The sequence below is a fragment of the Triturus cristatus genome, chromosome 6, assembly GCF_964204655.1.
Source record: "Triturus cristatus chromosome 6, aTriCri1.1, whole genome shotgun sequence".
In the NCBI taxonomy this organism is placed as follows: Eukaryota; Metazoa; Chordata; class Amphibia; order Caudata; family Salamandridae; genus Triturus; species Triturus cristatus.
In genome coordinates this window covers 672,368,939-672,441,027 of record NC_140589.1, presented here as the reverse complement: position 1 = coordinate 672,441,027, position 72,089 = coordinate 672,368,939, and the positions used below count along the sequence as shown (strand labels likewise).

General features: G+C 45.6%; 2 protein-coding genes across 2 annotated transcripts; both read left to right on the top strand.

Annotated features, from left to right (window-relative positions):
- Positions 1 to 37,294: 37,294 nt before the first annotated feature.
- Positions 37,295 to 48,180, top strand: PNRC1 (proline rich nuclear receptor coactivator 1). The gene is made up of 2 exons (XM_085611176.1): positions 37,295 to 37,768; positions 46,994 to 48,180. The coding sequence occupies exons 1-2, from the start codon at positions 37,475 to 37,477 to the stop codon at positions 47,441 to 47,443; spliced, it is 744 nt and encodes a 247-aa protein (XP_085467302.1). The 5' UTR covers positions 37,295 to 37,474; the 3' UTR covers positions 47,444 to 48,180.
- On the top strand, positions 41,172 to 43,599 carry LOC146817718 (uncharacterized). The gene is made up of 2 exons (XM_085609227.1): positions 41,172 to 43,164; positions 43,215 to 43,599. The coding sequence occupies exon 1, from the start codon at positions 41,308 to 41,310 to the stop codon at positions 42,235 to 42,237; it is 930 nt and encodes a 309-aa protein (XP_085465353.1). The 5' UTR covers positions 41,172 to 41,307; the 3' UTR covers positions 42,238 to 43,164; positions 43,215 to 43,599.
- Positions 48,181 to 72,089: the final 23,909 nt, after the last annotated feature.

The following is a 72,089-nucleotide window of genomic DNA, read 5'->3' as shown; positions in this document are numbered from 1 at the left end:
ATAGTTAGGAATTAGCATTTAAAAAGCCTTGCAAATTCACTGAAAAAACCATAGGTTTCACACATGTTATAGTTAGCTGGACATTTCACTCGTACAAAACCATTGGAATTCCCCCGTTATAGTTAGTTCAGCTAACTATAACTCGCGCAATCCACTGCTGATGACGTCACATATTACATCACTCATGACATGGTCAGTGACATCACTCATGACATCACTGATGACATCTCAAATGACATCACTGATGACATCTTTGATGACATCATCCAGTGAATATGTGTCTTTCTGAAAAATAAATATTTTGTATATATGTATATCTAAAGGTTAATGGAAGAATAAATGGGTAAATAAGTGTCTAAATGGATGTTTTTTTGTAAAATTAATTGTATAACTGACTTATTAACAGTATCTTAGTGAATACAAGTATTAGTGAGTAATGTTTAAATATTTAAATATCTGTATCAGTGTCTCACTTTGTGTATAAGTGGCTGCATGGGTTGGTGAGTAGCTACATGAGTGTGTATATGGGTTATTAGTTCGTTTTTAGAGTATCAGTATGAGTGTCTGTATGGTTCAGTGGGGGATGTTACTTAGCGTATAGATGCATGAATGAGTGACTCACTGTTTGTATGTGTTTTGAAGACAGTATGTGAGCAGGACAGTATGGGTGGATGAGTGTGTGTATGGGTGAGTAAGAGAGTGAATGACTGTCTCAATGGTGTCTTTATGAGTAAGTCCATATGTTTTAAACTAGTATATGTGAGTATTAATGTATATAAGTGAGGATATATGAGAGTGAGAGATTGGAAGAGTTCCTGTATAAATAAGTATGTGTTTCTATAAGTGATTGTTTAAGAGAGTAAGTATGTGTACGTTTCTGTAGAAGTAAGTGTAGTGGTGTGTGTATAGCTGTATATGCAAGTAAATGGATGTTTATTTGCATGTGTGAGTATGTGTGTGAGTAACTCTATGTATGAGTGTAGGTGTGTAACAGGATGTATAGGTGTATGAGTACATATGATGACTGAGTACATGTATGAGTGACTATATAGAAGTGTTGATGAATGAGTGGATGCGTATGTAGATTTTGGAATTACTGAATAGGTTGTTCTAACTGGTATTGGTATCTCTATAGTTTTCAAAACTTTAGTTTGTATTTTTCAATGTGTGTATCAAAGTTTATATTAGGATAAGAGGAGGTCTGCCACTCTTACACAAGGATGATGTCATCAGTGATGTCATCAGTGATGTCATTTGAGATGTCATCAGTGATGTCATGAGTGATGTCACTGACCATGCCATGAGTGATGTAATATGTGACGTCATCAGCAGTGGATTGCGGTCGCGCGAGTTATAGTTAGCTGAACTAACTATAACGAGTGAAATGTCCAGCTAACTATAACATGTGTGAAACCTATGGTTTTTTCAGTGAATTTATATATATATATATATGAATAAAAAAATCACCTGTGATATTGTGACTCTTGCGATGTAGTAGTACTCACGAAATACTGCCCGTGATATAGTGTAAGATGGTGGGTATGGTAAGGTACATGTAGTTGGGCTTAATTCAGATTGCTGTATTGTGGGAGGCAGGCATACTTCTGTTCAAAACGTTCTGTAATGAGAAAAAGAGGATTTAGTGAAATGAGGATTATTAGCAAGAAATCAAAGCATTACATTTCCTATTACAGTCAAGCCTCACCACAACCACTAGCTCATAGATACCGTGACCACTAAGAACTCGAGAAATTGAGCAGGCTCACCGGTGCTCCTCGGCATTCAAGGCACCATTTACCTCACAGGTATCCCACCAAATCTTCATGACAACTTTCATTTACCACGCACCCATCACTGGCGCCCTACTCCCCCAATAGAAATTCCTCCACTTCTCCACTAAATGGCCCACTGCTGCAATAGGCAAGCATCTTGGAAGATTCCCTTCCCCAGGAAGGACCCTAGATTGCCGATACTGCAGTAGAACCACACACCAATGTCCCACCTTAACACTATCATGGAAAGGTATGGCCCCAATTCATACGGAATTAAATTTCCACGAAACCTCTCCAAATATGCTGCAAAACATTTCAAGCACAGAATCCTCAGAGAACATCAAGAGACTCTTGTAATAACTGACATCTTCTTCAGTCCTGCACACAGAGGCCTTAAAACTGACATCATCTTCTACACTATGAAACCCGCCAAATGGAGAGAGAACTTCCCACACCTTCACATAACTAAGAATACCAACATCCCTTATGGAACTAAAGTCACTATATCCCCATCCAAGGACTTCAGTGGAGAAGTGTCCATAACCATTTACAGAAATGGGAACATCCTAGTCCAAGCCTCTAAACAAAACCTTAACCATCATTGATCGCCACTTCCCTGTGATCTGCGCCTCCATACCATCTGGTTCCACTTACATGCCCCCTCCCTCTCCAGGTGAACCTTCCCCTCCACCCTCTCTCAGAGAACTAATGCATACTCTCACACCTACACTCGTTGATCCTTCTACTCCTAATAGCCTTCGCACTGTCCCCACCTCCACCCCTCCTACAGCCTCCTCCATTACCAGATGCCCAATGCTACGGTTCCACTACCAGAATCCCTTTCCCCCTCTCCATGGCACTCCTCCACTGCCCAGCTCAAGCTACCTATTGCACCTACATCCTGTCAATCTATCAACCTCAGCAGGTTGGATTCTACTTTAAATAGAATCCACCCACAAGATTTGAAAGTGTAACAAGATATACGCTCTTGCGGGTGATGTGTTTCCTACAGTGGTTGGAAGCACATTGTGTTCTTTAAATACCCCTCACACACCAAAAGGGCCCTTGGTGTCATGCTTCATCATAGGGGTCTTCGCACCCCTCTACGGAGTGTGGCGTGCTACTAACCAGCGGATACGCGGGAGCACTTGATGTAACCACTATGTGTAGTGTGTGAGTGGTAGGGTCAGTAGTGATAAGTGAGTGAATGTTAAAAAATACCTGGCAAATGGGGACTAGGAAAATTGTAATAAACCCCTTTGCTGGTATTGTTAAAAACAGTGAGATGGAGGTCTAATGTATTAATGTACAACACCTCCTGTGTGTCTGTGTCAACATGTTTCGAAGCCAAATGTTTCTTCTTCAGGACGGGTACACCTTTTGGTGTGTGAGGGGTATTTAAAGAACACAATGTGCTTCCACCCACTGTAGGAAACACATCACCCGCAAGACCGTATATCTTGTTACACTTTAAAATCTTGTGGGTGGATTCTACTTGTTTAGCAATCATAGTCAGGGGAGATTTAATCCACTCCCAGTGTCCCTCCGGACACCTCTTCTCTCCACTCCCTCCTTTGTTATTTACGTGGATTCTACTGTAGCCTCCACCCCAGACTCAGATGGGCCCCAGCATACTCCTCTGCCCACCAAAGACCCAACAGTCTCTCAACTGATCCCCATAACAGCCCGCTAGAACACAAAATCAACAATATTCTGGAAGACATTTCGTCACTACATATAGACGCTAAGAGTATCCACATACTGCCACAACCCCACACATCTATGGTGAACACCGATCCTGCAACAAACACTCACTTTGACCCCCCAACCCCTCACTCATAGCCAAACCGTTCTCTACATTTATCACCACCTTAAACCTAGACACACCACGACTAGAATGTCGCAGTGGGAAGCCGAAATTCTGAGCAACTCCTATGACAAAGCCCCCAGTCAACCCTGCCATCGCAAGATACCGGTCATCCTTGGCACAAATAGGAACCGGAACACCACGTGCTCTTCCAAGCCGCACGGACAACTAACTACCATCCTACCCAGTCAGCCTGATCCGAGATCTTTACCTATGCTTTGCTGCTTACTACTGACTTGTCGATCAGCAGTCAAGCATGCCACTGATATAGCTGAAACTATCTTATGCTACAAAATTGACATCTGCGTTCTAACTTAAACTTGGCTAAACGACCACTCATTCCCTTACATTTACCTCCTCACCCCACCAGGCTTCTCAATCATTTGCTGCGACTGCAAGGATTGCAGGGGCGGTGGAGTGGCCATCATACACAACAGCGATCTCTGCCTAATTTCTTTACGCACTACCAAATAACCAACCTTTGAATATCTAGGGTACAACTCTCACCTAAAGGCCCCCACCCCATCGAACTCCATATCATCAATCACCCTCCAGGTGACAACCCACAGTTCTTCGAATACTTAAGAGACCTAATATCGTAAAACTCCCTAAAAGACAGCCCAGACATTATACTAGGAGACCTAAACATGCACCTAAATAATTTATTTATTTATTTATTTATTTATAAAGTTTTATATAGCGCGAACAAGATCCCACGGGATATCAGAGCGCTTTACAATCAAACTCGATCTGGAGGCTAATAAAGTAACAACCACAAGATGAACACAAATGAATCGTAAAGTGCATAAAAGTTCACATATAAGTTATGTTAAACAGAAGACAGTGTACACAGTATGTCAAAAAAAAAAAAAAACAGTATAGTAGTAAATGTAGAAACAAAGGAAGTAAGAACAATGTCAACGGGCCAGGGGGTTAGCCCAATTACTGAAGGAGTTTATTCATCAGGAATCTTTTGACTTCCAGTTTGAACACCGTTGTTCTGGTAATTCTGCGTATTTCTGGAGGAAGAGAGTTCCAAATCTTTGGAGCCGCGCCGGAGAAGGCTCTGTTAGAGGTTCTCTTTTTGTTCAGGATAGGTGGTTTCAAGAGTAAGGTAGTAGCGCTTCTAGAGGCTCTTACACCACAAGATAGTTCAAGTTTTTGCGCCAGATACCTTGGCGTCTTGAAGTGGATAGCTTTGTGCGTCATAGTGGCAATTTTTAGCTGGATTCGTGCTTCATAGGGGAGCCAATTTAGAGTTTTTAGTACTGGCGATATGCGCTCATTGCGTTTCGTGCCTGTAACCAGTCTAGCAGCAGCGTTCAATGAGGCCCTTAGCGGAGCCAGGGTGTATTTGGACAGGCCACAGAGGGTTGCACTGCCATAATCTAGCCTCGGTAGGACAAGCGCTTGAACCAACTGCTTGAAATCCTTAAGTGGAAGGTAATGCTGAAGATCCTACAGTACAAGCCTTATGCACCCTCTGGAAGCGAACGATCTCACCCAACACTGCAATAAACAAACTCACAATGAGGGCGAGTTCCCAAATCCTACCGTCAGCCAAACTCTCTTCCGCCCATGGCCTTACAGACCACTACAACACAAAAATGGCAGAACCTATTGAAGCAGTTACCCCTCTAAAACTCAAGAAATCAAAAAGCACGCACTGCAAGCGCACCTACAAAGAGGCTCCTCCCCTCCGGAATCCTCACCCCTCGAAGACCGGTTGCTTGACGGCTACCTACCAAAGAAAGTTATAGCCCTGACAGACAAGAAATTAATTAATAATACTGGAGACCCACTTCAGAAAACAAGGGAGAAATGGTAGAGAGACGCCTAGAGTTAGATGACGAGGAATGGCAGGAAGCAGTAGCCTCCCCGAGAGAAGTAGCAATCTCTGCCAAACTCCGGCTCCTCCAACTTAAGATATTGCACAGAATCTACATCATGGGGCCCTGTCTGGTTCGTATGGGACGGACGGAGACGGAGAGTGGGGATTGCAGAAGGTAATGTGGTCGAGAGGGCACCTTCATGCACATACTGTGGGAATGTGAGTACATTCAGCAGTACTGGCGTAAAAACCACAATATCCTAAGCGAAGTACTCACACTTACTATTCACCCTGAAATTAAAAGGTGCCTTCTGAACGTGAGGGAGCCTACAGACCTGAACAGTAAAAGCAGCTCTGGGTCACCCCAGCTCAAATGATAGCAAAGCGCAACATCGCGCAATTGCGGGGGGCCACGCACGCACCCAAGGTAGAAGCCTGGAGGGCAAACATGGACTGGTGTATGTTCCGGAAAAAATCAGTATATGTAGCGCGGGGATGTCCCAAAAAGTGGGCCTCCATCTGGAGTGACTGGAAGGCCTATCGAGGAGATATTTGTAGCCCCCCTGATGCTCCTTTGCTTGACGATCTCCCCTCACCATGAGGACTTTGTGCGCCCAGGCATTATTGTGCTGCAATGGCAGAAACAATGATTATTGATGTATGATTGATCTGCCTCCTCATAAATGTACATGACTTTGTCGTTTTGTTATGTGTAATAAAAAGAATTATATTTTTTTTTAAAGAAATCAAGAAGCATCCCCTCCAGATCCTGGTTCGATAAAGACCTTAACATTGAGAAGCGTCAACTCCCACAGGCTGAAAGAAATTGTAGACAGCAGCCCTCGTTAACCAGTCTCTCAATCCTTAAGGCTGGAAGACTAAAATACAAAAAACACATCTTCAGAGAAAAAGCCTCCTTTGACAGATCTAGGAACAAACCCAAAGACCTCTTCAACATCATCGAGCAGGAAACCTCTTTCCCCCAACACTCAACTACTGATTCTACAAAGCGATGCAAAGAATTTGAAACATTTTCTTTGAAATATATCTAACATCGAACTCTCTCTTAAGCCACCCTCCTCCCCACCCTACACCAATAATGCCCCCTTTGCAAAAATGGTCCACCTAAAGCCCTACCTCCAAACGACAGCTGTTTCCCCCTCTTAGAAACAAATATTACCAACCTCAATTCCTTGCAATTGAAAAACGATGCAACCCGGATTGAATTCAACCATATCTCTGAAGAAGAAGTCCTCAAATTACTTGCTAGCATGAAGCCATCATCACACATCTGCAACCCCCTTCCTGCAGCACTTGTTAAAAATCTTTGTCATCTCTCCTATATGGACCAAAATTGTTAACTCCTCCCTATCAAGCGGCTCCATGCTGCCCCACCTCAAACTCAGTCAAGTCATGCCCCTCATCAAAAAATCAGATGCTGACCAGAGTGACCTTAACAACTACAGACCTATAACTAACCTCCCTCTGCTTGCACAACTCATTAACCACATTGAAAAATACAACTTGCACAACATCTTTCAATCTGGGTTCTGGAAAGGCTGCAGTATAGAGACTGTACTACTGAACATCATAGATGACCTGGATGATGGGCAAGCAAGCCTCCTAGTCCTCCAGGACCGCTCAACTGCCTTTGATACTGTCAACTATGACATCCTCCTAAACACCCTCTTTTAGTGTACAGGCATCAATGGTCCTTCTGGGGTTCACTTCTTTCCTGAACCAACTCTCACAGCGAATCAAACTAAACAACTCAACCTCAAAAGCAACGCCAGTCCCACAAGGAGCCTCCAAGGGTTAATCCTGTCTCCTGCCCTATTCAACATCTTTATAGAACCCTTTGCAATGATCCTGAAACAAGCAAAAACTGCCTATCATCTCTATGAAGATGACACCCAACTCTACATGAACATCTTGTCACTCACAGACGTCCATCACTTAAATAGCACTCTCTCAACGGTTCAATCCCGGCTGGCCATCAACCATCGTAAGCTCAAACCTCAACAAAACCGAACTCCTTCTCATCCAACCCAAATAAAAGTATTTTCCCGTAGATATCTGGCTTGACAACCTCACTGCATTAAACTGCAGACTATCCATAACCAACTCTGTTAAATCCTTGGGGATTACACTTGACAGACACCTGAGCATGAAAGAGCATTTTAATGCCTCAACTAAAAGTGCCTTCTAAATGCTGATATACCTTTAAAAAGCTAAACCCTTCATTCTCATTGAAGAACTAAAGACTGTCATGCAATCCTTAGTGCTCCCTAAGCTAGACTACTGCAACGTAACGATTACGGGTACCCCAAACCCACACCTAGCCCCTCTGAAAGCCACGCTCCATGTAGCAGCTAGACTGCCGTCATGGGAGAGTCACTTCGGCCACATCACTCCCACTCTCAAGAAACTCAACTGGCTACCAATCGAGGCAAGAGATATACTCTAAACTGCTATATATCCAAGGATTTCCTGCCCCTCTCTTTCTTGTTTCTTGAAAGCAAGCACCAGCACCATGGGATTATAAAGACTCATTTATTTTATTCACGGCAGAAGCAACACAGGACGCCGCGTTTCGGTGGTGACTCCCACCTTGTTCACATCGTGCGGCTGCCATTTTCTTCTTACTTAAATACCTCTTAGGTCATCACATCTCTGTGTGAACTCTAAAGAAATACTTCCAAAAAACTTGAAACAGTGATTGTAATAAATAATAAAGTGCATAGTGCTTAATTAAAGTGCATGACATTTCTTAAATATATCAATTTAACATGTCTCACCCAGCAATATATTGTATCGCAAATCCAATAAAATACCATCAACAAAAATGCAAAACATGATTCCATGTGTCATCCAAGCTCAGAGCGATCTTAGTAGATGTGCTGAGTCAAATCTAATTGATTTCAAAATACGTTATACCTTCCATACCACAAATTCATTCTAACCCTGTAGTCCCCAAAGAATACCATTGAAGAATAATTTGAAAATGCCCAGCATATTTATGACAATTGCCTGAAATGCGGTGAACTCATTTCTTCTCCATTAAACATTAAGAACTCACATCAAGGCCCATTGGGCTGCATCAGCCGTGTTCAGTGTGGTGTAACATGGGTTATGTTCTAGACCAGTGTCTGGGCCATACAACCTAGAAGGATAACAACTTAGCTTATGGTTAAAGTTATAAACCCATTTTTCCTGCCAGAGATTGCTCTCATGGGTGACAAACTTGGAAAAAAGAAAAAAGGGGGGGTGCTCACTGTGATACCTAAACTAAAACATATTTCTTTGTTCATTTAACAACGAAGCTACAGATCAACACCTCTGTAGTTGCGGCCTATAGACTATCCTGGCTGAGAGAGACTGGGAACTACTCAGAAAAAATCTTATCAAGCAAAGTTACAAGTGTATATACAGTTCTTCGTCCAAATTGAGAGCATTCGGCATTTTGCTGTGCAACATAATTATGTAGCGTGACTCCAGTATACGCAGTTTGTATTCCCTATTGCCACCCATCATGTTGTTCGGGACTGAGTCTATGACATAGTAGATCAGATCTTCTACTTTGCCCCCATGTTTTTCGTGTATATGACAGGCTACTGGATAGCTTTTGTCTACCCTGGCTATGGCACGTAAATGCTGTAAAATCCTTACATGTAACCATATGTATGGTGCTGCCTATATATACCTTGGTGAATGAACACTGTAAAATATACACCACAAAGTCACTCCTACAGTTGTAAAATATATATATATATATATATATGCAAAAAAGAAGGAGAGAACTCTGGGTAGTTCCCAAGTTTAGGTGGATGGCAGCTCGTGTACAGAGCACCCTCAACACCAGCGACACTCTAAATTTGCTCACCTCAAATGTCTGCTTTTCTATCAGATCTCCTTCTTTTTTGCATAATTTATGCGTCACTCTATGCCTGCAAGGGAATTGTTTTATATATATATATATCACACGTCATGATTCTCACTCTTTCCGCAAAGAATCCACTCAAGCCCAATTCCTTGAAGTGTGTAAATTTATTCAAACATGCAGCAAGTAAAACCCCTCGGATGTACTGTGTCATATTTGATAATTAGCTTAGACTCTAGACATCTTAGTTCCTTCACTCTATTTCCCCCTCCTCGTTTGGATTTGGGGATTCTATCCAGTGCACAAAATCGTAAAAGGCCCACATTTTTATCATGTACTTCTTTAAAATGCCGGGCCACCGGATATTGCTTATCCTCATTTACAATTGCCCGAGTGTGTTCAAGTATCCGCTTCTTTACCGGATGTATAGTGCTTCCTATATATGCAAGCGGACATGGGCAGCTCAAGGCGTACACACAATAATCTGATTTGCACGTCAGGTGTTTGGTTATAGTGAAAGGTTTGTGATTGATGGATAGTGTCATGTCTTTGCACTTAGGACTGGTCTTACAGGCTTTACATGAATTACATGGATAAAAGCCTTGTGCTGGGTTAGGAACTTTGTCATCTGCTATCACATTATTGCATAGCAAGTCTGACAATGCATCACATTTTCTGTAAGTGCTTTTGGGCTGTCTACCTACACATTTACTGAGTGTAGAATCAGTATTTAAAACATGCCAATATTTCTTTAGGCATTTTCGCAATTCCCAAGATTGATTGTTATAGGAAGTAATGAACCTTAAAGGCTCTTCCTCATTTTCCACTTTAGGCTTGCTTAGTAATGTTGATGCTCTGTCAATTTTAGAAACTTTTAAACATGCCTGATTTACAGTTTTTAAAGAGTACCCTCTGTCTGTCTAGAAATCTTTCACTCATAGTTTTAAGTTCATTTTGGAACAATTCCTCGGAGCTACAATTTCTCTTCGCTCTCAAGAGCTCTCCATAAGGTATACTGTTTACCAGATTTTTTGCATGACAGCTCCTAGCATGTAATATGCTGTTTCCAGCAGTGGATTTCCTAAACAATCTGCTGGTCAGCTTGTTTTTCTGGACAATAACTTCTACGTCCAAAAATTCAATCTTCTCTAGATGTAGAGTATTTGTGAACTTCAGATTATATTGATTGCTATTTAGTTCAATCACAAACTCGTTGGCTTTCTCTTCCATTCCTTTCCAAACACAAAACACGTCGTCTATATACCTCACCCAGAGGACAACATTCTGGGTAAAGGCACTGATGTTACTGGCCACCTGCTCCTCCCACCAGCCCAGGTACAAACCCCCGTAGCTGGCGGCGAAGCAAGTTCCCATCGCTGTTCCCTGGGTTTGGCAGTAGACGACATGATTGAACAGGAAATAGTTATTTGACAGACATGTTTCCATCATTGACAATAACATTTCTGTGTGTTTTAAGTATGATAAATCACGTTGTTTCAGAAAGTGATTCGATGCCTCAATTCCTAGTTTGTGTGGGATACAGGTATAGAGGCTGTTGACATCCAATGTCATGAGCAGCATGCCATCAGTCTAATCTACCTGATCACTTACATTCAGGAAATCCCGAGTGTCTTGGATATAAGACGGTAGTGTGTATACAAAGGGACGCAGAAAATAGTCAATATATTTTGACGGGTTTTCATATGTGCTCCCTATTGAGGAAACAATAGGGCGGCCTGGAGAAATTTTGTTATTCTTATGTATCTTAGGTAACAGATACATGGCTGACAATTTAGGGTGTTCACAACATAGGTATTTATACTCGTCATCCGATAGTAACTTTTCACGTTTCCAATTTAATAGTTTAGATTTTAAAACCTCATTACTTTTCTCATATTTGAGCCTGTTACTAATCTGGTAACTTTCAACATCTCCAAGTTGTCGTTTTCCCTCATCCAAATACATCTGCCTCGGCCATACCACCACATTCCCGCCCTTGTCTGATTTTTTATGATTGTGGACTTATTTTCTTGAAGTTCTTTGATTGCCTTAAGTTGGTTACCTTTAAGATTCACACCTACTACTATAGGACGCTTATCCATTTTCTTAAATTCTGAGATAACTCCCTTTTCAAATATCTCGATAGCATCATTGTGTATTTGGGGCAAAAATCGTGATTTAGGTTTAAAAAGACTTCCACTAGCGCAGCCCACATTCAGTGATTCTTCCAATACAATTTCTGAAACAGAATCGACATTTTCAATCCCACTTTCCAATGCCCTGATGGTTTGCAACACATCCATATCTGCAATATTAAGATTGATATTACTAACGACAGTTGGTTGCATTACTCTCTTACTTTTGACTTCAAACCATTTTTTTAATTTCAATTTTCTAACAAAATGGAATAGATCTATTCTCCCATCTGTATAGTTAAATTTACTAGTTGGACAAAATGTTAAGCCAAGTGATAAAACATCAATCTGATTCGAGGAGAGGAGTTGGCCTAACGGCTAGGGCGCTCGACCTTGGACCTGGGGAACTGGGCTCGAGTCTCAGTAATGACGCTGAACATCCTGTGATTCTGGGCAAATCACTTAATCTCCCCGTGCCTAACAAAGAATGAATGTGTGTCCTCATGTAACGTAACTGGTGCTATGTAAAGCGCTCTGATACCTGATTGGATTCGGGTCAAGTTCGCGCTATATTAAAATCTGCAACAACAACAAAAAATAGACAATTGAATATTAGAAAGATTAACTACCGTGAAAGTGTCCTTCATTTTGATGTAGTCTTTCCCCTTGTAGTCATTCCCATGTAGGTGTCCAACGAGCCTTGCTTCTTTGTACTTTTTTTGCTACCTCCTCTTACGCTTCGACCTCGACCTTGATTGGGTGTGTCTTGTGGTCCAGGGCTTGTTGTGCCCTGTCGACCTTGAGCCATCAATGAGAATTCTATAAAAATTTTGGATTTTACTCCGCTGCTCTCTTGCTTTTCTAAAGCAGCTCGTGATTCACCTTGTTGTGCTTTGTCACTTTCTAAGTTGCCTTCTGGCGCCGCTACTTCTTGTAAATTTGGTGTAGCTGTACTTAGTCCTTGTAGTTACTTTCCATTAGTGGTCTTATTTAGTTCTCTTAGATGGTCGAATTTTTTGCCAAAAGTGAAGATTTGGCCGAGTTCGTAGTCAAGTTGATCTCGATGAAATTTACTCTGCTTTTTTAGTTTGCTTTCTTGTTCGGCTTTCTCTAATCTAGTCGTCACTTTCTTCATTTCAGCTTCAAATTCAATGTCAGAGTACAGCAGTTGAAGTTGAGCGGTCACGTCTTCAATTTCTTTACCTAACCAGGCCGTATCTTTTGTTGCATACTTAATTAGTAGTTTCAACATAACTGTAAAACATTGACGATTGTTTAAAACCCATTCCTCAATTAATTCGGGATCTGGCTCACTGAATGTTGGTGTCACGAAAATCCGCAATCCACGCGGCACTCTCCCACAGTCAACATACTTTTGAAGAGCGGTGGCCTCCCACCAGTTGGCCTGTTCAAGCTTTGCACATTTCCATAGTTTATCCCAGAGTTCTTTTTTCCCAAAATGTCTGTTGCCAGAGTGTTAGTTGCTCCGTTAATATCCTTAACAGTGTTGATGGGGACACACAGCAATTCTATGTCAGGACCGGAGGCTTCTGATTATGCTGTCTCCATTTCTTTACTGAACTCATCAGCCAATGAAAATGAAACTACACAAGTAAAAAACATAACATCCCATGAGGCTTTGAACCATGCCTCCACATAACAGCCAATGACAACATCTCAAAGTATACAAAGCAGAGAGACACTTTCTTGGCCTTCTCTTTCTTTGCTGCTCCGCAGTCAAGATAAGTGCCTCTCTACTTTGTATACTTCATTTCGACCCTTAAAGTTATTGAGCTTTTGCTGATATATGATTTTTTACATTGCCGATGTATCTAAGGTGCTATTGCTGTTTTTGTTCATGCGCTATGCCTATCGTCTGTCTAGCCGCGCGCCGTAGTGTCAGGTGCGATTAGCGCTTACCGTAGATTGCCTTTTTCCCCTTCCAGCGCGTGTTGCGCTGTAACTCTTTCTCCCGCATTGCCCCGTTTTAGTTCCCTCAGCGCCGCTGCCTTTCCCGATCGCGGTCCGCAATCGGAGGGATTTGGCCCCCCCCTCGCAGGGAGCGAGACGCACGCTGAGGCCAGATCGGCTTCCTGCGTGCGCCTCGGGAGCGTGCGCGCGCGTGTGCGCGCAGGTCCCTTAATTTAACTGCCGGACCGACGCCCTGCCCCGGGCTGAATAGGGGAGAGACGCAGCAGGCATTCAGAGCCGAGTACGGGCCAATTAGGCAAAATTAAGGCAGCGCTTGTGGTTCTTTTCCCTTACAAGGACAATAAACTTATCCTACAAGTCCTGGAGGACATAATTTTTGGAAGTTCTGCTCAGCCAGGCAGGTAGGAGTACTCCCTTCCCCATTAGTCCTGGGTTGATCAGGTTCCTTTTGTTGATACCCCTGTGGGGTTTTTTTCAGTACTCTTTGGCTCTTTTTGCCCCGGCATTGCTCCCAACTGACACCCTAACCTGTGGAAGGTGGGGTTGATAATTGTTGCTTCCCACTGGGGATCTTGTGATTGAATAAGTGCTTATTCACCCAAATAATGGCAGACTGCGATTTCTACCAGGAGGAGGTGGCTGCGTGTGAGGATCAGGGGGATGATGAATATTATTATGACGATTCCATGGAGGACATAATAGATAGGAAGTTGGATGCTAAACTAGATAAGGCACTCTCCTCCGCCTTATTGCCGATTGCTCAGAAATTAGATCGTCTGGTTGCCCCGAGTCCTGCTCCCCCTGGCACTCGTCCGGTCCCGGTACCCCTCCCTTCCCCCGAGCCCCTCGGCATTCCCTGGCCGCATGCACACTCTTACTCTAAACTCTATAAGTCTAATGAACAGGCCCACGAGGGCACCCTTGCTCCCCCACCTATTCCTCCCTCTCCTACTCCCGTGCTGGACACCACTACGGGTCCCGACACTGACACAGATTCCTCTCTGGAGTCCAAGCCTCGTAAATGCGCGAAGAAGCGCAAGCACTCTTCCTCTCCTGTCCAACCCTCCCCTTTCTTGTTTGATCCCTCTGATATTGTCCATCCTCGCTCCGCAGACTGGGTTCCACCCACGGCGGTGGCCGAATACATGCAGACTCACTTACGGAAGAGTTTTGATAAGGAGGTGAGGGCCCGCCTAAAATCGGAATGCCCACTTCCTGATTTACCCCATAAGGTTGCTATTACCCCTGACATAGATTCCTCCATGTCCACTTTCCTTAAAAAATACAAGAAGGATCCAAGGAAAGGGATCGATCGCGCCCTTCGGGCATGTCAAGATAAGGTTCTTGACCTTGCTGGCCCCTTAGCAAAAATTCTCGAGTTAGCCCTACAGGCGCAAGAGACAGGGGCGGCCATTCACCCCGAGGTTTTGGCTGGATGGGCGCAACGAGCAATTTGCATGCTAGGTAATGCCAACTGCGCCTTGGCCTCTGAGCGTCGCAAGTCGGTCCTCTTGAGGATTGATCCGCAATTGGTGGAATTGGCCACGCCCGAACCGGGGCCGCTAGCGGAGGGTCAGCTCTTTGGTGACAAGTTCGTAAAGGACATTGCCAAATTTGTGAACACTTTTGCCTCGCTCGACAAGTCACAATCCTCCTTGAAGAAGGTGTTTCATCAGGTCTCTGGTAGGGCCGGGCGTGGCAGAGGACGCTCGACCGGCCCGCTACTCCAACCCCAGTCCTCAAAGAGGTTTCGCGCCTAGACGCAGGGGCTATACTCAAGAACCAGAACAGTCTGGCTTCTACCCCTCCAGATCGCGTGGCTACAGGGGCCGTTTTAACAGAGGTGTCAACCAAGGCTACAAAAACTTTGAGTCCCAGTCTTCTGGTAAGTCCTATGTGCCCTGCGATTCACCTGGGGGGCAGGTTATTGCATTTTGTTGTAAATTGGGCTCATCTCACCACAGATGTTTGGATCTTGCAGACAGTGCAGGGCTATCAGATAGAGTTACTGCAGCCCCCATGTCAAATTATTCCCCCTCGACCTCTCCTTTTTTCCCTTCTCGAACAGAATTTTATAGACTCTGAACTTCAAGAGCTTTTGGCCAAACAGGCTATTGCCGTAGGACCCTTCGTTCTCGGAGGGTTTTGCAGCAACGTCTTCTTGGTGCAAAAGAAAGGAGGAGGTCAGAGACTTGTGTTGAACCTCAGAGATTTCAATCCCTTTGTTGTCTACAGGCACTTCAAGATGGAGGGCATCCATCTTCTACGAGATCTCCTGCTGGAAAAAGACTGGATTATCCGGTTGGACTTGAAAGATGCCTACCTCACGGTACCAATTTGTCCCGCTCATCAGAAATTTCTCCAATTTCAATGGAAGGGACAATGGTACCGGTATCAGACCCTTCCCTTTGGCCTATCGTCAGCCCCGTGGGTTTTCACAAAACTCTTGAAACCGGTGGTTTCCCGTCTTCGGGAAATGGGGGTGCGCATGATTATCTATCTCGACGACATGTTGCTCCTGGCTCAAGACCGGAACCTTCTGCTCACCCACTTGGAGTGGACGATGACCCTGTTACAGGATCTAGGGTTCGTCATCAACGCCAAGAAGTCAATGATGGTTCCGAACCAACAGATAGAATTCTTGGGCTTCCAAATAAATTCAGTCTCTGCCCAGCTTCTCCTCCCTCTCCCCAAGATCAGGTCTATCAAACGAGAAATCAAATCCACCTTGTCCAAACAGATGATTTCCTTGAGGGTATTGGCGAGGATCGTGGGCCCACTGGCCTCCTCCATTCAGGCCATCTTCCCGGGCCCCCTACACTACCGAGCCCTTCAACGGCTCAAAATTCATTACATCCAGAAGAAGTTTCACTATGACCACCTCATTCCTTTATCTCCAGAGGAGCTTCTGTGGTGGCTGGAGCACATGTCAGCCTGGAACCGAAGGGCGATTTTCGGCGCATCTCCGGACGTAATTATCGAATCCGACGCCAGTCGCTGGGGCTGGGGCGCTCGATGTGGCGACTTTGCCACAGGCGGACGCTGGTCTGCCGACGAATTAAGGTTGCACATCAACTGCCTCGAGTTGTTAGCGGGCTCGTTTGCGATTCGATCGATATCCCCCCTGAAGAGCAATTGTTTTATCCTCCTCCGGATGGACAATGTGTCGGCGGTGAGATATATCAATCTGTTAGGAGGGACGAGGTCCCGGATGTTGGTCAACATTGTGAAGGAGTTTTGGCACTTCTGTCTAAACCACAAGATTACGGTCGTAGCGGAATACCTCCCGGGCAAACTCAACCAGGTAGCGGATTGGAACTCCAGATTCTTGAGGGATTACAGCGATTGGAAGCTTCACCCCACGCTGTTTGCGGAGATCATGAGTATGCGAGGCCCTTGCAGGATAGACCTTTTTGCCTCTCGCCTCAATGCTCAGATTCCCTTGTTCTTCAGTTGGAGACCGGACCCAATGGCGATGGGAACGGACGCGTTCGTGCAGCATTGGGGCCCACAGAGGAATTATGCCTTCCCTCCCTTCGCCTTGATCCCGAGAGTGGCGGCTTTTGTCCGCCGGCAGACAGCTTCAGTAGTGTTGGTGACACCTTTGTGGTTTCCCACACTATTGGAATTGTCTGTGGATCTTCCCTTTCAGCTCCCGACCTTCCCGACGATTCTGAAGGACCCAGTGGGAGCTTTCCACCCATTAGTCCTGCAGAACCAACTACCTCTCATGGTGTGGACGCTCTCAGGAGACACGAGAGCATTGAAGGCCTTTCACAGGCAGCTGCCGGCTTTATACGACAAGCTTGGGCTCCGTCCACCCGGAAACGATATTCAGCTTCCTGGAAGCGATGGGTGGGTTGGTGCCTTCAACGGCAGGTGGATCCCGTGGGATCAGATGTGACTGAGATTTTGAATTTCCTGTCGGAGTGTGCAGAATCAGTGCTGGCTTACAGGTCAGTTAATAACTTCAGATCAGCTATCTCGGCAGGTCATGACTCTATCGATGGTAAGCCGGTGGGGATGCACCCCCTGGTGTGTAAGCTACTTAAAGGGGTTAGAGTAGCCAATGCTCCTCGACCCAGGTATTCGACCTTATGGGACGTTTCTAAGGTACTCTCTCTATTGGAGTCTTGGCTGGAAAATCCCGAACTTTCCTTAAAACAATTATCGGCCAAGCTCACTATGCTGTTATGTCTGATTTCCTGTCGCAGAGTCTCGGATGTTTGAGCTCTGGATCTGGCGGGCAGAAGGTTTTCTCCACAGGGCGTCTCTTTTATCATCACGAGGCGGACAAAGACAATGTCACGTTCGGTAGAGTATCCTGCTTTCCCTCACAATAATAAGTTATGTGTTTTGCATTGCCTGAAAACTAATGAGGAACGCACACTTGCCCACAGGTCTGAGACTTTGGGGCAGTTGTTAATTGCTATTCAAAAACCTTATAGGCCAGTATCAGCTGCCACCTTGGCCAGGTGGGTTAGGTGGGTGATGTCTGAAGCGGGCATTGATGTCTCTGTATATGGTGCTCATTCCACTAGAGGAGCTATGGCCTCTAAAGCGTATATGTTGGGCTCTCGGTTAGAGGATATCCTGAGAGCGGCTGATTGGTCTACGGATTCTATGTTCAAAATGTTTTATTACAAGCCTATATCACATGTTTCTTCTGTTGTTATTGACGAGCTTTGAACCAGCATAATCAGAAGCCTCCGGTCCTGACATAGAATACAAAATTTTCCAGCTCTCGCGACAAGAATTTTAGATTCTATTAAGGACACGGAGGCGAGGATTATTCCACCCGTTGGGATAGTTGTATCAACTATCATGTTGTAGTATAATGATATTCATAACAGTTTATGGCCCACCCTAAGAAATCATGTTTGTGGGTTCCCTGTTTTCAAACTTGTTTTTACTTTCAGGAAATGACTCTAACAAGAACTGAAGCAACTCTCAGGCTGGAGCTGGTTCTCCCCGGATGTGAGGATCTTGACCTCAGGACTGAGAATTGAATCTATCAAGAACTGGCATATTACTCTGACTGGAGCTGGATCTCCCCTCGTGAGAAGAGGTTGATCGCAGGATTGGGTGACTATATTCTCCGTTGAGAATTCTAAAGGAACTGTTTATCTCTCCATTGAGAGTCGAACTGGTGTGATGTTCGTTCGGACTTATGGACTGGTTTCGCAAAGAAAGAGGAGGCCAAGAAAGTGTCTCTCTGCTTTGTATACTTTGAGATGTTGCCATTGGCTGTTATGTGGAGGCGTGGTTCAAAGCCTCATGGGATGTGACGTTTTTTACTTGTGTAGTTTCATTTTCATTGGCTGCTGAGTTCAGTAAAGAAATGGAGACAGCATAATCCTTGCCTCCGTGTCCTTAATAGAATCTAAAATTCTTGTCGCGATAGCTGGAAAATTTTGTATTCTGCTGCTTCCCTCCTCGAAGCTTCCCTACTTGCTGGATGCATGTTGATTCAATCTTAGTGAAAACGGGCGTCCGCCCGTTTCTCTGATGATAATCACCACACACGCTCTTAACTCAGCTGCAGCCCGAGCAAGAATCCTTGCTGGTTCCGCCTGCCGTCCGATTCACAGTATACCGCTGCCTGGATCGAGGATACGCTCACCTTATCTCCGGTCTTCCACCAATCTACGACTAGTCCTCCGACTGCCGACAGTTTGTAGATTCCCAAGCGACGCCGAGAGCGCCTCTTTTTTCTCCGTTTTCGCGTACCGTAGAAAAGGATGCTTTTCAAAAGAGATAAATACACCACAGCAGTCGCGGGTCTCTTTGCCTTTTTTTGACGGCGGGCTCGAGTTGAGGTCGCGACCCTCATAAAACACACGTCGTGATTCTCACTCTTTCTGCAAAGAATCCACTCGAGCCCAATTCCTTCAATCGTGTAAATGTATTCAAACATGCAGCAAGTAAAACACCTGACGCGTTTCGGTGCAGCCGCACCTTGGTCACGGGTCGAGGAGTCGTTTGTAAGTTTACAATACATATAGTGCAGAATTCATGAATATAGAAGTAGGACTACTTGTCTCTACACTCAGTTACTCCACATGTAATTTGTGCCCTTACTGCCTTGCTAACTGTAGAGCGCTATATACATTTATACTGTATCTACGTCAAAACTGCATCGTGAACATGCACTGTTGTTTCAGTATACTTTGTTTATTGACTTTCACTATGTATATATATTTACTCCAAATGTAACTCATGTAATTGCTGCTATGCAAACTCTGTGAAGCGCTGCATAATCGGAAGAATTTAACAAAAAAAATTGTTTCTAAATCAAACAGTTCAAAAGTTACTAAAAACGCTGCAAAACGTGTTGCAATACAGTGGAAGTTCATTTGGAAAGGTTCACTGATCACCTTTCTGATTCTATTGCTATAATTGGGTGTTAAACTGGTACTAATGAGGTGTAACCAATGCTCAAACCATGTTAACAAGTGTAAAACTGACAAAATAAGAAAGTAATACTATTACAAAATGTGCATTACGCTGCATAATTTGGCTTTTCTTGTCGTATAATTTACTCAACCATGCCACATAATTTGACCCTCCTCTACCACATAAGGCCAGTGGCCTGATCATAGTTATAATCAGTTCAACTAGCTCGACGGAGGCACATATAGATTACAACTCCCAGAACACAGTTGTTGTCAAAGGAAAGCCCGGGTCTGGAAACAAGTTGTCCTGGCGACATGGAGTGATTTTACAACTGTAGTCGCTTAGTCCCAGTCGCAATATAAACCTTTAGACATGTGCCTTACAACGGCGTGGCAAAGCGAGAACTAACTTGGCTTTGCCTTAACGACGTTACAAAGCGAGAACTAACTTGGCTTTGCCTTACAATAGCGTTACAAAGTGAGAACAAATTTAGCTTTGTATTTTAGGGGGGAAAGTAGTTTAGACTTAATGTTCATGTTTGCTTGTATCCACAACCTCATTTCATTCTAATTTCACTAGAACCAGTTAGAACTGGAAATTGGTGAGCAACAGGATTTTCACTTTTTGTATGACAGACCGAATCTCCCAGTCTGATGAAAGAAAAGCGTAACGTTAGCGTGAACCGCCCAGGAATGTAAATAGTCACGTGACTGGGCTTTCCCAAAAGCGACGTCAGAGGCAGCTGGCATGTTCAAATTACGCAACTGCAGTTCCTATTTCTGTCGGTGGCGAAATCTCCCGGTTTGTACCGGAAGTACACTCATCCATGTTCAGCCGCACGTATTCACTTCTCTTGCCAAGCCTTCCTAGAGGGAGACAAAAACACACAGACTAAGCACTTTGTTTCGAGAATAATTAAAATAATACACGTTCGAGAAGGCAGCTTGTGTTCTTCTTGGTGCACAGGGAAATAACCAACGCAGTCATTTGCTGCTCTGTTTCCAGAGCCAGGTTTTACAATCCACCGCTGTTTTAAGGTTTTTTGTTTCTGATTCCTCGCTAAAATAGGAAAATCACCAGTGTGCATTGTCTGCAGTGCCAGGACCGGTTCTATGATATTAGGAGCCAGGGGCAAAAATGAATGTGCGAGGCCTCTCTAATTTCCATACGACGTGACATCACAGGAAGTGACATAAAAGGGAGTGCTATAAATTGACTCCTCAATGCTCTGAAACTGTTGAAGCGGCTTTGCAAGAAGCATTTTTTCTGATTTTGAGATCACTAAAACAATAAAAACATAACTAATAATGCTAAAAAATGAGTACATGTATTTTAAATCCATATGAAGTGGAAATACATTATATCAGTCACCCTGAGTGGAAAAGCTTGGCCAAGGATTCTGCAAAACTTACTACATAGTTAACATTTTTTCACTCAGATGACTATGTTAATATGTATGTTATATTTATATAGTGCAAAAATTGTAACCAAAAGGCAGCAGAGAGCTTTACAGAGTCAAAGGCAAAGACACAGTCAACCTGTGTCAGGGGGGGCAGCTGGTTTGGGGACTGTCACTGCCCCATAATGATGTGTTTTTAAAGAGATGAGTAGGAAGTTGTTTACTAAATTAGAGCTGTTGGTGCTGTCTGGATGGATATGGGGATATCGTTCCAGATCCTCAGTGCATAGCAAGAGAGTACCTTTTGCCTTGTATGTTTTCTCTTTTGAACTTCTTCATCTTGCTTCAGAAGATGTCTTGGCTGCTGGTATCTGAAGAGCCACTGGAGGTGGTGAGCTTGTAATCCAAGTAAGCAAGGTGCTTTTGTGATGGATTTGTAGATGATGCAGCTGGTTTCGAAGGGGGTATGGACTGGCAAGGGCAACCTCTGGAGTTCTGTCAGGATGTAGTCATATTTCTTCAGGCCCTAAAGAGGCGTGCTGCAGCATGTCGGATAGCCGGGGGGGCGGGGCGCGGGGGTGGAGGGGAACAGTGTGAATTAAAATTTAGGTGCATTAGGCCCCTACCTAGGGTGACCAGATTTCCCGGACAGTCCCAGTTCTCAGTGGGCTGTCCCGGTGTCCCAATACTTTTCTTCTCCTGGGCCTTGCAGCCATGTGTCAGTGTTGCGAGGACCAGTGGTGGATGGGCCTCTCCTGGGCTTCGCAGCTTTGTGTCATGGCTGTGAGGCCCATGATAGTTGTTGGGCTAGTGGAGTAACAATGGCGCGATGGGTCTTGATGCCTGCAAAATAAACTGCCCACCCTTCCGCTTGCTGGCTAGAAAAAAACGCAAAACCATAATTAGAAATGATTGGGTCCCTAACATCTCTGAGCCCTGGTGCCATTGCACCTGCTGCACTGCTGATAGCTACACCCCAAAAAGGCCCCTGTCCCATGGGTTTCGCAACCATTTCATACCCTTTCCCCAGTACCTTGTTGCTATGGTCTAGTGCTATGAGGCACAGGGGAGGGGAGGCCCCTTCCCTGGACCTTGAATCTGTGACCCAGTGGAGGGAGCCCCTCAGCCATTGTCTAGCGGTACGAGGCTCAAGGGAGGGTGGAGTGTAAATGGACAATGAGCCAGGACAATGCAGACATGGACACGTTGAAATCCGCCCTGAGACGCTACCACCAAATGAACTCACCACCAACCAGCCGCTTTGATGTACCGCTTCCATGCCAGCTCCTACAGAAGAAACAGAATTTTCACCATTATGAAGGAGTTCACCTCACTAGCGGCTGCCTCCAACACAATCACACCATCGCAGGACCTCTTGAACAATCTCTCTCAGTTCTTCAACAACAAAATCACCACCATTTACAGCAACTTCAAACTACAACTGGACCCTATAGACCTCGCCAAACGCCTCCTGATCTTATCCAAAGAACCAATGCTAACCACATGGCCCATCCTCACCTCAGAAGAAACCGCCACCACCATGAAGGGCATCCCCTTAGGGGCCCTACCACGCCTGCACTAGAGGACTGCAACCTGTCAGCGCCATGCTCACACCCATTCTGAGTGCCTCCACCTCTTTCACGACCTTCCCATATGCTTGGAAATATGCAACTGTCCTCCTATTGCTGAAGAAACCCTCTGTGGAACCTTCAACACTTGCCAACTACAGACTGATCTCCCTGCTACCATGTCTGGCCAAATCATCAACAGACATCTCACTAAATACCTCAAAGACTACCGACTCCTCGACTCCACTCAGTCTGGTTTCAGATCCAACCACAGCACGGAAAATGCCCTAATCTCTGCCACAGGTGACATCTGCATGACTCTGAACAGAGGAGACAATGGCGGCCCTAATCCATCAGGACCTCTCCACAGCATTTGACACGGTTTCTCACCCTTTTCTCATCCAATGACTACTGACATTGGAATTGAAGGACCTACTTAACGAATTATCTGCTCTTTCCTGACTGGAAGGACCCAGTCAGTAAGCCTGGCACCGTACAACTTGGACGCCCATGACCTTATCTGCGGAGTTCCACAATATCCTCCCTGAGCCTGACCCTTTTCATCACATACACGATCCCTCTAGCCTCCATCATCCACTCTCTCACAACGTCAACGTCCTCTCCTTCGCCGATGACACTCAACTCATTCTGCCCCTTGTGGACAAGATTCCCAGCAGCATGACCAAGGTCAATGCCTGCATGACTGACATTGCACACTGAATAAAGACCAACTGTCTGAAGATGAACACCAACAAGACCGAAATTGTGATCGGGAAGAGTAGTTCTCTGTGGGACTCCACCTGGTGGCCAACAGAGCTAGGACCGACACCCACCCCCATTAACCAGGCCAAGAACCTCGGGGTTGTCATCGACAGCAAACTCGACATGACTGTCAAGTCAATTTTGTCACTGCCTCAAGCTTCCGTACCCTGAAGATGTGGAAGAAGATTATCAAATGGCTCCCAATCAGCACTCGAAAGAGCATCACACATGCCCATGTCACAAGCAAGCTTGACTGCGTGTACATACTTTATGCCAGGATCAACTAAAAATTCCCCATAAGGCTGCAGACCATTCAGAACTCGGCAGCCAGAATCACTCTAAACCTCCCATGCCAGCCTCACATCACATCACATGAAGGATCTCCACTGGTTCCCCATACACAAACAAGCACAATTCATACTCCTCCTCCACCACCCACACTTTCAAGGCATTACTTAACACTAGCCCAGCATACCTCAACAACTCACAACAGCACACATCCCGCTCATATGGAAAACCAGATCTAGCAGTTGAGCCTTCTCTGACATCACTCCTAAAGTGTGGAATGACCTGCCGCTACACATAAAAGCCTCCTCCTCACTTTTTGAATTCCACAAGAAGCTGAAGTCCTGGGTTTATGAGTAGTCCCACTAGGCCCTATGTTTGGCCAGAATCACACCTGCTCAGCGCTAATATACCCTCCTGGGTGATGGTGCACACAACAAATCTGCATAACAAATGGTCCCATACTCTGGGCCTGTGCAACCATGGTCTAGTGATGTGAGGGCCAGGAAAGGACCCCAACAGTCCAGGGCCTTGCAGCCATGGTCTAGCGCTGCGAGGTGAAGGGGAGAGGAACTCAACTTATCTGGGTCTGGAAGCTATGATGTCATACTGTGAGGCTCAGAGCAAACTCTTCAAGGCTCCTGGGAGAGGGGGCCTGCTCCCCTGGCCTCACAGCTATTGTTTAGTGCTGCAAAGCCCAGGGGAGTGCCCACCTCACCTGGGCCTTTCAGCTATGGCCTAGCACTACCAGACCTAGGGAATTAGAGCCCCCTTCCCTGAGCTCACCAGGTATACCCCAGCATCAGCAGCGGTCCATGGAGGGACTTCCGTGGGGCGGAAAGGCGGGGCAGGGGGGTACTAAACACCGGAATATGGATAATTGGAGGTAAGTAAACAATTAAATAAATAAAACGAATTTCGTAGCGCGCGCTGCACCGCATTTTGTGATGCAGGGCGCGCTACGAAATTCGTTTTATTTATTTAATTGTTTACTTACCTCCAATTATACATGATCCGGTGTTTAGTACCCCCCACCCTGCCCCTCCCCCGCCCCGCCTTTCCGCACCACGGAAATCCCTCCACGGACGGCTGCTGCCCAGCATTGTTAGGCCCAGCAGAGGGCCTTGCAGCCATGATTAAGCACTTTGAGGAAGAGGGGAGGGAAATCCCCTTCCAAGGGTCTCACAGCCATGGACTAGTGCTGTGCATCCCAGAGGTAGGGCTTTATGCTCTCTCCCTCTGGTGGGCCTCAGAGCTTACGGAGAGAGAAAACGAGGTATAATTATGCATTGGTGCATTGGAACAGGGCCCCATGGTCTCGAGATAAGCACAGGGCCCGAGCAGCTGTTGACTCAGCTCATTCCTAATTCCAGTCCTGTGTGGGGCAAGGTAGCAGCAACCTCACTTTACCCATGAGTGGAAAATGGTCTCAAGCAATGGCAATGTTTAGAATGACCCTTATGTTTATAACATGCTTTATACTTTACAAATCTAGTATGTTCTTTATAAATGAGAGGGTTACGTATGTAACAATGTGACAAGGGACCCACTTCTCAGCAGCATTAATGGACCCTAAAAATACACTAGATCAATACTTAATATGGGTCGGTGGTAGCAGGTATGACCCACTGGCACTCATTTTTGGGGACCTGCACTTATTTTTCAAGAGAAAACTCGGATTCAGAGCAAGAAAGAGAAATAAAAAAAGGGAGGAAAAAGAATGAAGAGAAAGACTGAAAACAGTGACAAAGGGAGAAAGCAGGGATGAAAAAGAAACTGCAAGAGTGTGATGAAGAGGCAGGAACTGCCTGGTGGTGGATTGAAGCGTGAGGTGCGATTGATCAACACTATGCAGTCTTGGTATTTGGCACCCCGATTTTTGATAGTGCTGACTGCGGGCTTCTGAGCAAAATACGCTCCAGAACTTACTGTTTTACAGATTAAGCACTGCACTCGATGAATACTTTTGACTGTTTTGAGCTTAACCACTGAGGTATGTTCTTTCCAATTGGTAAGCATAGATCTGCAGTGCCAGGAAGGTTCCTTAGGGAATGGAAGAAATTTCAGTGAGGTTACATCACTGGTTCCTTGGCAGCAAAGTTGGCACCATATTGGATGATAAGCTGGTGGAGGTGAAGTGAATAATGACGTCATTTCATTCAGTTTGGGAAACATCCCTTTTATCGGAGGCCTTTGAGATAGCATTTTATAGTATATATTTTTCTGTCTGGCAACTTTAAGCAATTGAGCAATATTTATTGTTTCTTATTCAACAACCTTTTATGGGAATTAAGGATCGTAACAGGCCAGGGAATTCAGCCCTTAATGTATATCAAAGGAAAAGTATACTCTCTTATAGGATGTGTTCGCGAGCCCATTGTTTGTTAAGAACACTGTATAAAAAAGTAAACAGCGGAATGAAAATGTCTATTTCCATTGGAAACAATACATGTTTTATACCTAGATTATCAGTTTATATTTTCATTGTTGCAAATAATTAACTACTTTGGGCAGACTAATGTGACTCCATCTGCTAAACGCCCCCTCATTATTCATCTATGCTCAGTGCTTAATTTGAGCTGGTGGTAGCCGGTGGGGGCCACCAGCATTTATTTTTGGAGGGCACTAGAGCTGTAGTGGGGACAGCAACCAGCCCTGGCAGATTGCTGCTCGACCGGCCCTGGGAGCAGGGGGAGAGCGGGGGAGCTAGCAAGAAGCACCGCTCCTGCTTTTGTTATAGGGGGGCGATTTTGCTGCACTGCTGCAAAACTGGCCCCCAGTGACAAAACCGGCCCCCACAGGCACAAAACCGACCCCCACCCCTCCAGTGCCCGCTACAGCCAGTCCGACCCTGGAGGGCAGCACTTATTTTTCCACATTACACATTTACAGAGAACAAGAGGGGGAAAACACACAAGGTGGAAAGACGGAGGAAGAGAAAGATGGAAAGAACATCACAAAGGGATAAAGCAGGAACCTGTAACAGTGAGAAATAAGGGCAGGAAGTGTCTGGTGGTGGATTAAAAAGGCACAAAATGGATTCAGGACACCACTGCCTTGGTATTCACACCAGCCAAGGGCTTCTGAGCCGAGCTTTTGGCACAGGCACTCATTTTTCTTACAAATTAAGCACTGCCTACGGTTATCAATGCCAGCCCACTTTGTGCTCTTCTCAGCCTCCTCCTTCACCACCATGCTCGCCACTACCATTTGCCACAACCCTTTCACTCATTCATCTCTGTCATCTGCTTCTCTCTTATCCTGTTTCATGTTCATCCATTTTCCTTTCCTCTTATGACACTTCATTGTCTCCATTCATGTGTAGGGGGCAGCCTGTTGTTCTATTCCTCCCTCGCCTATCACTTTCCAGTTTTAATAATCCAAAAACAACATATTAAAAAAATTCCACTAAACAGTATATTACGAAGTGATGTTCTGTCAGGTGTGTTTTGTAAAGCTTTCAGGAGAGCATTGGGTCCCTTGGTGCTCGGGCAGTTTGAAGGGCAAACACCCTTAACAAAAGAAAAGGAAGAGATGAAACCTTTGTCTTTTTTTTTGTGCAGATTTATATAGCGCAAACTCGACCCGAAGGTATTGGAACGCTTTACATGAGCACCAGTTACGTTACACAAGGACACATTCATTTTTGGGAGGCATGGGGAGATTAAGTGATTTGCCCAGAATCACAGGACGCTGAGCCGACGCCGAGGCTCAAACCTGGTTTCTCAGCACCAAAGTCGGCAGCTCTGGCCGTGAGGCCACATCCTCTTTCTGAACTGCGAACAGAAGGAAGTGTAGCAGAGCTGTTCTGACTATGCTAGAGGGATTCACCAAGCAGAGTCTTAACATGAATGGTGAGTCATGCTGTCTGAAGATAGCAAAAGTGCTATGTATCTCTGAACATTCTCCATTCTGGCTGTGTGATTCTGAATGGACTGAAAGCAGTGAGGGTGGCATTTTGCAATACCGTGATAAAGAGAGTTGCAGTAGTCTTGTCTTGATCCTGTGAGGGCAAAGATAGTGGAGTATCGGCCATTGGCATAGCCAATGTGTCTTCAGCCCCAGTGCAAGGTCCCCCTGGCCGCTGTTTGAACTAGGAAATACAGCAAAAATCAGGGTTCAGTGGGCCCCCTCAGACTTCGGGCCACTACACCTGCTGCACCAATGGAAGTTATGCCCCAGGTGTCACTCTTCAAATGTAAAGTCAGGTAGGATTCCACACTTTTTGTTTTTCTCAAAAGTGCAAAGTGAGAGTTTTGCAGCAACTGAGAACTTATAGAGTCCTCTATCAACCTGCAGTTTAGACCCAGCCATATGCAAATCAGTCTTGACAGTGATCCTCGTGGGAACAGTCCAGCCCGAACTGCCAAGCTAGGTTCTCCCTGGACCAGAAACAAGCATCCTGGGACCGTTTTGGGGGTATCACCCCTCATCAGCCAGGCTAGCTTGAATCCAGTGGCACAGTGAGCCTGGGACCCACGTTAGGCATACCCGGCGCACTTAGGGTGAAAAGCAAGACACACAAGTGATGGATGGAATGTGGAACAAATCAAACATTTACCCCCAGTCAAGATATCTAGGTTAAAGCTATCTTTCTTTTGCTCACCATGCCATCCCAGTTTAAATCCAGCCATATACAAATCAGTCTTGACTCTGCTCCTTATGGGAACAGTCCTGTCTGAATTGCCAAGCCAGGTCCTCCCTGGAGGCCCGTAATCTGGCATGCTTCATCATAGGCTTCCTCACCCTATGGTACTACCAGGGCGGGCTCAATCTCAAAAATATGAGGGAGTTCTTGATAAATTATTACTCTTGGATAATTACAGGGATCCAGCTAAAAAATTCCTTAGGGTAAACCTATAGGATATCCCTTTATTCATAGGTACCCTAGGTATGGTTAAAGGTAAAACGGGGTTTGCTTGTGGTTTGAAGGATTATTCTGGCCCTATCCTGCATCTTTAAATTACAGACATATATTTTTTTCAGGTTTTGATGGGTCCACTTTGCTAGTAGACCAGCGCAGCAGGTCAGTGCACCGCCCTGCCTTTCAAAGCCCATTATATGTATGTAGGCAAGTATTGGGATTTGTACAGTGCAAACTTAGCTACAAAGCAAGAGTGCCAAACAGTGGTGGGGTGGACACTAAAGAAAGGAGGCGGAGAGGGGTTGGGAGAGTGGGTTCAAGGATAGTGGGATAAAATTGTTGGGAAATCATAGGAAAGGGTACAGGATGCTAGGAGTGGGGAGGGGCAAGATAAGGGGCCGCGAGCAATGGTAGAGTGGGGGATGGCAGTGAAGGGTTTAAAACTGTTTATTCTACATATGTGTGATTCGTTGTGTTTAGTTCCTATTTAATTAGTACGGTAGGCGTGCTATCCCCTTGCCCCTGCGTATTTATATATGCCCCAACAGCACAGCGCCTCGAATATTAAAAAAGGTGATAATCTGGAAAATGAGTTGGGAAGTAGGATGTTGTACACCAGTAGCATGGGCCCTGGTGCAAGGGAAGAAATGGGCCCCCGGCTACTGTTTGAATGATACAATAATTAGCATCGAGTGGGCCCCCTCAGACCTCTGGGCCCCGGTGCCAAGCTACCTGCTCCCCCAATGGCCCCTGCCGCACATATACAATTGTAAACTAACCGAGGTGTGTGAGGAAGAAAGTGCTCGACCTCTTCCACTTTTATTTTGAAGTACTTTTTTTCCTAACGTGGATAGCCGCTGATCACAGAAGGTGAGCGTCACAGAGCTACACGCTTCCAATATCGGAATGACTGAAAGTACATTGAATGAAAATTATTACTATTAACAGACCCAACAGGCAGCCCCCTAACCATGGATTTCGGTTCCCCTTCACGTTGGAATTCGCTTCTGCTCGAGCAAAGCAAACCAAACGTTAACGTAAGAACTTAATTAATTGTAGTAGGACTGAACTGCGATCTGTGGCAAAACTAGAGAGTGCAATGGGCCCTAAAACAAAACAAAGGAAAATAGGCCGCTATCCCCCGAGTGGGTTGTAAAAGGACGCTATATTTGACCTTCAGTGGGCATTCCACAGCCTGGGATCTCGGCCCCACTGCACCTGCTGCATCATTTATAACCCCCCCTCCCCTTATTGTGATGCAATTATAAATGCTGCTGGATATTGTCCCACTTTGCTATTCGCTGATATGATAGATAGCGTCGTCTCTCTGATCGGCTACCCTGTCCTTCTCGTGTTTGCAGCCGCCCTTTGTCTTCCTCGGTTCCTGCTGTCTCTCGCTCTGCATTGGAGCCTGGAGCGGAGTACACAGAAGTGTTTACTCCAGTGATTGTTCGTCTGTATTGGCGAACAGGTGGACAGATTAGCACAAGAATGAGGGTGTTACCGGCAGACACCATTTCACGCAGTCACATCTTATGCGTTTCAGCAATCGTCAGTCAGCGGGGCGCCGCAGATCAAATCACCACAGGGGGGTGGATGAATGACAAGGGGCGTTTCACAAAGGGACGCGCACTCACACCTTGTAGCTCGCGCTACAGCACCCTCTTTGTGTGCTAAAGGGCCGTGGGAAGAATATATTACACCCGACCTCCAGTCACAAGATCGTGTTTCAATGCGTATAGAGTATAGGAAGGCGGCTATCAAATAGCCGTCAGATGTGAATGCGCCGCTCATCAGCACAGTGTTTGAAGTCGCGGTTTCTGCACCCCTCGTTTCATTTGATTCTTTTCTGACATGTAGGGACTTGTTCGCTGAGCTTCTCTTGCACACACAAAAGGGATCTGAATGGAACAATAACAACTGGAAAGCAATTGTTCTCAATAAAAACGCCTCAAAAGAAAGGCACAAAACGAGCGCATTATTTGCTTTAAAGGATAAAATAATGCAAGTACATAAAATAAAATGGAAGGGGCAGGCAACCCTGTACAGAATTTTTTTTAATCCCCTTTTTGCTTGACTCATAATTTTCTGTTGCAGACGTTGTGTGCAAAATATGGACACTTGTGAGTTGCTCACCGAAAACTTTTAAACGAGGCGTGTATTAAACATTAAGAAATGCGCTCAGTCCTTCTTTATGGCAGACACGCTGGTGAAAATGGCAGCAAAATGGCCACATTCGACTTAAAAAAAAGGGAAGCGGCTTTGAGAAAGGAAGACTTAGGAACTAGGCGGGATCGTGTCACAGTTGCCCGAGGGTGACGCAATGAGAACGTGTATTCATTTCCCAATAGTAGGACGATGATGCAACAAACACACCCGTATTGCTCGAAGTTCATATTTCATAATTGCCAACTGGTTTACAGCTGTCAGGTTGCAAACTGTAAAACAACGAATGCCTCTGGGGATAACTGACAGTTTCCCCTATGTTATGACATTTAGTCCGTAACACCTGAAGGAAAATTAAATTAGTGCTCCCCAGGGCACGCGTGGAAGTAAAAATTCAGAATCTTACAATAATACTATAATCTTCATATCACACTCACCTTTAGCTCAACACATAACCTTTTTTTGGTATGACCTGGCTTTCCGAACGTCACTGCCCCAGGATGGAAAAAAAAAGTTTCTGTCACCCCTAATCACCGATTTGACAAGTTGCTGGATAGAAACACAAGCAAATACATACATTGTCTCCGAAATTATAAATCCTTAGAGTGCTTAAAAATATTATATCAGGAAGTAAACAATGTGTGCGTGCTGCTTATCGCATATTTAGGTTTTTTAATTGTATTTTGCAGTGCAGTATTTTTCTGTGTTTGTACATTATATATGTTATTTCTATAGAGTGGTGCTAATTCATTTTACTGCTATGTTGTACATATGAATGCTGTCCAAGCTGCTAGTTTTTGACATTAGTCGTTGCCTTAAAGGTTCCAGGAGTTCCACAGCTGGCATTTGGTTACTGTTTTTGCCTGATGCCAATCATGGACTGCCTGCCTCCTAGGGTTGGATTTAGAGTTGACAGACGTCCAATCCATCCTATTTAGAGCGTATTGATGTCTCTGAGCATGCTAAATGTGACAAATGGGACGTGCACCACTTTTTGGAGGATGTCCCACATCAGCCAAACCCTACACCAGGCCCTTAACTACTTAATCAACTAGTGTGGTATATAAATTATGTATAGACTATAATCATATGTTGCCAACACCAGAAGGTATACGGTTATTAAGGACATCAACAAAGAACAGTTTGGTCCATGTGTTACCAACTGATTTACTCTCTCATCACTAACATTAATATACTCAGTGGTTTATGTAGCACACAACAAACTATATTCCTTCTTGATATTAAAAAGTAATGGTACTCAGTTTCTCTTATTTAATTAACAGATGGATTACACGCTAACAGCCCTCTGCATGTTATGTATTATAGATTAAGTATACCCGGGATAGCCTGACTTACCTATATGGAACCTGGCAGATAACACTACGTGAAAAAGGGAGATCCTGTTGGAGTCGGAGGGCAGTCTGGAGCCATTCACGTAGAAGGTAAGGTATTTATTTCATGTTAGGCCCTTTCAGGACAGGGAATGGGGACACACAGACTACTTAAATTCCCATAGTGATAAATACATATCTAAATACACTTACTCTCAATAATGTCATTGTCAATAGTAGGAAATGTAAGTACTACTTTTTGGGAGTAATCAAACAATGATTGATTTCATTAAAGGATTCTCCTGGGTTGTTAAGGACAAAGGGTTGTCGGAGTAATACGGAGCCTTCCATGTGAACTATCTCCAGGTGTTAAGTTGAACACAAATTTATTGTAACACCCTTGAATTATGCATACAAGGACTGAAAGATGTAGGTTTGCAAATCACTCAAATGTAAACACTGCTCCAAAAGGAGGTTGTTTGGTGAAAGTTTGTACATTGAATTATGTTGAACTCTAGAATAAAAAACAGTTGCACAACTCAATTGTGAGTGGTGTCCCTCTAGCAGCACAGCTGTAGTGATGCGAGAAAATCGCTGAGTATCCAAATGAAAATATCACAAAAGTTGATCTTGAAGTTTTATTCCAAATAATATATCCATTGTCATCATGAATATTCAACCATAGAGAAGCTTAATACATTCCATTAGCTTCAAGAGGAAAATGAAGGATAAATCCCCAATGCATTTCGGGTGGGTAACCCTTCGTCAGGAGGAATCCTGGAAAATATAAAGATAGGAGAAAGTGTCACTACCCACTTGTCTATGAAAGCTGGAAAAAAATTCGAAAAAAATACAATGTCGTGAAATCAAGGAAAAAAGAAGCTAAAGGCTAAAGGAAAGTCTGAAAATTAAATTGGGTAAAAGTCGCAATGTTCACCGTTTGTTAAATTAGCGAAGAAAAATTAGCGAAGAAAAGTAAGACGTGAGATACCTTCACCAAGTGTTGAATGAAAGACACCGTGATTCAAAAAGTGCGGGATAAGTTTCGCATAAACAAATGCTAGACCAGAAGTTTGAGTGAGAAAACAGCCAAACCGCAGTGGAAAAACGAGAGTAATCAGAATGCTGTGAAAATACTGTCACTAAGTTAAGAATGAACGTTAGAGTAACCGTTTGCTTTTTCCACTTTTAACGTGATGTAACCATTGCTAGTACCAGTTTTACCGAACATGTGCACACAGGGCGTGTTTATTTGATATTTACACGCACATATGCCATGAATCACGAGTTTACTGGCGTAAGTTTTGTCATTCCAAGATGGTTGCCAGTTGCGCATCTGATTACTTGTCCGTTTTTACTATTTGAAACGTTGTAACAATTGTCAGCACTCGTTACAACATTTGTGCGGACATGGAGAGTGTTCGTGTGTGATACTTACCGAAGGTAAATCTTAACTTAGTGACAGTATTTTCACAGCATTCTGATTACTCTCGTTTTTCCACTGCGGTTTGGCTGTTTTCTCACTCAAACTTCTGGTCTAGCATTTGTTTATGCGAAACTTATCCCGCACTTTTTGAATCACGGTGTCTTTCATTCAACACTTGGTGAAGGTATCTCACGTCTTACTTTTCTTCGCTAATTTTTCTTCGCTAATTTAACAAACGGTGAACATTGCGACTTTTACCCAATTTAATTTTCAGACTTTCCTTTAGCCTTTAGCTTCTTTTTTCCTTGATTTCACGACATTGTATTTTTTTCGAATTTTTTTCCAGCTTTCATAGACAAGTGGGTAGTGACACTTTCTCCTATCTTTATATTTCCCAGGATTCCTCCTGACGAAGGGTTACCCACCCAAAATGCATTGGGGATTTATCCTTCATTTTCCTCTTGAAGCTAATGGAATGTATTAAGCTTCTCTATGGTTGAATATTCATGATGACAATGGATATATTATTTGGAATAAAACTTCAAGATCAACTTTTGTGATATTTTCATTTGGATACTCAGCGATTTTCTCGCATCACTACAGCTGTGCTGCTAGAGGGACACCACTCACAATTGAGTTGTGCAACTGTTTTCTACTTTTTCGCCTTGGTTTAGAGGACGACTCCTCTTTAGCACGCTCAAAAATCTTTTTAAACAGTTTATCTTATCTACACATAAGGTGTGCGTGGTAATTCATATCATTGAACTCTAGAATAAAACATTAAGAGACCTATAAAATCAGTTCACATGTTTTGGGAATTTGTGATAAATAAGCTGAATGAATTTTATCACACTTGGGTCATATTAATGTTGTAAAAATAATAAAGTGTGAAGAAATATTTGTGTTGCCCAATAAGAACGATGGCAGTGTTTAGGCTCACAATATTTATATGTGTGTTTATCCCTTAGGGAACTTCAGTTTTCATGTAGCTGCAGGTTACATACAGCATCGCCACCACAAACATTTTCATGACAATTGTGGGCACTGGTATGCTGCTAAGCTGTGCCATGGCTGACGAAGTTGGTCTGAAATCCTACATCCAACATGTGAATGACATAGACAACATTTTAGAGAAATTGATGCTGCTATTCCTTGCCATCACTGAAAGGGAAGAAGATTGATGCACATACTGCTGAGCCTTAATGACTCATTGTATTGTGACTGAGATGGGCAGAGTTTCATTTGTGGATGAAAGCTGAGAAGCAACTGGTGAAGTTGTAAAATTGCAATGCTACTGAGAACATGGGCGCTTTATCTCTTGGACTGAGAAACGATCCAGCAAACTTCATTTTCACAAGTAATTGGCTAATGTAGATCTTCTGACAGGGTTGCCTGCAATGATTAACGGCGACCCCTGCATACCGGGGCCGGCGCAGTAGGAAGAGAGGGTGAGGACAGGGCAAGTTGCCCTAAATAGGCCCACGCCCAATCCCCCCCTCGGGGCGCCGGCTCCGGCCGGAAGTGACGTCACAACGCTGACTGGCCCGGAAGTAATTCTTGCTGCCGCCCCGTTTACTCCATCGACGGGGATCACCAAGGGGGGCGTGCCCGGGGGGCCGAGTCCTAAGTGCGCGCTTCATTACATTTCGCGCTTGGCATAGAGTGTGCTGCAACTTTGGATTTAGGAATAGAATTTCTCATCACCAAAAAATTAAACTTATAAAAGATGAAATGGGACAGAATACTTCTAACCGTAGGATCAAGGTCAACCCTACATTCTGCTCCAGCCAAACATTTGCTACGGATGACAGCAGATATGGGGCAGCAAAATCCTTTCTTTAAAAAAAACCATTTAATTTCAGAACAGGTAAAGGTGATTAGCACAGGTTGTTATGGAGATGTAGGCATAGCTGTGAGCCATCCTCACTCTTAACCAGAGGTCTAAGTGGGTGGGATCTGTGGGGCCCATACTTTTTTAATTTAACAAAAACAGCTTCCCTACTAGTTGTTGAAAGACAACCAATCAGGATGGTTAATTCCCACTGTTGAAATGCCTCAGCTGAAATGAAAGGCAGGAGGGGTCTTGGGCTGTGGTGCTGAGGGGGAGATAGACAGTTAAGCAAGAAACAATCCTTTTTGACAGTGTGCCTTCTGCCTCACAGAAATGCAAATGTGTGCAATGGGTTAATCAGCAAATGTAAAGGATGCTTGGAAACTGGTATTGGCTTTAATTGATGGAGCCATTTGAAACCTTGTGATGACATAGATTTTTTATACTTGAGAGGCACTGTAAGGGTGTCAGCAACTGAGCTGTGGAGTGCGTGATTTTAATGGACACATAAAAATGTTTCCACGAGGTACAGTCTGATGGTGTATTACTAAAATCTATATTTTGAAAGCACTTTTTTTCTTAAACCTAAATTGTTTTACACATTTTGTGACTGCCTATCGTATTCTGGGTATAACGTGAGTTTAAAACAACTTCATATTCACAATGCTTTCTGTCACATTCTGGGCCCTCATAACACTAAAAATACACAAGTCATTTTCCCCCACAATTGCCCAACAGGTACACCCAAAGGAATGAGTGGTGTCAACAGAGATGTGTTTACTTGTAAGGAGCTGTAAGTCCACATGTAGCCTGCAAAATGCATTATTTTAAAGGCACGGTGATCAGACTTTGAAAACCAAAAACCGAGACATTGCTGAAACACAGAAGCAAGACTACAAGTTTGCATCAATCGAGGAACACAGAACACCAATGTAGAAAACAAACATGACCCACTAAGGGGTTATAAATGCAACTTTTACACACAAGATCCTCTCTGTTAATTGTTTTCTGTAGAGGTCTTCTAACTCATTCTTACCCGAGCTCACGACAAATTTCCTTTGTTCACTCGATTGTCTCTAAAATACTTGCTAAATGAACTGGCATTGGCCAGAATGATGGTGAAAACCGGGACTGCCTCTACAAATTCTGGTCACCTTATTACCCTGTGCTGAGATGCAATACATTCTAAACAGTTAGATTTCTGTATTCTTTGCGCTTGCTTGCCAAGGAATAAAGTTGTGACGGTGCCATGATGTGTGTACATTCTGGCAAGAGGTGGGGCTGAGAGAAGTACTTGGGAATTCATCCGAGGGCAGCAAACGTTCTAGGACTTCGTTCTGGCATAAATTTGACATCTGTCTTTTTCGCTCTCTCACACCAACCTTACAGTCGGGTTGCCACCTGGCCGGATGTATACCGGCGTGACCGCATTTTAATCTCTCGCCAGTACAAAAAATAGGAAAAACACTGTTATATCGCATTCTTTTCGACATACAGCGCAACTACCATAAATCAAAGATAAGACCTTTATGTCACGATTATTGCCGCGGGAAATTGTTTATTCAACTCGTCGGTGACACACCAAGCAGCGCCCACTCGTTTGTTTACTTCTTTGCAGCCCTCGCTCGCATCTGCGCTCTAGAACCACATGACCGTGCTTGGTAAGTGGCCAGAAAGGCAGACAAAATACACAATTCGCTCACTGGTCCAGCTGCCACGTTAAGGTCAGGCAGGAAATGACATGTAGCACCCTCGAACAAAGGGAAAAAAAGCATTAAAAGGATGACGTCTTGCCTGACCAAAAGAAGACAGAACGATGTAGCCCCGCCCTTTCACGTCTGACGAGCTTACGCGAAGCTGTAGGCGGAGCCTGCTCTGTTTGCCAACATTCGACACAAAAGAGGCAGTTCTCGGACGGAAAGGCAGTAGTTTTGCCTCTTCGGGCTAGATAACATCCCCGTGAGCAGCTTCCTATCCCGACCCCTCCCTACTACCCTTCATAAAACTGGAGCTGCCCCGGCCTCCGAACATGGCAACAGAGGAGCCCCGACTCCCGCTACGGCGGCCCCGGGCCGATGGCGGGCCCGTTGCCAATAAGAAGTCGACGTCGGCGCTTAGAAGCTGTAGGTACCAACGTACTGCCGCCGGCAGCGAAAGGAGGGTGCGAGGAGTCCCTGCGACACGACATCGATCCCGGCCGTCGAGGCGGAGCAGCCAGGATCTTCAGAACCGCGCCCCCGAGAGGCCGGCGGGTGGGCCCCCCACCAAGAGCGGGGCATCGGAGGAGTCCCGAGGCGTACACTACAAGCAACTCCGCAAGGAGGTGAGGGCGCGTCATTGGCGGATGCCTGAGGGCCAACTGAGGGCTGTGGTGTCTACACTGTGACTACTTTTTTGTTTGCTTGTGATCATTGGTTCTGGAAACTACTTTTGATGGCTATTGGTGTTTAACGTACTGAAGTCCAAACTAAACCTGAGAGAAAGGTATATTGATTTGGAGTGCCGAACCACTGGTGTGGAGACTAAAATGGTACTGAGACAATATTAGTGCTTGAAGTAGATCGAGAGAAGGCCTTATAGCATCAGAGCGGAAGTGGGAGCACTGGTAACTAACCTTTAAAGATGTGGAACATGGAGTCTAGCTAAACGTTTTATTGGTTTCTAAGCAAAGTGGTTGGAGGGGGTGTGGTGTAAAGTATCCTGGGGCAGCGGGTAGTGTTGTGGGTGCTAACATAGGGAGTATTCTAGGTTAAAGTGGGGTAGGGGTATTGGTAGTAGTTGCTAAGCTAAACTTGGGAGTATATACTGCAGTCTAACCTGGGGTGGGTTGCTGGTATCTAAACTCGCGCGCTGATAATAACCTAGTTAAACTTGGTGTGGTTGGGTACAGATATCCATGTTGCTGGGATGTGTGGTAATTTGGGACAGTGCTTCGATAGTTTTTGTACAGATAGCCTCCACCGAGCACATTACCAGTTGGCCTGTTTGTGGTGTCGTTGCAGTTGCCTGCGCGTAGTGGGTTTGTCCCCAGACTATCGTCTTGCAGACTTTTATGTAGTAGTCTCAGTAGGTGTGTTGAGTAGTCCTGGTGGAGGTTGCTTTCAGGAGGGAGGTGGAGCTGTTATATAGAGGTTACCTAGTAAATGTGCGTGTGTGATGGTTTCAATATTCCTTTTGCTCACCACTACTGTATTTGACAGCTGTTGTCTGCACGGCATCATGTTCTTTTGATTTTACTTCTGCTTGCAGTGGGGGGTTCCACCCCCATGCCGTCTGGGTAGGGGAGACAGAGAATAACTGGCAGATGGGATAAGAGTATGAATAATGCTGTTGGGGTAGACGTAGAGGGAGAAAGTGTCAAGGAGTAAGTCGGTGACCAAACCGTCATCATGCGACCTGGTGCAATAAACATCCATCTTTAATAATTAGAAAGTGTGGAGCAAGGGCAAGACGTTTTGTCTAATGAGGGCCCCAATGTACAGTGGCATGGTGGGCGAAAATCGAGGGACTGGAATACAGTACCGAATGATCGGTAATGTTTAAGATGAATTCAAACAGCTCCCCCCATCACCTAGTTGTTGTCGGAACAGACCAACATTTAATTGCACTCAACCTAGAATATGCCTTACAGCCTAAATGTATTTCCTCATTATTACAATAACTTTATTCCTACCTTGAAACATGCCCGTTAAGCATCCAGGCAAACACGAACCTGCTCCTTTCGATAGTAATTTCAGTTTCCCTGCCCTGTCACCGCCCCCTAAGTGTGGCCCGTAACACTTTTCACGTTCAAGCCACTGAAGTCACAGATCAGAGCTAGATTTCCCCCCCCCCCCCCCCCCCCACGTCCCTCGCACAACCGAGCTGGAATCGCCTGACTTGCATTTTCCCCAACCATCATTATGAACTCCTTCACCTGCATTTCCTGTTACCAGACGGGCACAGACCCTATCCTCGAAGCGGCAATGAACAAACCCACAACTGCCCATAGGACCTTCTCTATCAAAGAGGGCTTGATACCCAAAACAGCCTCACTTAAAAGCACCCAGAGTCCTCAACCCTCACTGCTATTAAAGCTTAATTCTCTGGAATACAACAGCCTCTATCTGAATATCTACTAACTCCAGTTGTGTCCAGGGTTAACGAGGCTACTCTAAGGTTACTAGATCCCTTGCCCACTCCGACAGAATGGATTTCAGCACTCGTGTAACACTCAGGCCGTAAAACATTCCCCTCCAAACTGGGGTATCGCAATCTGGATTTAGCGTTTTAAATAACGTACAGAAGAAGGTGACTACACTAAACTAACACGTAGGTTTATGGGTTCCTTAATTAAAATGGGGTACTGCTTGTTTGGAAGTGGTGGGAGGAGATGCGATGCTACAAGCGGATAGTGTGACTGTTTGGTTAAGCCACCAGTTGTAAAGCAAGGACGCACAGGACACGAAATAGAAGTATAAAATGAGTCCTCTAAGTGCACGAGAAGGTAACTCGCAAGCAAAGGGCAGTGTGGCTCGCGATTCTTAATTTTTCCCCTTGTGCGTTTGAATCTGTTAGCCTATTGTAGACGGATCTGCCGATCTTGGCGGAGGGGAACCAGGTTCGAGCCTCTGCGTCGGCTCAACATCCTGTGATTTTGGGCAAATCACTTAATCTCTCCATGCCTACCAAAAATGAATGTGTCCTATGTAACGTAACTGGTGGGCATTTAAAGGGCTCCAATGCTTGGGGTCCAGTTCGCGCTATATAAAACAGTTAAAAAAAAAAAAAAGACAGAAACTTGCTCAGCTGTGAGTTATCCGCCATTGAGATGAGATGCTCCTGGAAGTCCCCGCTGCACTGGGGTAACTTCATCCCTCCCCGACAGAGAGCGCGGGTGTATAATAACTACTCTTCCAGATTGGCTGCTCTTACAACCAATGACGGAGCGGATTAACCCAGCAACGAGCACTGTTCGCCTCCTACTTGAGAGCTACACCTCCCCGCTGACGTAAACTGTCAATAAGACGCATTGCACGAAGTGGCAACGCTTTGGAGATTCCTAAAGCTCATATTTCTTTCTTTATTGCGTTCCTTGTTGTTTGTTTTGATAGCCACAACCCTTTATCCAAAGGCGAGTCACTTGGCAGGATTCAGCCCAGCCTTTTGGCAGGTGGAGCGCTCGTTGCTTTTGGGAGGGCGGGGAGGTGTGTGTCCATATTAAGCTGTATGCTATTTTAGGCGAGGGAGTGCTGCATTTGGATGCTTGTACTTTCCTCAAAAAGAAACTGGAATTTTGCACTCCAAATGGGGCTGTTCTGACCTGATGGCTTCCTATTAAAACACCTTGAGCTACACAGAATATAAGACGCCGAAGCTGCAGGAAGAAGCCTGCCGAAAAGTTCATTTTTACATTGCCGACAACATGTTTTGTGGTCCTAGGTTTTGATGGTAATTTTCATTATGAACCTATGCGAACCTTTTTAGGTCTCGCCTGAGACAGCGCTTTAGCGCTGCTCTGGCGAGACTTATAGTGAGCGAGTTTTGGAAGTGCAAACGAGTGCTTTCAGGCCTCCAAATACAGTGCATGTGTGCCGGGCGCGCGCACCATTTGGCAGCCTGAAAGCACTCGTTTTCTTTCACTTTCGCGGCCGCACGGCCGCTTTGATGTTTTATCGCGATCACTTTCACATTCGCGTCCGCACGGCGTATTTAATCATAACATCACACGCGTGTGCATCCTAGCATCTGGCACGCTGCAAGCTTTTCGCATGTCGTCTTTTCCACTGCACTCTCTCTTCCGCATTTCACTCACTGCATGGTCCTTTCTCTGTGTACTGCACACTTCCTTCTCTGTGCACTGCACTCTCTTCCTATGTGCCAATGCACTGTCTCCTCCTCTGTTCACATGCTGCTTTCTCTGTGCACTCCACTCTCTCTTCCTCTGTTCACTCGCTGCACTCGCTCTTCCTTTGTGCCACTGCCTTTTCCCTTCCCCTGTATCACTGCACTCTCTCTTCCTGTTTCCACTCACTGCACGCTCCTTTATCTGTGCACTGTGTTCTCTCTTCCTCTGTTCACTCACTGCATGCTCCTTTCTCTGTGCACTACACGCTTCCTTCTCTGTGCACTGCACTCTCTTCCTCTGTGCCACTGCACTCTCTCTTCCTCTGTTCACTGACTGCACGCTCCTTTCTCTGTGCTCTGCAGTCCTTCTACTGTTCACTCACTGCACTCTCTCTTCCTCTGCACCACTGCCCTTTCCCTTCCCCTGTATCACTGCACTCGCTCTTCCTGTTTCCACTCACTGCACGCTCCTTTGTCTGTGCACTGCACTCTCTCTTCCTCTGTTCACTCACTGCATGCTCCTTTCTCTGTGCACTACACGCTTCCTTCTCTGTGCACTGCACTCTCTCTTCCTCTGTGCCACTGCACTCTCTCTTCCTCTGTTCACTGACTGCACGCTCCTTTCTCTGTGCTCTGCAGTCCTTCTACTGTTCACTCACTGCACTCTCTCTTCCTCTGCACCACTGCCCTTTCCCTTCCCCTGTATCACTGCACTCGCTCTTCCTGTTTCCACTCACTGCACGCTCCTTTGTCTGTGCACTGCACTCTCTCTTCCTCTGTTCACTCACTGCACTCTCTATTCCTCTGCTCCACTGCTCTTTCCCTTCCCCTGTATCACTCAACTCTCTCTTCCTCTTTTCACTCACTGCACACTCCTTTCTGTCACTGCGTTCTCTCTTCCTCAGTGCACTGCACTTCTCTGTTCACTCCTTGCACTCTCTCTTCCTATGCGCCACTGCTCTCTGAGCCTCTCTCACTTCCCTTCTACCACTGCACGGTACTCTAGACCTCTCCTCTTGCCCCCAGTGCACCCACCAGCCCCCCAGGACGGACATCCTGTAGAAAGCTCTCTGGTTGCATGGATTAGAGTCAGACGCGGTGGCGTCCAGCAGGGTCGTTGGGGGTCAGTGAACATTTTTCATGGAGCACTACATAGAGTGCTCACTGTTTGCCGTTTAAAAAATACATTTAACGTCAGAAGTCATTTGATGCGCAAACTTGTAAGGTTTGGTTTAGGGTTTGAAAGCTGGCATTGCATGGCAGTGTTTCCTCCCCCCTCTCTCTCTCACACACTCCTAACCCTCCCTTACAGCACGGAAAAGTTCTATCACACAACAGACAACAGGCGCCCCTAAGATCGAAACCAGACAGAGCCTTCTGCCTTGGTTAATGGCCCATTCGCAAGTGTTACAATTAGAGACAACGCGGGCGCCAGGAGAAAACAATGCCACACATCCTTACGATTTGTAGGTGCTAAGCCGTGTCCTGTTCTACTTATAACACAGGATACAGTGGGCAGATTGAAGCCTTTAATTAAAAAAATATATCACTAGAGCAGTGAACATTTTTCATGGAGCACTACATAGAGTGCTCACTGTTTGCCGTTTAAAAAGTCCATACAAAAGCACTTTGGATTGTAGGCACTTTTGTAACAAAAGGAACACTTCATTGAACTATTAATACAAGGGTTTATATGCCCATCCCATATTTTACACACTATGTGTTCATTTTCCTGAGTGACATTAAGGATCAGCGAGTTGCTTAACAGCACAGCCTCCTGTGTCCATGCAAAGACACAAAGACATTTAAAATTGCGTGCAGTTATGTGTCTATAGAAAGCACGTGAAACAAACATTGAAGGCTCGTGGGGTGGTAGTTTACGCTACTGACATTGTAAATGACAATGCCTTTTATTTGTATTAAAACCAAAACATAAATAAAAGGCATTGTAATTTTACAATGCCAATAGCTCAAACTCTTATAAATGTGAGACCTATTGCATTGCAAATGCTTGTTGTTCATTGTGCCTATGTCCGTTTTGTCTTGAGGGAGGAATACGATTCGGAAATGCAAAGTTATTATTTTGGCCTAATCTTTAGCCTTAATTTGAACAAAATTAAGTTTTGTGGTTCAAAGGGAGCAAATGCCCAATGGCCTTCAGGTTTCAGTTTCCATCCTATGCGCCCTCGAGGGTTTTTGGGCCAGCAGGAATCTAATTTACTATTCTAGTTCCAGACCTATAATATTTGGGGGACGTTTAACTTTCCACTAACCGGTCCAGGAAGACTATTACTTTTACTCCAGTCCTGAAATATTTTTGGGGTAGTTAAAAGAGAAAAGAAAAAAAATCCCAGATGTATAAAAAAGAAAAAAAAGGCGGGGGGTTGAAATGTGCATTATTTAGCATTGACAGGTGCTGTGCTGAGAGCATCAGTGCGGGCCAAAAACAAGGAATACTTTCCTTGACTCTTTGTAGCAATTTGTATTTCGTGAAACCACGCTGGTGTCAGTCTATTTAGCATTTCTTGTGTTTCTTGTTTACAAATCGGCATCCATGTCAAAAACTAAATTCAACTTCTCCGGCTTGTGTTTCCTACCACAACTACATTTAATACTACGTGCCGCCTATGTTCTTATTTCGTATTTCTGTTCCAAATATCGGAGTGTACATACCAAATAAAATAAAGAGATATAAGGAATTCATGAATGGCAAAAATACCTTAAACTGTACAATGGGTTTATTGCTTATGTTCGTTCTGTCAAACAATAGACTATGGAAACGCACTCGGCCTCATTTAGAGCATCTCTAAAGAAGATTGTATTATAACAGTAACTGCCCATGTGTATTAGATTCTGCACGAGTGGCAGTTTATTCGAAAGCTTTACATCTTCAAATATCCGCATTATTACCCTACATGCCTTTGCCTTGCAGTCGCACGAACCACTGATTGATTGTGTGGCTCTCTTGATCCGCACAAGATGTAGAAAACTTGTACGGTGCATGCACCTGCTTCCTCTGTAGTTCTGCATATGGGGTGGGAATACTCTGTTCACACAGGAGCACGGTGTTTGTAGCTTACAGTGACAGTCTAGAAATATGTTTTTCTCAAAAGCAAAGAGGTTTTGTATTAAGTTGTGTAACTTTCAGTAGACTAGAATGCACAACATCATGGTTAGTCTAAATGAGCTTGAAATCCCTTTCCTCTGTGGGCACTGGATTGGGTCCCCTTTTAGGTTTCACCTGCACACTTGTCATAGGTGTCTTTTTTCGAAAACCCATTCGTGGACAGTACCAAAACCTTGCAATGAACCTGGTGCCTTCCTTTTGCTTACCATTCGTCGGTTTTGTTGTCGGTCATTTGCTTGCATTTTATTCAGTGGCTGGCCTTCCTTTACTTGTTGTCCCTTCCCAGTAGCAAAGCCTCTTTACAATCCTATTGATTGGGTGACTTGTATCTTTCCACTACATTTAAGGCCGATTTTCTTTTTCTATAAGCACTTCACAATAGTGCATGTTTTTTTTTTCTTGCTCTGAAGTGCCGCCCCCTCCTCTCAGTTACGGCCCCCTGCACCAATGTCCTTCCACTTCACATATCTCTCTTTACCGGGCCCCTTTGCATTCCAAAAAATGGTTTGAGCAAATTAAAAGTTTTTTTATTTGAGGATCCAAGTGGAGTCTGCTGTCTGAGATCGGTAAATATATTTAGAAAGAAAATAATGCAGCTGCCAATGTCGTCGCTTTTTTCCCCTTTGTTTTTTCCCCCCTATTGCCACAGAGCATGAGCAAAAACATTGTCACGGCCAATGCACCAGCAAAGGAATACCTACTTTGCCAGTGTTTGTCCTTTTTATTTGTGTGTGAAAAAACACAGATAGCAACACTTGTATTTTGGATTTAATGAGCATGTTATTCTAAAAAAGCATTAAAGTGCTAGCAACGGTCCAAAAGCCAGCCAGGGCAAGAGCATCCTTAAGAATGGGAAAATAACCAGGTTTTGAGATGCTTATGAAATAGAGTACGAATTCAGACTCACAATATGTATTGGTAACTTAATCCATAGAGTGGCTGCAGCCACAGGCAATGCGTGGGCACCCCATATGGCCTTCCACCACACAGGAGTGATGACACTCCTCCGCGCTGCAGATCTAAGCTGTCTTCTTGGCAAATACCAGTTGAAAGCTGTTCTGAAGTACCAAGAGCCCCGCTGATGGAGAGCATTGACAACGAAACACATTGCTTTAAAGGTCACCCGCTGTCTCACGAGTAACCAATGCTGGAACTGCAATCCCTCCATAACAGAAAGATGTTTAGGTAAATTTAGGATCACCCATGCAGCCACATTTTGGATGATCTGGAGTTTGTTTAAGGAGTACTGGTTGGCATTTAAATATAAAGTGTTACAGTAGTCAAGGCGAGATATAATAAGGGCTATGACTACTGACACTCTTCCCTATGTAAATGTGGAAAAATCTTTAAGATCTTAAGAAGCTGGTGCTCACGGTCCTGTTGACCTGAGAGTCGAAAGTAAGGGTCACCTCAAAATGTTTGGTGGCGGTCACTGGGATGGGTAACAGGCCGCAAGTCTCAGGCCACCAGAGCTCAGACTAAACAGTTTTCTGCCCCAAAGACCACCCAACCTTCTTAGCGTTAAGTTTGAGCACGTTTTCCTTCATCCAGGTACTGACTTCACTTATGCAGGATCTAAACTTGTCCACCACCAGTGCCCAATTGTCAGAGACTATAATTTGGGTGTCGTCCGCATAGGACAGCTATCTCAGGATCTCATCAATTTTGCCAATTGAGCCACATAAAGGTTAAACAGGATGGGACTGAGGCAGGACCCCAAGACACTTGAGGCAATCTCTTTGGAAAGAGTTGCAGTTCTACACAGATGCAGGATAATATTCCATCAAAGTGTTGGCACATTTTTAACTGCTAGTACGTATAAGATGCAAGCAAACACTGCAAGATTATCAACAATTAGGTTAGGTTGTACAGCCCCTCCGCCCCCAAGCTGGTCTTGTTAGGATTTTAGATGTGATGTATGTCTTTGTGTGTTCCTCCTTCAGTTTTGCGAGCTGGCTCTTTAGACTGATTTTAAAGTCATTAACCGAGGGCAGGCACAAATGTCAGCAGGCAGTGTATTTCAGTGATTAGGCCCTAAAAATTAAGGAAACCAGAGTTAAAGATCCGCACACAGGAATTTTGGTATGACCAGTAAGCTTTGCTGTGAGAGAGGTAGGTTTTTGGAGGGAGTGTATGATGTCATGACAGTGTGGTAGTTTTGGGAAGTTCCATAAACCACTTGAGCACAATGTTCAACAGCATAGAGAGGTGATTTTTATTTTTAAACCCCCCCCACCCCAAACTTCTTGTAGCTCTCTCAATTCCTATCACACCGCTTATGCAAGCATCACTCCTGTGTTCCTTTGCATAGCTTTGTGAATGCTTATTAGATCTTGTCAACTGCTTTTTGAAAAAGGAAGACTGTGTGTGTGTATTTTTGTTGTTGTGGGAATTGTAAAGGGAAACTTATCAATAAGATTTTTACTCTACGTTGTCATAAGCCAGGAAGCATTTTAAACCATTCTTTTCAATAGTGGTCTCCTCCTATGATTAAAGAGAATGTGGATTTGCATTTTTCATTTCAACAAGACTGTAAAAATGAATCTGGATTGATTGTAACTTTTTTTTTCTTCCCCCCCCCCCCCCCCCCCACAGGTGTTAAAAAACAAGATTGGAAAATTGGAGAAGATTACAGTAACACACGGCCAGTCTAACCAGAGCAGTCACAAATGTGAACAACTGAACATAAACCGACCGAAAGGCAAAAGTAATCTCCCCTCGGTCAAGACTGCATTTTCGAAAAGAAACGAAAATGACTCAATACAGGACTCTACATTTTACGATACTCTTAAAAAACAAGAAAAGAAACCTCTGCACTGCGCTGATAATTTGAGTGAAATCCAATTAAAGAAAGTTAACTTTTTTTCTGAAATGAGTGAAAAGGGAATCAGTTATGCTGGTGCTAAATTCAGCGACCCACCATCTCCCAGTGTTCTCCCGAAGCCACCCAGACATTGGGTGGGAACAACTCTTGTACATCATTCCGACCAGTGCAAGGAACTTATGGCTTTTCATTTAAAAACTCTCTTGAAAGTCCACTCATGAGCTCCGTCCTGCACGTACTTACTGCCGACCATTTTTGTGACTCCATTAATTTCACCCTAGAAGCACTCTGAGCTCTTCTTTGTTGCAAGGGAGAATTATGAAAGACTGCCACCATGCATCTCTGTCAGAAAAGCCTTGTAATATATTTTTTTATGGTTGTATAAATGCTGTACACACTGTAATTTGTATATATACCTGTTCATACTCTTTATGTAAATTTTAGTTTTATTATGAAGTATGTATTTTGGACTGTCAAACGGCAGGCATTTTGTATATAACTGTGAAACTTCAATGTGAACAACTACATGAAGTGACTTTTCTTTGCACAAGGCACCAAGTTACTTTTAAAGATTTCAATGTTGGTTAAGGTCCGCACAGCTGCTCCAAATGCACTACTGAGGATAGCTGTGCAGCCTGCAATTGGATCGATGGATTTAGACACATGGCACTGAATTTGATAAGGAATGTGAGGTTTTTTTTTTTTTGCTACCTTATGTGGATCATAAGAAGTTAAGGAGAAATGATCAACTTCCTACACCTACTGTAACATCAGCCTGGATGGTGTTGATTCCTCTAGTATTTGGATAAGAAATGACAAATTTCATGAGTTTTCCCTACTTGCAACATTTCACCAATGGATGTCGAAGAGAATGAAGTAGTACAGAAGGACTTCCCAAGTAATAAAATTGGCTACCACTAAACTGAAAAAAATAAAAGAAACAATTAGGCCTCCCCAACACCCGCATCTTTTTTCTTTAAAAAAAAAAAAATATATATTTATTTATCTGGGTCATGGTCCTGGAGATGAGTTGGACAAAGAATGTCATGCTAATCATTTTTTGATAGACTACAATGTTTGCTGATGTGGCCTTTTGGTGTTTAAAAGTTTGCGCACAGTAGGTGGAGGGCATCCTTCAAGGGATTAAGGAAGAAATGATTGCTGTGAAGGTTGGTGGCTGAAGAATGGGTCACCCATCATTCATTTGAGTGTGCGACTAGATGCATTTGCAAATTGTGAAGGGGGTAGGGGAATTGGTGAGAAGACAGCTCCTATTAGGTCTCTGGTAGAGGTGATCATGGATGAGGTGGGCAAGTGTGATTTTACTGCCTTCGGGCATTTGCTGCAGGGTCTTACATTGGTTTGTTATGGAAAAGCAAGGTAGCTAATACTGTGCTGCAGATCAGGAGTTTTGAAGCAGGATGGATCTTCTTGGGAGGCCATTCCAGAGGATTTCAAAAATGACTAATCACCCTCCACCCGTATTCGTTTTTGCAGAAAGTTGGCTTGAACAGTTGGACACAGGTGGCGGAACACTAAGTCAATGGAAAGCCCGTTGGCAGTTGCAGAGTGATATGAAGTGCACTGGTAAATGTGATTTCAGGAACCTGTCAGCAATGTTTCGAACATGTTTGATGAGGAATAGGAGTTAGGCAGGAGCTCAAATATGGCCCTTTGCAACAGAATGTGTATAACATGATCACAGTTTGTAGTACTAACAGTTTTTAGGAGATGGCTGAAAGCTGAAGATGTTTTTGCAGCCGCAGTTTTGAGAAGTCTGGTTTCGCCATAATATGTTTTATTGGGGTTTTCTGCTGCTTTTGAGACTTTCTCACTCATCTCTACTGGAGAGGTCTGTGATCGGGGTGGAGAAACATGGCATTGACTGGCTCACCTGTTTAGGAAATGACTGCTGTAATGTGTGGCACGTTTCAGTCTATTTTCAAACCTGTCATTTGTGAGGTGCCCAATGCTTTGCTTAACAACCCTGTTGAATATTTATGCTGAGCCCCCATAACTACACTGATTCAATCCTTTGGCGTGAGCCCCCCACTCCCCCTCCACATGGGTCTTAACCAGCTCCTACAGTCTTTGGATGGGCACAAATGCAGCCTTCAGTTGCAATACATGGGCTGTATGTGTGCTGCTGCTTCCTGAATGGAGGTCAGCTCCCTACCCTTCAGTTTATCAAACAGTGATGTTGTTGTTTAGAGGAGTGAATCTTTTCGGTATTCACGTTTTGTATTATTCTGCCATCTGCTGGTTGGATCTGGCAGTGTCTCTCTCAACCCCAGCTGTTGCTGGCCATTTGGGGCTTGTGCTTCCTAATGATGACACACGCATGCCTGCGAAGCCCCTTTGCGTGGTTGCCATTGTTGTATTCTTTTTTTCTGCTGTTGGGTTTAGAAGGAGGGCACAGTGTTCGGTAGAGAACACTGAGAAGGATTTCAAACTGAGAAAGAAAGGACCCTTTACAGAGAACGGCAGTGTTCGCTGAAGAACACTGAAAACAAGCATTGGCATAGCCAATAGGTCTCGCCTTTGGGACCTTATAAGTGTTTAATCATGCAACAGTTGCATAACTAAACACTTATAAGGTCCCAAAAGCGAGACCTATTGGCTATGCCAATGCTTGTTTTAACTGCTGCAATCTATTGAAGCCTCACGGAGAACATCAAAGCGGCCGCAAAAGTGATCGCGATCAAACATCAAAGCGGCTGCAAAAGTGAAAGTAATCGCGGTAAAGCGCGACGCGAGTGCCCGCGCGCATGCACTGTAGGTGTAGGCTGGCCTGGTAGCACTTTTTGGAGCCCTCACAAAATGTCTCGCCAGACCAGCTCATGCGCTGGGTCAGGTGAGACCTAAAAAACAGTTAAAACACAAGTTTTGCACTGGGGATTTGACCACTTAGGTCAGGGAATGTACAGTCACAGTTTCTGGTGCTTTTCAACTTGGAAAACTCCTTTTTAGGTCTCGCCTGACCAGCGCTTTAGCGCTGCTCTGGCGAGACTTATAGTAAGCGCGTTTTGGAAGTGCAAACAGTGGCTTTGCAGGCCTCCAACTACAGTGCATGTGACCCGTCCGGGCGCGCGCACCATTTGGAGTCCTGCAACCACTTGTTTGCTTTCACTTTAGCCGTGATTCATCGCACCATTTGGCAGCCTGCGTGCCCGCCCCCACTCCCCCTCCCACTCCGTCAGCTTCAGTGCGCGCTTGTTTTCAATTACATCTCTGTATAATTTGGGGGCTTTTCCCTCCCCACACATTTTTGTATCCCTTTGCGCACACACTTTCTCTCCTCGGCCCAGCCCCTCCTCCCTCCACTCAATTTCTGCTAGTCACACACCAACGCGAGTATAAACAGTCGCTTGAAACACATGATCTACAGCCCTGTTTGGCTGCTTCAAACACTTTTTCCTAAATTGTATCTTTCGCACCATCTGGTAGCGCCTTGCCTAATGAATCGGTTCGTCCTACACTTCTTTTTACCTCCCCCCCCCCCCCCCCCCCCCCCCCCCGTGTTGACATTATCTGCTACTGATCAAAGGGTTGTATAGGAATAAACAAACGCTGTAGCAGTTTGAAGCCGCTATCCCAGGATAAACATACCTCCACACAGTATCACTACCCGCATTTAATCGGCTTCTGCACATTTCATTTTGCCCTTAATTTGCACACTTACAGGCAATTGTACTCTAGTACAGCTTTATAAACTGCTTTCGAAACTATGCACAATACAAACTCGACGCCTCCTATTTAGCACACACCTCGCCTCCCTTTCGCCAAAAAACGTCAACACGCATGCTTTCTTATTATCAAAACTGACTTCAAATAGGGATTCTACCAAGACCCCATTTCTGACTCTTAACTTTTTATTCTACCTCATTAAAAGCCCCTTAGATCTGCCTTGTATTAATACTACTTTTACAAACCCCTCTTCCCCGCCCACTCTTCCCATTTCTCCTGTATGTAAGTCTATCCCAGCTTCTCCCTTACCTGCTAAAATTAAGGCCCGTTGCACCTTAACCTAATTTCTCCCAGTAGCGCAACTTACTGTACCTACAGATTTAATTTACACTACAAATAAGTCATCCTACCGCCAAAGCACCGCCTGCTCCAAATCGCTGCTGCACCAAATTATTCTTTGCACTGTTTTGTTAGAAAACATGCAAAGGGCGCGTTCAGGTCTATGTTAGTGCTGGTTAAAGCGTGATATATGTAAACACAGACGCTGCGCTGTTTTTAGGCTACTAATACAACACTAGCATTATTCCGCAGAGTACTCCTCCTCACAGCAAATCGGTTGCGCCACATTTACTTCAACCATCAGGCATTAATTTAGCCTTTTATGCTATTCATAGCCCACACATATGCACTAAACAGCTTTTCACTACCTCCCATGACAATTTGCAGGGCTTATACCCACACAACCGTTTGACCCTTGCTTTTTTTCCCCTGCCCCTGTCGGACCCCTCCAACCCTCAATTACAAGTTGCTGCTGGTGCGCACAGTTATTTATCTCCGCACTCTGGTACTGCAATAACCTTGTGCACAGCATTAGCCCGCAGTGTCACACTGCCCATCTACTAATGCGCTCTTGTGCCGTGTATTTGCCCTTACTACCTATTGTTATGTATCTCACGCTGTGACTTACCACCTCCGATCGTTCTTTCCCTCCCTCCCACCCACTCATTCCTCCCTCCATTCTGCGACCGTGCTGGTTACCTTGGAATGTGACTTTTACAGTGTTAACATATCAAGCTGCAACCCACAAAACACTTTAAATCCACCTCTGTTCCCTCTTTCCTTCCCACCCACTCCTTCCTCACTCCATTCTGTGCCTCTGTGGGTTACATTGCACTGTCTGTATTCCAAACAGTGTAAGGATCACAAGCCGCAACCCGCAAACACTGCATTAGACATACAGCACGCACACAGTTTACCATCTCTGCACTCTGCTACTGCAATAATCGTGCGCAAAAGCATTAGCCCACAGCGCCACACTATCAATCTACTAATGCGCTCTTCCCCGTGTATTAGTCCTTACTACCTATAATTCTCAAGCAAACTGTTTACTGCACATGCCTTACAGTCCCCTTATTCTCCATACATTTTTGTATAATTTGGGGGGTTTTACCCCCGACACATTTTTTGTTTCCCTTTGCGCACACACTAACTCTCCTTGGCCCAGCCCCCCCCCCTCCCTTCACACAATTGCTGCTAGTCACACGCCCCTGCGACTATACACTGTCGCCTTAAACACATACTCTCCAGCCCTTTTAGACTGCTTCAAACGCTGTTTCCCAAATGTTATCTTTGGCACCATCTAGGCGCCTTGCCACATGAATCTGTTCACCCTTCACCTGCTTTTTACCTCCCCCACCCCACCCCCCCCATGTTATCCCTCCTTGAACATTTTCTACTGTTGATCAAAAGGTCGTACAGGTATCCACAAACGCTTTAGCAGTTTTCAGCCACTAAAACACAATAAGCATTCTCCCATAGAGTATCACTCCCCACATTTAATTGGCTTCTGCACCTTCCATTTTGCCCTCATTGATAGAATTCCACACTTACAGGGCAATTGTACTCTTGTGCAGTTTTATAAACTGCGGACACTATCTTGTGCAGTTTTATAAACTGCGGACACTACAAAGCCGGAGCCCCATATTTAGCACAACTCCCCGCCCCCAAAAAAGGCCTGCCACATGCTTACACATTATCAACGCTACGCTCTAGCGGGGACCCTATGAACAACACATTTCTGGGTCTGACTCCGTATTCTGCCTCATTAAGCTTTGCCCCCTCAGCCCTGTATTAATACACCTTTTAAAAACCTTCTTCCCCGCCCACTCTTCCCATTTCTCCTAAGAGTAAGTCTATACTTACTTCTTCCTTACCTGCTAAAATTAATGCCCCTTGCACCATAACCTCATTTTTCCCATAGTACAACTTACTCTACCTACACATTTAGGGCCTCATGTAGGAAGCCAAATACCGGTCGGTAACGGCCGAAATTCGCTAAATTTCCCGTTACCGACCGGTATTTAGGCATTTGCTATGTAGGGGGCTGATTTCTGGATTCGGTATTTACCGAATCGGAAATTAAGAAATCGGTAAAATACCGATTCGGTAAATACCGAATCCAGAAATCAGATGTAGGGAGCACTCTAAAGAGTGAAAATTAGTATTAGAAATTCGTTATTTACCACCAAATACAGGTTGGTGATAAATAACGAATACCTTGCAAAAAGCAATATTTTGCAGATTTAAGAGTGCCATGTGGCAGACATACATGCCCTTAGGGCATGTATGTGCGCCACATGTGCACACATGCAAGATTCAGGGGTGCAACAGGGTGTCAATGTGACACCCTGCCACCCTTGAATATGCTCCCCCCATTACCGAATCGGTATTTACCGAATCGGTAATGAGGCATACCTTCCCATTGATTCCTATGGGCCTCCAGGCCCATAGGAATCAATGGGTAGGTATGCCTCATTACCGAATCGGTAAATACCGATTCATAATTACCGAATGTTTCCGATTCGGTAAACTTTACTGAATCATTACCTACATCACATTTACCGATTCATAAATACCGAATCGGTAAAATTCGGTATTTATGAGTCGGTAAATGTGAGGCTACCTACATATGGCCCTTAATGTATACTACAAACAGGTCGTTCGGCAATTAAGGGCAAAGCACCCCCTGCTCCAAATCGCTGCTAAGCCAAATTATTCATATCCGTGTTTTCATACAACACTCGGAGCGGGCGCCTTCAGGTATATGTTGGTGCTAGGCAGAGCATGGCATATGTATACACAAAGCCTGTGCTGTTTTTAAGCTGCTAATGCAACACTAGCATTATTCCGCAGGATGCTTCTACCACATGCTAATCGGTTGCTACACATTTAATTAAACCATCAGGAATTATTTTTCCCCTTCATACTTACAATAACATACACATGTGCACTACAGAACTTTTCCCTGCCTCGCAGGAAAATTACGTGCTCGCACACACATAACAGTTTGCCCTTCACTTTTTGCCTTCCCCTGTTGTACCCCTCCTCCCTCAATAACAAGTAGCTGCTCATCTACACAAGCAACTATCTCAAAACTGCCAGCAATGCTATACCAATATCACTATAGTAAACTATTACCCCACGCAGTAGATACTACCCATTTGTAATATGCATACAGCGCTTTAAGTTCAGTACAAAAACTAGTGACAGCACGGCATGGGTATACACACACGCTATACTAATTTATTCCTGCTGATCCAAACGGGCTATTTCCCTGCACAGTAGTGGTACCCACATGCTAATAGGCTCCTAAACATTTAATTTGACCCCTTAAAAGTTATTTTACCTCTTTATACACCTACAGGCACTACACACACCCTAAAACACTTTTTGCTACCTTATAACTTAATTTCTGCCGCAAATAAAGAATTTCCTGTTCACTCCTTGCTCTTTGCCCACCAGCCTAATCCTCCGTTTATTACATGTTACCCATTCAGTAATGCGATCTTCTATCATTTGCAATGCAATAGGTCTCGCATTTACGCGAGTTTGGGCTATTGGCATTGTAAATGACAATGCCTTTTATTTATGTTTTGGATTTTAAAACATAAATAAAAGGCATTGTCATTTACAATGCCAATCGCTTAAACTCTCACAAATGCGAGACCTATTGCATTGCAAATGCTTGTTTTTTTATTGTGGCCAAGCTGCCACCACAAACTTGCCCAAAAGCACAATGTGTAACTTCTGTCTAACCAAGGTCTATAAGTTTGAGGTGTGCAAGGCTTGTGAGGAATTGCTTCTGAGGACCCTTAAGGTAAGGGAGAAGCAGTGGTGAGCATACTGTTCCACGAGGCAAGCACAGATCAAAGAGTACTCCCGTAAGAAGATAGAAGTTTAAAGCAACAGAGAGAGCTGCCTAATGATGCCGGCCTTGAAATAAGACAGGTTTGTGTAGCGCTTGACTACTTCATGGAATTATCCCAGCACTGAGATTCCGCTCCTGAAAAGAAGGTGCAAGTGGAGATAATGAATAATTAACAGCCAGCGGTAAAGAGCCAGGTTTTTAGCTGTCTGCTCATGTAGGCTTCAGAAGGGTCCTGTTGGATAGTTTGAGGCAGGAATTCCAGATCTTGGGTACTAGACTAGGTAGCCAAATGAGCTCTCACTGATTCTAACTTTTTAAAATTTAGGAACAGAGGCTAGTCTGGCATCAGATGATCTTCAGTGCCTAGCTGGAACATACAGTTTGATCAGTGAGTGAATAAATTGGGGCCCATGTTAGATAATGCACTATAGCAGTAACCAAGAGCTTTAAAGGCAATTCTCTGCCTAATCTGGAGCCACTGCAGTTTTCTTGGACTGGTTCAGCTCGAAACACGTTAAGAAGTTTCAATAGCATATGTGCTGCAAAGTTTTGGACTCTTTGAAGTCTACTGAGTTGCGACTGAGAGAGACTGAGGTAAAGTGTATTACAGTGACAATGCTTCGAAGGCAGTTTTCTGACGAGACACTGGTAGAAACCCTAAGATCTTGCAGATTTTTAATATCCTAAAACAGTCGGGCTCATGTTGATTTGGTTGTCGAATGACCGCTTTATCATCGATCCAGATACCAAGGTTTTTAACTTTGTTTTGGTGATGGTAAGGGACCAAGCCAATTAGGCTACCATGCGGTGGACTACATGTCCGGCTGATTGCCCAAGATCATTACCTTGGTTTTTTTTTTTTTTTACCATTCAGCTTTAAGTAGTTGATATATATCCAGCTGGCTACTTCCAAGCAAGGAAACACTGAGACTCATACCTGCAATGTCCCAGGGTCATGCAGAGACTCCAGTTTGAAGTCCGCACAGATACCCTCGATACTAAAACAACTGGCAGCTGAAAGGAAACTAGAGACAATTGAGCTCCACGGGTTGAAGTACAAAGACAGCACTCGGTACAAAGGGAATAGGGGAGAGTAGGATAAGGGGTTGAGGGGCAAATAACTCTATACGAAAAAGAAACCTAATTCTACTTGCAATGCAAAACAAAAGCACACTTTACTTTGCAAGAAAGACACGTTGACTCCGAGCCAAAATGGCGGCTTTACTACAAGTAGTTCGATTCCCTTTAAAAAGTTCAAGATTCCTGTTATGGCACAAGAAAGCAAAGGGTAGGAAGTAAACATAGGCCTAGAACTGTCCAATACTCCAGAACATCAAGAAGAAGAGCAAGAACATGTCTAAGAGGGAAAGGAACGGTCCAAACAGCTGCTGGAGTCGGAAAAAAGTGTAGAAGAGGGATGGCAAGATTTAGATGCAGACTTGCCAGAAGAAGGCATAGATCTTCTCTCTCAAGACCATCATCATAATATGACATTTTGCTTTACAATGCAGTAATTAAAAGGGCAGTGGACAGCTACAGGGGTGGATTTAGAAGAGGAGCAGGCAGTCGTGCTCCCTGCTGGAGTCCTTAATTCCTGCCCAAAAATAAATGTCTGCTTGCCTTATGGCTAGACCAAGGGAAATAATCTTCTTAAAGAACCGGCCTCCTCAAAACCAGTCTTGCCCAGGGTGGAGAAAAACAAGAATAACTCCACACAACATTCAACATACATCAAGTCCAATGCCATGGGCAGGTCCATTGAAGTCTCAGTGGATCGGAAAACAGCCAAGGCCATGCCCATATGTCCATAGACCCTGTAGGAAAGTAGAATGCAAAATTTCCTAGCTATCGTGAAGTTAAGTTTCAATTCTATTAAGGACGCGGAGGCGAGGATAATGCTTATCTCTTCCATTTTATTGCTCAACAGCCTTAGTAACCACAAACAGTAGAGCTACATATCCCATGAGTGTTTAAACAAACAAACGGTTCTAGAGGCAGTCACATTTAAACAGAGTCCAGGAAAAGCACTTCCTCTTTCTTCGGGCGAACCACATGATTCCACGTGCCTCAATACTCTTGTTTCTGATCCGATCCTGCAACGAAAGGGACAATGTCAGGTCATGTAAAAAAACGGCGACATCCCTACAAGGAAAAAAGGTATTATACAAGTCAAACAAGCCAAGTAGCAAAGTCACATGACAATAGAAGTACCAGCAAAACCACCATACCCTCGAAGGAAAAGATACTTATCCAACTTGAAGTGTGATTGCAGGAGGGTAAGAGTAAGACAATACACTGGGTGGGATAATCCTCGCCTCCGTGTCCTTAATAGAATTGAAACTTTCCTTCACGATAGCTAGGAAATTTTGCATTCTATGTCAGGACCGGAGGCTTCGGATTATGCTGGTTCAAGGCTGATCGACACCCATAGAAGCCATGCGCAAGATTGGTTTAAAATAGAAAGTTTTGAAGGTGAGTCAGAGGACCAATCCGCCGCTCTAAGGATGTCCTCTAAACGCCCTCCGAGGGAAAAGACTTTAGACGCCATGGCTCCCCTTGTTGAGTGGGCTCCAAAGGCTGAGGTATCAACCCCCGCTTCTTGGAGAACCCACCATACCCAGCGGGCAATTGTGGCGGCTGTCGCAGCTTTGAAAGGTTTCTTAAGAGATGAAAAGTTGTGAGACTCCAGGAGGTCTGTATTCCTCCGTCATCGACTCCTATGCTCTCAGACATCGGACGGCACATAATTTGAGATGGCCGGATAGTGCACCACTCTGGTGTTAGATTCAGTGCGCTGCGCAATGGTGAAAGACACACCGTCCGGTGTGAAGAGGCACGCTGACAACTCCAATGCACGCACGTTGGAGACCCGCTTGCAGGAAATCAAACAGAGGAACATCGCTAGTTTACCTGAGAGTTCCTTACGGGAAAGATATTGATTGTCCTGCCATGATTGCAAGAAACGAAGGACAGTATTAACGTCCCACAGAGAGGAGTACTTGGGGCGAGGAGGAAACAAAAGACGTATACCTCTCAGCAATCTGCAAACTAGGGGGTGTTCCCCTACTGGAACATCATGAATGGGTCGGTGGCCCGCTGAAATGGCCAATCTGCTCGCATTGATCGATCGATAGGCTAAGCCCTGATCGACAAGTTCCAATAGATAGTGGCGACGTGAATCACATCCGCCCCCAAGGGATCCAAACCCCGTCGCACACACCAGTCGAACCACTTTCGCCAGGAGGAGCAATAGCGTTTGACCGTAGATTCTGCCCATGCCTTTCTGATAACGGAGGAAGCTCTTGCCAAAAGGCCCGAGATCTCCCAACGTCCCCTGTAATCCTCCAGCCCCTGAGGTGGAGAATGCCCTGCTGAACCAGAGGGTGCAAGTGGGATTGGAGAGTCCATAGAAAGTTCCAGAAGAGCTGGATACCAGACTTGAGATCTCCAATGTGGCGTCACCAGCACTACTTCTGCTTTCTGTCGCCTTATCAGAGCCGTAAGCCTGGGGATCATGGCGAACGGTGGGAAGGCGTACCCGCGGAACGGAGTCCAGTCCTGTATGAAGGCATCCGTTGCCTCCGCCTGATGATCCCGGCGCCAACTGAAAAAACAAGGGATCTGAAAGTTGAGACGGGACGCAAAGAGGTCCACGTGACATGGTCACCACCGGGCCATCAGACTGTGGAAGACTGTCGGATCCGGTTTCCAAGCACTGTAATCCTGAAGGTGCCTGGAGAACCAGTCCGCTGTCTGATTCAGGGAACCCGGGAGATAATCCGCGGTGACCGACCCGACAGATTGTGAGTCAGACAATACTCCCAGAACTCCTTGGCTAGATCCGCTAGGAGCTTGGACCGAGTGCCTCCCAGGTGATTGATATATCTCACTGCTGAGATATTGTCCACCTTGAGAAGAATGGCGCACGAGATCTTGTCGGCCGCCAGGCTGAGAATCGCTAATGATCCGGCTAGGAGCGCTAAACAATTTATGTGCCACGGTTGCTCGTGCTCGGACCAGTGCCTGGCGGTTGTAACCTCTCCACTGCGGGCGCCCCCACCCAGGCGACTGGCGTCGGATTCGATTACCAAGTCCGGACCTGAGCCAAAGATGGCTCTCCCATTCCTCGCTCGCATGTGTTCAAGCCACCAAAGGAGCTCCGTGCAGGCTTCTTGCGAGAGGGAGATTTCCTGCGAATAAGGGAGACCGCGATGCAGGTGTTGCGTCTTCACATGTTGTAAGGCCCGGTAATGCAAAGGGCCAGGAAAGATTGCCTGGATTGAAGAGAAGAGGAGCCCAATAATGCGGGCGAGATGGCGTAACGAGAATCTGTCTCTCTCCAACGTCTGGCCCAGCTCTCTGCGAACCAAGCGCATTTTCTGCTGGGGCAAACGGAGGCATTGTCGGACCGTATTGACCTCGAAGCCCAAAAAAGTCAACTGTTGGGCCGGAACAAAAACTGACTTCAGCTTGTTCAAGAAGAACCCCAGGTTCTGCAGGAGGTTTTGAGCCATAATAAGGAGTGAGAGCAGGATGTGTTTTTCCTGGTGCATCAGAAGGATGTCGTCCAGGTACACAATGAGGCGAACTCCGCGTGTGCGGAGCCACTCCATGGCTGCATGCAAGACCTTGGTGAAACAGCAAGGAACTGAAGAAAGTCCGAAAGGCAGGCAAGTGAACTTGTAAATGCGACCGCCCCACTGGAATTGTAGAAACCGCCTGTGGGGGGGGAAAGATGGGGACTGTGAGGTAAGCATCCTTTAGATAGAGCCGAACGAGCTAATCGTTGGGTAGTAGGACGTCTCTGAGCAGATGGATGCCCTCCATCTTAAAGTGGCGGTACACCACCCATTGATTGAAATCCTGGAGATTGATCTCAAGACGAAACCCTTTGAGCTTCTTTTCGACGAGGAAGATGTTGCTCGGGAAACTGTGGCGATGGAGCGATGTTTGGACAATGGCCTTTTTGCTCAGGAGCTCGCGCACCTCCGCGTCTATTAGAAGGGTATCTTCGCGCAAGAAGGTCAGAGGCTTGGGGCGAGAGAGTTGTCGGGGAACTCCGTGACACTCGATGTGGAAACCCCCAACCGTCTGCAACACCAAAGCATCCCCTGTAATAGCCACCCAGTTGTGACAAAACCATTGCAACCTTCCCCCCACCTCTGGTAGGAAAAAAGGGATAGGCCTTACCGGTGGGTCCACCAGGCGCATTATTTGCTCCCCAGGGGTATCCTCTGCCGCCACGGCCCTTGCCGCGTTCTCTTGAGGGGTAGAAACCTCCAAATTTCTTCTGGTCCTGTCACTGCATGGAATGTTTGGTCTGGAACTTGTGGGGGTTGTTGGTGTACTGGCGGCTGGAGAAGCGCCCCCTACCTCTTCCGGCCGCGCCAAAAATTTGTTGGCTGAACACCTTTTTGATAGATTGCTGGGCTTTGTCCAGCGAAGAGAAGATGTTTACAAAACGGGACAATTCTTTGATAAAAGGATCTCTAAAGAGACCCCCATTAGCCACCGCTCCGGCTTCAGTAGAAGCCAGCTCACCCAATCGAGGTTTAATTTTAATGAGCAGAGAGCGTCTACGCTCGGTGGATATCGCACAGTTGGCATTCCCAAGAAAACAAAGGGCTCTCTGCGCCCAACCCGAGAGGATCTCGGGATCTATCATGTGACCCGTTTCTTTGGCGTCCTCTGCCATATCCATGATTTTAGTAAGCAGGCCCAGGATGTCCAGGACCTTATCCTGGCATGAGTGCCAGGATAGGTCCAGACCCTTCTTAGAGTCTTTAACAAACTTGCCAAGGAAGGTGGCCATCTTGGCATCAATATCGGGAGTACACGCCACCTTACCTGGAGGGACGGCCAAGGGCATTTGCCCCTTAAGCGACCTCAGACCTCCTGGTTCATGGGCTTCCGAATCCGGCTGGCCACATAGGACGCCACTAAGGGCGCAGGAATCCACTCCGCAGAGCGGGGATGATGGATATCCTCTGGGTTTAGTAAGCCCGAGATATCTACCGAGTCCTGAGGTACAGCCAACCGGGCTTTCTTAGCCCCCCCCCTCCCATCTGGTAGCCAGGGTCTACTTGAACCCGCTTCCTCCTCTGACTCCTCGTTTGGAGCCTCTGAGTCGTCCCCGGTATCTCCGTCTGCCCCCTCAGTGTGGCAGGAATCGTCATCATGGGTATTCTCCGGTTGGGAATCCTCGGGCCGTTCCGCGGTATCCAGGTGTCTTTTTAAGAAGGCCTGGCACAGCCTCTCAAAGGCGTCGGGCGAAGTGAGGCCCTTGGCAGGCTGACCCTGGGCTCTAGCTTTGCCCTTATTCTTGGATGGCACCCCCGAAGGGGAAGGAACGGCCCCCAACCAGTCACCCTCTGTAGAGGAGACCACCCTGCGCCGGACGGTAAGTTCAATAATACGGCGGCTTAAGGGTTCAAGGGCCGAGGAGACTGCCCTTTCTAGTGAATCGTCAATTGCATCCACTAGTCCCATATGAACTGGGAAAAGTGACTGGTCGTCCTCCTCCTGATCCCAGGCATTAAATGCACCTGCCACGGTATGGTGGAATGTCAAATTGAGTAGGGGAGGAAGAAAAGAAAAAGAAGCACAGTTGTACCGAAAAAATTGGTTGTGCCACTGCTTGTTGAGCACACTGACCAAGGATGACCGAAGACCGCACTGCTGGAGCTGACACTAAGCGTGAAGGGTAATTAAGGAAACCGGAGCTTTAGACTCTGTAGTAAAAACCACACAGGGTAGTGGCGATAAGGAGCACTGCTGACGCTAACAAGGCACGGTGACTGAAGAACAACACGCTCGGCCAAGCAGGGGCTAAACAATTAGAGCACTGTGAGGAAACACACACTCGGGGGCGATGAGCGGTCTCTGCTAACAGCAGGAAACCGTATCGCGCACCGAGGAAAGTCCAGCTCCGGATCAGTCGAGCTAGGTCTTTAGGTCCTTCCTGAACGTGTGCAGGGCCGGGGAGCATTTGATGTTCACTGGGAGCTCGTTCCAGGTCTTGGCTGCGATGTAGGAGAAGGCTCTCCCACCTGTTCTGTTTCTGCGGATGCGGCATAGATACCCCCCAGTTTTTGCCGGGTGTCGGTGTGTTTTGACTCAAGTTCACTGGGGTCTTGCTAATCAGGCCCCTGTGACTGTGCTCTCTCCTCTAGATTTGCCTGATAAGTACTTTGTACACCCCACAATTGGCATACTGGGGTTGTATTGTAAGTCACTAGAAATGGTACTGAGGTACCCAGGGCATTGGTACACCAGGGGTCTCCCATGGGCTGCAGCACATATTATACCACCCATAGGAGCCCATGCAAACTATGCCTGCGGAACTGCCATTGCATGCACCCTTCATTCCAGATATAAGGTTCCCCTTATATCCCGGTCACTGCACTTAAAACCTATGTCACCCCTAAGGCAGGCCCTTCAGTCTAAAGGCAGGGTGTACGGTTATAAGTTTGTGGGTACCTCTTCATGGGCAGAGATACCCCTACAAACCCCAGACTCAATTTTCTGGGCTTTGTAAGTGCGGGACAGCCATTATAAGGTATGTAGTGGACACTGGCAAGTCGAGACGTGCAACTACATAATTGCTGCCCCCAAGCTAGTCATGTTTGGTATCAAACATGTTGGAATCATGCAATTACACAGATTTCCAGTTCGGCCCAGTTCAGGAGCCCTTGGCTTCTGCTCTGGCATGAAACCACAAAAAGGACAGGGGATTGACACCCCCCCCTGCCAAGCTCCTCCTAGGGAGGTGCCCCAGAGCTCCTCCAGGTGGCCACTTGATTCTGCCATGTTGAATCTTGGCCTCTGGGAATGACTGGCTAGGACACCTGAGTGGCATCCCTGACCCCCTCTAATAGGTGTGTCACCTGAGAAGAGGTCCTTCCCCTTTTTATGGTTACTTAAGGGCTCCTCTGAGGCAGGGTACTTAGATTGACCCCGACAATAACTTCTGGAACCGACTGCCTGTCATCTGAAGATTGTTCAAAGACTCTTCTACTGGTGGACTCTGGAACTCTGTTATTCTTTAAGCCAGGACCCACAACATGACTGCTCCCGGTAGGAAGAATTCTACTGCATCCATGTCCCTGTACTTTTCCAAAGATCTGCAACTCTGTGGCTGTGCATCCTCTGAGTCACTAAGGACTCAGCCTGCATCCCAGCCTGAAGGAATCTCCCTTGAAGTGTAGGAGTCACTTCTCTGCATCCGCAGGCACCTTGACGACTGGTTTCCTGATCATGTTGTCCCACGGACATTGCCTGGCCCTGCAGTACAACTGGTGGTTTCTTGGTTCTCCAGAGGCCTGACCAGTCATCCCTGCAAGTTGGAAGACTTTAATCCCTCTTAAGCCAAAGTAGACTGCCTCCCTGTGCACTGCGTATGTTTGTCATCACCAAGGCTTGTTGGCTCTCCTCACCGAAGATGTTCAAGCTTGAAGTAGCCCCAGCCTCTGCCTCCAGCATTGCACATCTCCAAAACTTCACCTCCTGTGTCTGCTGACAGAGGGTCCTAGATGGGGCTCCACTGATTCCTGCTGGCTCTCCTGTGTGCTGAGGGCTGGTATTTTGCTCCGGTATCTCCTGGTGGTTTGGACTCTGTCCACTCTGCTCACAGGTTCAGAAGAACGAGAATCTGGATTTCTTTGTCCTGGTTCCACTGGCCAGGTCCACAAGACGCCGCAGCTGCTGAACTTCCACAACCCCACCAAAGACACATGTCCTGCCTACTAATCAAGGCAGTAGTGATGACAAAGTCTGTTTGAGGATGTGTGAAGAAAAAATATCTTGCCCCAGAGAACTGTAGTGTTTGTTTTTTAGGGGGAATGTTTGGAGCATACTGGACAAATCCAAGGGCCATAAACAATGGCGTTGCAAATTCTAGGAGACTTAGTACCAGAAGCAGAAGAGGCCGGAGGTCCAACAATAGCCTAAAAAAATAATCACCGTAGACGATGGAGAGATGGGCATCAGGATACTGGGCTTCACCATTGCTTTCATCTGTACCTCCTTGAAGGCATTGATGTTATGGCACTAACATCCAAGAAGGGAAACTCCATTAAAGTGGGTGAGTAGCCTCTGATGGAGGAACCAACTCCTGGAATATCTATAATAGCATGAATGTGAATTCCTGAAACAATACTTGGCAAGTTTTCTTTAAAAAAAATAAAAAATGTTTTATTGAGTTTTACTTCAAAGCAAATACAAACAGCAAGTTGTACCGCAAGGGTATAGCATACTAGGTGAGGATCCATACCTTTCAGGGTAGAGAATAACAACAAGGAATATGCTTTGAAAACTGTAAAGTATCCTGTGAGTTCTAGCGGTGCAGTATGAATAGGCATACCTGGCACTTGTGTGCAGTCCACCCAACAGGATGGACTCTAAAACCTGGGTGTGAAGGGGATTGGTTGTGGGGCAATGGCAGTCGGGTCCATGTGGAGAAGGAGCACCAAGGTATATTTAGGTGAGTGGCTGGCACGGAGGTAACTGGTGTAGAGGGGATGAGGTACCTGGTCCATAGGTGTGCTTTATCAGAGGGGTGACCAGGGCGGGGTACGGTGCAAATGAGACGAGGGAGTAGTGTCTGGAGATGTGAGAATGTACAGTGTAATTTCTCACAGTGAGAGCACTCAGGTTGTGATAGGGAGGCGTGGGCCAGTGTAGCTCACTGGGGTAGGTTGTTGTTACCCACAAGCTGTCAGAAATGGATAAAAAGTGTAGAGCGCTTGCGAAAGTGGCAGACCTCCTCCGCCCTTTTCCACTAGGGCGTACGCGTCCTTTTGGCCAGTAGAAGCACCATGGCTGCAAAGCATATCACTACTTTATGTTATTTCCTACACTAAAAGATAGATGTTGGGAAGTTCTTTGACCTCTCGTAATGTAGCTTGTACCGATTACCAGCAACCTTGAAGGGTCAGGCAGGGCCATTGCATGTGACTTAGGTTTGCATTTGGCAAGTGCCAACTTGGGCAGCTGAGATGTGCTGTGGGGAAGTAGCGAGTAAGTAGTGCAGGGGTCAGGTAGGCTCGGTGAAACATAGAGAATTGTATATTCTTAAAAGGGAAGTTTCTAGAAAGAAGCTAGGGGAATTCTAGGGCCTATTCCTATTCTGTGTGGTCGAGGTTGTCCTCCCACTTGCTCCTCAGTGCAGCTAGGTGAGCCCCAGTGAGTTCTCGAATAGCTTTGTATATCCAAGTGATCAGGTGGCGTCCCTCCCCCACAGTAAGTATAGTCCGTATGAGTGTTGGATTCTGTGTCAAGTGAATACTAAAGGGTCTGACAGGTAGACCGTAGCTGTCTATAGGTGAGTAATTGCCCTGACAGGATGCCACAGTCTGTGGTAAGTTATTTGAAGCTAAGTAGGAGATCCCCCTACAGTAACAAACAATCGTTCCTTCCAATTTTGTAGCTCCTGGGTCAAGTAGAAGCCAGGAAAGTGGGGGATACCGACCAGAGGGAATGCTGGAGCAAGTAGGGATGGGATCTGTGAGGCATTGGATTCGAGGAATCCCCGGATCATGGCCAAGGACGGAGGACAAGGTTCTTCACGTTTCTCCCAGGTTGCGCCCAGCTGTCCTGCGTGCAATCCACAGTAACTGTGCCGCCAGGAAATAGGCTACGAAAGGGGGGACTACTCAGGCTGCTCTGACCTACTGGTAGATGCAATGTTTTCCAGCCGTTTCGGTGCTCTTGGTTTCCCCAGATAAGGTCGTATAGCAGTGTGTCTACTTTGCCAAAATAATTTGTGGCGGGACTATTGGGAGGTTCCTAAAATAAAGGAGTCGGGGAAGAATTACAATCTTAGCCACTGCTATCTTGCTGATAGGGGCCAAGGGCAAATTCTTCCTGAAGAGCACTTGTGCTTTTTGGTGGCTAGAGCTGTCCGAAGATTGCCCTCATACAGATCTAGGGGGGTATGATAGAAGCAGATCCCAGGATAGCAGACCCCAGCCTCACACCATCTAAGCGGAGTATCGCAAAGGCGTATCTCTTGCGGTGCCAAGCAAGGGTGGAGTGGATAGATGGATGATTTTCCCCAGTTTACCCTGAGTCCTGCTGCTGTGGGAAAGTCATTCAATGTAGTGTGTAGCAGGGAGAGGTCAGCCTCTATTTCCTGTAAATATGAGTAAATCACAGATATAGTGGGACACCGCATGTGTCCTATGAGCTATTGGGAGGCCCTAGGTAGACTCAAATTCCACAGTCTGATGTTGAGGCGCTCCGTGGCCATTGCGCAAAGTAAAGGGGACAGTCTGCATCCTTGCCTTGTCCCTCGGCCCACAGGAAAGGGGGATGAAATAAGACGGCCTAAGTTGGTGCATAGCAGCTTTGTATAGGAGAGCAAGCATTTGCCTATTCCAATTCAGACGATAACCTGGAAGAGATAGTCCCATGTTAACGAATCAAACACATTCTCAAGATCTAGTATGAGACAGGCTGCTTGCAGGAAATGCAACTGTGACTAATTCTGTATATGAAATTGGCACTTGATGTTTTGTGAGGCACTGCTCCCTGAGGGAGAATACATTCTGATCTGGATGGATACGTTTGGGAAGAACGTGGGCATACCTACTGGAAAGACTTTTCCTTTAGATCTGGTAATTCACTCCGATGAATGAACTGGTCTGTATGATGCTAGAGCAGTGGGGTCCCTATCGGACTTGAGAATGGAGACCAAGAGTGATTCCCAGAGGGGTTGAGGAAGTTCTCCTGTACACAGTGCTTCTTAGAACATTTCTGCCAGGCGAGACGCCAGGCTAGCAGAAAAGGTGTTATAGTATTCTATTGGCAACCCGTAAAGGCCTAAGTTTTTATTTCTAGCGAGCACCCAGATTACCTGCTGTACGTCTGCTGCTGTGATCGTGGCATCCAAGGAGATTCTGGTGGTGTCGGGATGCGTGGGAGGATGAGGCCCGAAAGAAAAGTGGTCACCTCATCTGCAGACATGCTGTGGGGCTCCTGGTACACAGATGAGTAATATCTGAGGAATGCCTGAATAATATCGCCTTGTGTACGGAGAACGGTACGTGAGAGTGTGACAATTTCCAGTATAGGAATCATGGTATTGTCTTATTGTATCAGCCAAGAGAGAAGACAGCAGGATTTGTCACCCTCTCTGTGCACTTTGGCAGCATGTATGGCAAAGTTAAAGTGCCATAAGCGCTCCAAGAGGTCCACATATTATGTCTTTCCTTCCGTAAGCTTGGGGCCTTTTGCAGGGTCATGGTCTGCCTCTTTCTCCAAACGTGCAGGAGCCGCTCCATCTCTGTGATCTCCCACTCTAGCGTCCTGTGGACTCCCACTATCTCCTGCAGGTAAGCGCCTCTCGTGACCACCTTAAAGGCATCCCATACGAGTGTTCTAGTGGATGCAATATTGTGGTTTTCAGCAAAATATCACTGAATGTGGTTCTCCTGTGAGACCTGGTAGACTGGGTCTTCCAGACAGTCCTGAGGGATCTCTCAGGTAGGTGTTGGTGGTAGACCATTGCAAGTTCATGATATGTGCATATGGTCCGAGATTATACAGCTGAGATAATCAGTGTGGCATACTAAGGAAAGCAAAGGATGAGAGCAAAGGATGCAGTCCAAGTGTACATATAGGTTGTGAGGTGCAGAATAAAAGGGGTAAAATGTGGTGTGAGGGTGCAAGGCCCTCCACACATCTGTCAGCACCCAGTGATGGGCCCGCCCAAACCGGGAAACGTTTTGATTGCATGGGGGAAGCCTGGTAATGGAGGGTGGGATCTGTCTACGTGAGGGTCAAGTACACAGTTTAAGACTCCACCCAGCACCGATGGCATTTGAGTCTTATGGGCCAGAGCACCAGAGAGTGCGGTCCTAAAGGCTCCTTGATCAGTGTTCTGGGCATATATACTACCTTAGAAAATGGGTGATGCGTCTAGGCGGCCCACGAGTAGCACATATCTCACCTCCTTGTCTATTAATGTGTTTAGTAACTGAAAGGGGACTTCCGGTCTAATCCTCACCATGGCCCTTCACGCATATATCGTGCCCCTCCACCGTTTGCGCAGCTGCTCTAATTTCCTTGCATTGGTGTGTGTTTCCTGGAGGAATATTATGTGTGCTTGGTGCCTCTTGGTATAGGAGTAGATGGAGTACCTCTTCCTCGCTATGTGTATGCCTTGTATATATTAACAACAAATGGCGATATTTATCGCTAACCGCGTTTAGCGCGAGATTTTTTATCGCCGTCAAACACCGGAATCTATTGCCGTGTTAGCAACACGCCGCTAACAGGCAATAGCTTCCCTTTCTCGTGGAAATGGATGGCGATAGATTTAGCGTGACGGCGATAAAAAGCCTCACGCTAACGTAAAAAAGTGGCGATGGCCCAATTAGAGACAGAATCTGATCGCTAATTGGCACCAGGCCTGCATTTCTCACGTTCAGCGGGAAAATGGACTACAAAAGGCCGGTAGAGGAGCCATGGATGAAGCTGGGACCAGTGCAGAGGCCACAAACAACCCCACAAATCTCCAGGAAGACCAGCCAGAGACCCATGTGAAGGCCAAGAGGAAAAGGAATCCCAAGTTCAGCCAGCAGGAAAACCAGGTCCTGATTGCGGAGGTGACTGAACACCAACAAGAACTGTTTATCACCTCCACAGTGACATTGGCAAGAAAAAAAGAAATATGGCAGTACATTGTGTCCAAGGTGAATGCCGTCGGAGAGAGGAGGAGGACAGTGGACAACTGCAAGAAACGCTGGCATGATACTAATCGCAAGACCAAAGAGAAACTAGCAGCCAACCTGAAAGCAGCAAAGCAGACTGGACGTGGGAGTCCAACGCCACAGGAGGAGCTGGATGAGTTGGAGGAGCAGGTGTCCCGAGTCATCAGTGATGCGACGGTGGTCGGAGTTGCGGGCCAGAATACTGCTGAACGTGACCAGACAGAACAACAACAGGGTGAGCAACAACCAGGGACTGGGAGGACGAGGCTGGATGGGCCCAATGGCACTCATGCACAATTAAATATATTGCAGTGCATACCCACAATTACTGTGGATCATGTCCTGGATACCTTTGTCCATGGTGGCATAGACACATATCACCCTACTCAAACAATACATAGCAAGACACATATTGACGGGCACACAGACTTGAAACCGTACACAGAAAAGTAAGCCCAATATAGTCCAAGATCAACATCAGACCGTAAAATAAGTGCTACATCAAATGGCAAAGTGGCACATTAACTTGAGATGCGCTGGGTGGCAAAATAACCCTCTTGCCTCATCACCACGCATATACAAATCGTCTGCACAAGGACGGGCCTCTCTCTGATGCCAAAATGAGGATGCACTGTGAATGTGACTGATCATGTGCATGAAGAGGCATGCCACCACCATTGTCAGCACACCTGCAACATTGTGCACGTGTGTCTGAGTTTTGTGCAAGGTTGTGTATGTGCAGTAAAGTCCACCTATATGCACATGCACATTCCTGCACACAACTCAGACACACGTGCACAATGTTGCAGGTGTGCTGACATTGGTGGTGGCATGCCTACTCGTGCACATGATCAGTCACATTCACAGTGCATTTTCATTTTTCCGTCAGAGAGATGTGTCCATGTGCAGATTAATTGGATATGCGTGGTGATGATGCAAGGGGGAAATTCTGACATCCACCCGCATCTCCAGGCAATGTGCCCCTTTACATTTATTAGAACAGTAAAAATAACGAACTACCCTAAACTAACACTGATCACTAGAACTACTACTAAAATCTAAACTAACTAGAACATTCATACTTACCTAAACTATCTACCCTAACTAATCCTAAATATGCAACAACATATCTTGGATATCAACCCCCCTCCCACCCTTAAGGCACACCATGAGACAGGACAAAGACATCTAAGCTATACATAAACTAACTACACATGTAACCTACACAAGGATATTTTTTTAAATATAATTTTTCATTTTTTCAACAACAAAGACATCAACCCCCCACCCAAAGGAAAAGGAAACATCCCCAAATACTGCATAGTAATACATACCTAAAGGGAAGGGATAAGAAGGGGATGGGGTCCAACATGTTCAGGCATCATGGCAGTCCAAGGTGTTTTTTCATGTCTGTGATATGTCTGATCAGCTCCGCCATTTCTCGCCTGATCTCTGCCAGGAAAACATTGTTGTCATGCAGGATCCTCCTGTCCCTCACTGTGAATGGCACCACCTGATCGGCAGGTGCAGGTGGGACTGTCCCTTGCGGGGGGGGCTAGGGGGATGGGACACCTGTCCAGGCTGGGACCCACCTCTGACGCCAGAGGGGCCTGAGATGGCCTGTGTGCCTGTTGTTGCAAGTTCGGGCACCGCCTTCCATGTACCTGCTTTACGTTCCTCCTGGTACCTCTTCGCCATGTTGCGGTACCCTTTTGCCACCTTATTGACATGCTTGAAGCGGTCCTTCCTCACCTGGAACTCATGTTGTTCGGCTGGCATCATGTTGTCTGTAAAATATCAACAATGAGAATTTTGAGTCCTTTAGACTATGTCAATGTTCTCCATTCAAATCTATAATTCAAGATCACTTCAACATGGGAGCTTACACTCCAGCGTAACTATGTGAAGTCAGAGAGTGACCTGGACAACGAAATGTTGAATCCTGGATCAGTGACTACATGCTGTGGAGACTGACATGACAGTGCATGGCATGGGACATGTACTGTCACAACCAAATGAGTCTGACAGTGTCAAACGATGGTGCCATGTCATACCCGGACTTAGGGTGACATGTACAAGCAATCGGAGGAGGGAGGCATTAGCCCTACATGTGTAGCACCACCCTCATCCTCTCCTGTGACACAGTGCTGCATCATATGTACAATGCTCATGTGCAGCCCTGTGTGTCACCCAGCAACTGTGTGCAGTTCATCAAGTCAGCGCCAACACAGGCACTCTTGCACAAGAGTGCAAGGGTGTCTGTGTGCAGGGGGGCTTGTTAATGTTTTGGAAGGTTACCCTACCCGCACAGGAGTAATCCTGGGACAGCCCTACTCACACTTTCAACTATGCTGCATCATGCAGCACACATGGAGACCCGTTGTGTGGCTGAACGCTGACTTAGACATGAGGCGCTGTCCCGCCCTCCACTACTACTACACAATATGTGAGGCGTTGCCACTGAGAGGGGGGGAACATCGTTTCCTCTAAATTGTCACTCATGCATGTCTTGTATCCGCTAATCTCACTCCGTAGTAAATCAAAATACGCAGGCCTTTACAACGCAAACTGTCACAATGCATTCCCCATTGTAACAGCACCCTGGAGTCATGATGCTTATAGTGTTGTTATGGGTAATGCTTTCTCACAGATAGTGTTGTAGAGCCCTGCATTGTAAAATATATTGCACAGCAATGAATGCAGAGCTAAAGCATGCGTGGTAAATGCGTGCGGAGTAATGTTACCAATTGGGACAGAGGAGTTCGTACACCTGATCCAGAGTCAATCAGGGAATGACCCCAAGGAGACAGCTTGACAACACCATTGAGGTGGCCAAACATGCCAATGAGATTCATAGGGCAATCTTTGCTGTGTGTTTGGGAACGTGCCATTGATATGCTTGGCTCAAAGATACACATTGCCACTTCTGTGAAGCTGGTATGCAGCATACCTACAAATTCACAGTGCCGAACTGTGTCTGAGCAATTACGGATTGAAAAGCACTGCCTCTTTGTGCATCATCAGGCACACTTGCACAGTCTTCTCAGTCAAGAATGTACATGCATTCCATGTCATCTGACAGTCATCAGCAACCATACTTACATGTATCCTCTCCTATCAGTGCACTCTGTAATCCACATGCTTGTGCTGTGGTGACAGAACCCATAGACCTAGGGGCACATTGACAAGGAAGTGGCGGAGAGAGGCGTTAGCCTTCTTGGCCTAACGCCTCTCTCCGCCACTTTGGAAACGCAAGGCTGA

What these genes read in the sequence shown, in the direction of transcription:
- LOC146817718 (XM_085609227.1), top strand. Translation starts at nt 41,308, where the DNA reads ATGCACTGTCTCCTCCTCTGTTCACATGCTGCTTTCTCTGTGCACTCC.
- PNRC1 (XM_085611176.1), top strand. Translation starts at nt 37,475, where the DNA reads ATGGCAACAGAGGAGCCCCGACTCCCGCTACGGCGGCCCCGGGCCGAT. An exon ending in ACAAGCAACTCCGCAAGGAG is followed by an intron (nt 37,769 to 46,993) that starts GTGAGGGCGCGT and finishes CCCCCCCCACAG; the next exon opens with GTGTTAAAAAACAAGATTGG.